General features: G+C 45.3%; 2 protein-coding genes across 6 annotated transcripts in view; both read right to left on the reverse strand.

The window, feature by feature from the left end:
• Positions 1–3317: 3317 nt before the first annotated feature.
• arhgap12b (Rho GTPase activating protein 12b) lies at positions 3318–59403 on the reverse strand. Of its 5 annotated transcripts, XM_041961117.1 has the most exons (19): positions 59275–59403; positions 54512–55276; positions 15278–15550; positions 13826–13966; positions 13555–13635; positions 12899–13021; positions 11476–11550; positions 11006–11067; positions 10812–10893; positions 10464–10586; positions 9083–9187; positions 8895–8993; positions 8424–8526; positions 8217–8336; positions 8029–8127; positions 6795–6872; positions 6465–6599; positions 6234–6339; positions 3318–4961 (listed from the first exon to the last, which is right to left on the reverse strand). In XM_041961117.1, exons 2-19 carry the CDS (start codon positions 55187–55189, stop codon positions 4787–4789), a joined length of 2658 nt encoding a protein of 885 aa, XP_041817051.1. In that variant the 5' UTR covers positions 55190–55276; positions 59275–59403; the 3' UTR covers positions 3318–4786. The 5 variants fall into 5 exon arrangements, with proteins under 5 accessions (XP_041817051.1, XP_041817053.1, XP_041817052.1 ...); XM_041961119.1 differs by lacking the exon at positions 10464–10586 and having other exon boundaries at positions 9083–9184; XM_041961118.1 differs by lacking the exon at positions 10464–10586.
• Positions 59404–61820: 2417 nt separating this feature from the next.
• LOC121623750 (kinesin-1 heavy chain-like) overlaps positions 61821–72089 on the reverse strand; it is a 15889-nt gene continuing 5620 nt past the window's right edge. Inside the window, exons 11-26 of the mRNA XM_041961183.1 lie at positions 71093–71241; positions 70274–70473; positions 68167–68235; positions 67657–67863; positions 67419–67562; positions 65677–65865; positions 65329–65446; positions 65137–65192; positions 64955–65064; positions 64774–64875; positions 64630–64690; positions 63779–63850; positions 63070–63174; positions 62712–62925; positions 62330–62441; positions 61821–62154 (exon numbers count right to left, since the gene is read on the reverse strand). Coding sequence (XP_041817117.1) covers positions 62148–62154; positions 62330–62441; positions 62712–62925; positions 63070–63174; positions 63779–63850; positions 64630–64690; positions 64774–64875; positions 64955–65064; positions 65137–65192; positions 65329–65446; positions 65677–65865; positions 67419–67562; positions 67657–67863; positions 68167–68235; positions 70274–70473; positions 71093–71241 — 1915 coding nt within the window. The 3' untranslated portion in view covers positions 61821–62147. The remainder of the gene's footprint in view (positions 62155–62329; positions 62442–62711; positions 62926–63069; positions 63175–63778; positions 63851–64629; positions 64691–64773; positions 64876–64954; positions 65065–65136; positions 65193–65328; positions 65447–65676; positions 65866–67418; positions 67563–67656; positions 67864–68166; positions 68236–70273; positions 70474–71092; positions 71242–72089) is intronic.

Below are 72089 nucleotides of genomic sequence, written 5' to 3' on the forward strand. Positions count from 1 at the left end.
CTCACAAGGAGCACCGACCCATGAAAAGCAAAGGGCTAGAGGAGCTTTTTAACGTCTGAGGAAGTAACCCCGATGATATCTGTGAGGTCATCTCAGAGTAGGCTTGGCAATTCAAGTTGAGGTGCATTATGGGAATTGTAGGATTCCCCCAACTTGAAGTGAAGTACTAAATAGCTGAAGTAAAAACTTCCAAAAGTGTCCTTATTTGACTGGAACATCATGATTTTTAGATGAACTGACCCCTCAAAGGCCTGAACTGCTCCGGCAGCTCACAACACTTTAAATCCAGTATGTGATGACTCGCAAACACAGTGAGTCCCACCGGCTCAGCTGAGCGGCGAGGGCCCTCTGTAAATATGGCTCCTGACATCTGTTGCCTAAAGGTTTACGGCACATCAGCCCCACAAAGCGTTTTGGGGGGGCCCGAGCGGCGTCCAGTTGCCGTCGGAGACCAGCAACAGAAGGTCAGTGCCGCGCTGCTGGCGCAACATCACTCTGGCTGCAGAGGGCCTGAGATTGGTGAGATTGGTGAGATGGACGCACAGGAGCCAGCAGAACATTCATCCTGCCAGACTGCTGGTTTGGATTGGAGGTGGGCAGAGGTCCGGTGTGCTGAAGCTGTGCATCAGGCTGTGTGTCTAATGAAATACAACATGAAGCCTCTCCCATAAATACTATGCTTTATTAGCAGCTCGGACAAATGCCACATACAACTGGGATTCTAGAAAAGCCGGGTCACTGTGTGATACATAAAAGAAATTTGTCAATCCTTTTGGGCATATACTCGATTGTAAAAGGTCCAAAAACAAAATATATTTAATGTTTGACCTCATCAGCTTCAGCAATTTTTGTAGATTTATGCTCATTCTGAATTTGATGCAGCAACATGTTTCAAACTAGTTGGGACAGGAGCGACAAAAGACTGAGAAAGCTGTGGAACGCTCCAAAAACACCTGTTGGAAGAACTACTTGAAGCTCACTGAGTGTTTCAGCACCTTTTGGTCAACTGTTCTGCTTTCAAACAATAATGATAATAATAAAGTGACTGTATAGGACGTGCTCAGCACCAAACAGCAGTCAGAAAACGTTAACACAGGATCTGAATCCTCATGTTTTAAGCCTTCTAAAATGCTTTTTCTGAAACGCAAGTGTTTCATAATCACAATCTAACAGCAGCATCCCCGGATAAGCAGCCCTTTGCTCACTGAGCTATGAGTAAGAAGCAGTGGGTAAAGTACAGGGGTCTTTACCACAGAGCGGCAAAAACTCCCAACCATTTTGTTCCTCATCCAGCCACTTTGCCGACAGCCCACCTGCAAATGAAGCGGGGGGGAGCGCTGAAGACCCATAAATCTTTTATGCTCCATAATGGCTCGTTCACATTACCTGCCCACACCTCAGCCTCCACGGAGCAGGCCGGGCCAGCGCTGAGCAGATCAGGCCTGAAAAGCACCGCAAGCATATGGAGCACTTCAAACACTCAGAGCCTCCCCGGGCCTGAGCTGTGGTCGCACCCATGAATTATAGAAATGATCTAATTGTTTTCTCATTTGGAAATACTGGGGGCCCTCCCCTCTGCGTCTCTGTTTTAACGGCCTGCGGTTTCCAACGGGGAACATGATTCAGTGCTACCTACCTCCAACACGTTTGTCCAATCCAAGGTGGTCCGTCCTGTCAAAACAGAGCCGGGGCTGAGGTGTAAGTCAAACCTGTTGCAGTAAATTAGCACGTAGGCAGGAGTGGGAAAGGGGTCTGATTTGACTTTGCAGAGGAATGGTTGTGATCAGAGGAGGGAGGAGGGAACATGTGGTGATAAAAACACATAAAACAAACCTGGGGATTAGACGATTCTGGGTCCTCGGAGAATCTATAGAAGCCCATTACTGTCAGGAAAAGGAAAAAATAGCTGGAAAGTTAGCACACTAGCAATACCTTGTACACACCCACAGATTTCATTCTATGTGTGTGTGTGTTCATGCAATCTTTGATCATGCAGAGGAGTGCAAGAAGTGTGCAGGGTTTCATGCATTCACTGAAATAACTTGAACCTAGTGGCCTTTACTCACTCACTGCACCAGATTTGATATTGTTGCAGCGAGTTTTAAAGGCTAGAATATTTCTTCAATGGAAAATACTTCCAGCGAATTAACAACATAAAGTGTCTTTAAGGTCATCCAGAGTAACAGGTACATTGTTTCTGGAAAGACATGTATCTATTGTATTGGGAAGATAGATATTTCAAAACCTGGACAAATATGAAAAGTTAGGAATAACAAAAGTAACATAATCATAGTAAAATTAAATTAACTGAATTTTGTGAGTTCAGTTATTTCACAGAAGTTCTTGCAGTTTTATTGGTCAGTTTCAGAATGAAAGTTTCTTAACAGCAGAGCTGAAGAAGCTCATACACTCCTCAGACCCTCATAAAGTCAAATCACTTTTCCTGAGAAATTCTGAGAAACAATGAGTTAAATCATGAGACTAATTTTAACTCAGTTTTGAATGTTGGCTGAATTGGTTTCCCTCAGAAGGTCAAACATTTGACTTATGATAATTCAAAATGATGATTTTGATTTAAACAGCCACATTTTGACACACTACCTAATAACAGGGAGTTGGTATTTCATAAATTTGGCCGAGTCAGATTTTTCACTTCACCTAATTTTGAACTAACGTGAGCACTTTTAGATTCATCATGCATAACTTTTAATCTGTCTCCCCTAATTTTTTGGCAGAAATTGGCTTCAACACATCTGACATCAGACATCCCAACACAGAAACACACACACACAACCTGCAGTCAAAGTAAAGGGAAAACTAAACGAGGCTTCTGCTCTCTGCTGCCCGCAGCAAGCAGCTTTGCTCAGCACTCGCTCCGCCTCGTGCTTCTTAATCAAAACTGGCACTGTGGCAATTACCTAATTAGACATCAATTAATCCACACCCTTCAGGTCTGCAGCCAAGTTTGACCTGAGGAGTAATGACAAAAATGCCTTCGAAGAACGGAGAAATCAGATTAATGGAAGCCGAGCGGCAGAGGTTGTGCTGCATTTGAGAAATCTCCAGAAATATACTGCAGTTCATTTCATAATTAACAGGTAGAAATATAATTGATTGAGACGAGAACGCTTAATCACTCAATTCAATAACCAGGATATCAGTTGAGTAGATTAATTCAATTCTGTAATTAAGGCCGAGGGAAAGGTGAAGCATTAGAGTTGATTGAAGGTTAAACAGCAGACTCACCTTTCTTTCTTCGTCGTGTCCGTCCGCCGTGACCATTAAACATCCTGACAAAGAATACGCACCTCCCGCTCTCAGCGTTTAGTTTGTCTTTTTTATTAGACATAGCAATTTCACAAACAGCAGTTAGCCTGAAAATTACATTCAAAATGTGCAGCTGACCATGCGCAAACACTCCAGGTACACCTTCAAACAAAAGTAACAGTCGATCATGTGTTTGTTTTTTTTACCACAATCTGTGTATTGTCACGGTTTTAATTCAAATTTACAAAATGAAAATCATCTTTCACTAGTTCACCATCAAAGCATACATACCTGTCACTATAACACATCGTAACAACTACTTCCTGTCACTGTACATATGCTCTGAAAGGTTTTTAAAGGCTCTTCTTTGCATTCTAGCACCCATATGCTCCCGTACGTCAGCCTTTGAAATACACTCGGTACCGTTTCCCTTCTCTGAATACTCTTTAATATTAGCTTAGGTGAAGAGAAGGGTCATCACGCCGACAGAGACAATTCATGTAAAAATCGGTAACATTGCAGATCTCAGAAATCCGCTTTGTTGTTTTCCAGTAACACCAGGACCTCGGTGACGTTTCCCGCCACCGAAGGAACCAACACTGAAGTTCACAGACGACGAGCCCCGGCAGCTTAACGGAAACTTTAGCAAAGCACGTAAGACTACACGACACACAGTTTGTACACAGTGGCAAGACGAGGACGCTGCTCAGGTTTTATTCCATTTAGGTTAATTCACTCACACACACCGAGGGGTCGTCCTCCATCTTTCAAGTCACAGGGCGCTCGTGTCACAGGGTTAATGCTTAACACTGGCTGAAAGGGGGAGTTGGGCTGAGGGAGGTGGGGTCATGGGGTCGCTAGGGGAGAGTGGGATTGTGGGAAGCTGGGGACACGATCTGTAACTCCAGTTCATCCAAGTGCCAAAAGACAGTCTGGTAACATAACGCTGATTATTTTCTCCACCTGATCCAAAACCACACACGGCTGATACATCACAGACAAAGCTCCACGACGCAGAAAACCTATCCAGTTCAGATCCAGCTCATCCCGTCAGCGAGGCGGTGAGGCCGCCGGTTTGGCCTTATAATGCCACGTGCCCCCGCCGCGATGCGCCAAGGTCCGGTCGGCCTGCGCCGGCTCTGCTCTGAAGTTCGAATTACTGGCCGCAGGGATCCAGTGTATGTGAAAACACCTGAATACTCAAATCCACCAAATCACACGGACGTCCACACGTCATCACGGCATCACTCCCAACCGCTGTCCGCCGTCCGGCCCGCTACTGGCAGCAGGAATGGCAACTGAAAAAGCGGGTGAAATCTGTACACCTTTATTTTAATTCATCTCCAAAACCTCTGTAAGTGCAACGCTTTCGTAAACTGTCCTGTCAATGAATGTAAAGACGATTTTTTTCTCCCAACCGCTTGGTCCACAGCAATGTTCAGCTCAGTCAAAGAAAAGGGGGGAAAAGGAGGAGAAGCCCGCGTCTGAAAGCCCTGCATCCTCTTCGGAGCGGGTGCCTCTACCTGCCAAAGATGCTTTCGTACTCGAGCAGTATGAGCTCCACTATCTGGTTCTGGTAGACCATGTGGACGGCGATGTTGCCCGTCTCGGTCTCGGGCCGCAGCAGCGTGGGCCCGAACACGATGGCCACGCTCTGGGTGGTCATGCGGTTGGCCTCTCCGTGTTCGATCACCCTGGGGGGAGAGAGAGGCGGAGCGTGAGAGTTGGAGATGGAGTGTGCCATAAATGGCTTTAGGTGAGCGTGGATTTGTTTGACAGCCTTTGGTTTTAGTGCAGCTTCAGGGTTGCATCTAGAAAAACAACATTATGGTCTTTCCACACATCTTCAGGGCTGGAGATGGAGCGCCGAGGCAAGCCTCGCGACACACACTCCCTAACACTACTGAACGCTCCAGGCTAGAGCATAATAGCCTTTTTAAATAGAATCTACATCCTTGCATGCAGATGCACAAAACAATAACATATTCATGGAAGGGAGAAAAAAAAAGAAAGAAGATTAAATCCGCCCGCTGATATACGTAGACCTCCATACACTGAATGTCACGCTATAAATTTCCTAAAGAAACACCGCTTCATAGGTACTGAATTACAGCAAACACAGCGCCATATAAATGCAAATTGGAAACCTCTGCAAATGTCATTGTGAACATATGATACTGCCACTGGCTCCAGTGGGCTAAGAATACACGTTAAAGTGGCTGTAGTTTGTGTTTACCCACAGGCTGATGGGTCTGAGGAAAAGGTAAACACGCAGAGTCAAACAGGAGTTCAGATAAATACTGAGAGATATCCTCAGCGTCTGAAACTCACTGTAGGGTACAAGAGTTAATCTGAACAGTCAGCTGACCCGGAGCTCAGGCAGCCACAGGCGAAACCAGATCAGAAGAAGAGTCAACATTGTCCAGTGAAGAATTATATAATTACATCATTTTTACTGTCAAACTGTGTCCAACAGTCTCCTTCAGGCTTGGACCACTCAGAGGTTTCAGTCATGTAACGTGAGTCATTTTGCTTCACATTATGAAAGCAGGACCAGACGTGATGATGACTTGGCACGGGTTGTAGACTCTTCATATACATGTATATACTTCAGGTTTCTGGCTTCTCCAACAAGAATATTACATTTGGTGGCTTTGTTGGGATTTTTTTAAATGTTCCATATTGGAGCCAAAAGTTGTTTGGGAAACAAACACCAGGATTTTTATTTTTTCAAAATATATCAAATTAAATCAGAGTTAAATAAAGATCTTTGCCTGCACAAAATCAAAAATCACAAATCACAAATAAAAAAAAAGTCAAATATAGAGTCAAAGAGCAGGTCAGAATCTGATTTAGCATACAATCATTTCATTGGTGAGCAGTACGTCTTTCTGCCACTAAAGTGGAAAAGACATCATTGTGTAAATGAAGTAGATCTGTAACAGCTGTTTCTGCTCTCTTCTTACCTGCGCAGGTGTTTAAAAAGGACTTGCATTGTGTCGTGGTTGGGTTTTGGCAACTTCTTGATTAAGTCTTTGATTGAGTTCACTCTCTGCTTGTAGTCGGAGCATTCTGCAGCACAGAGACAGACAGCCGGTCACACATGTGCAGAGCACCACCTTGTGGCTGAATTAGGAACAAAAACAGTGCGGCCTAAACGCCTCGTCACGGCGTGGTCCTCTGACACGGTTACTCACTGATGGCGTTGACAAAGTCGTTGAAGGATCCGTATGTGAAGAGAGGCTCAGGAAGCTCTCTGAAGAACATCTTGAGAGCTCCGGTGGTGACGTGGATGTCCTCCCACTTGCTGTCATTCAGATCCACCTTCTCATCTGATGGAGGGAGGGAAGCCAAGAGAAGCAGGGTGACGGAGAAAAGCGTCACTACAGCAGAACCTCATGCATCGACACATCTGTGTGATCTGTGTGCTGAGAGCTCAGTGTATCAGTGTATCAGCTCTCTCATCCCACATACAGCAGCTGCTGTTTTAGGCATGTTAGGGGTCGGCCAGGAGACCGGGGTCCTACCGTGATTTACAGCGAAGCGCAGCTTCTGGATCACCGCCAGGTTCCCGCTCACTCTGTATAAGCCGTCAATATTGAGACCTGCAGGAGAAGGACGAGAGGAGGGAAAGCTGACCTCAAACAAAAAGTCCCAAAAGAGGTTGTGCGATCAAACACTTCCTTGCATCACCTCATGGCTTCTGTTAAAAACAGGCAGCTGAGCACACTGCAGCTGGCGTCCGGCTCAAGATGTTCTGCATCAGTCCTCTCTGTCAGCGCTCTTTATACGCTTAAAATATGCACTGTGGATGTTTTGGGGTTTTTACTGCTGTGTGCTATATTTAATGTACATTAGGTGTAATATTCATTAAGTCAGTTTCTATATTTTACTCATGCTTACAACCTTGTATTTTGTTTCTTATGTTTCTCATGTTTATGCCTATGCTCTAAGTTATGTCTTTGAAATGTGCTGTATAAATAAAATTGCCATTGCCCCCTGTCAAATGGGGCAAAGGTGGAAGCTGAAAAATAAGCAGAACTTGTACTGGTTGAAATACGTGTTTCACCAGGCTGAACGGGCTCCACTGGGATCCGGTACAGGGCTGTCTACAGCGGGTGACTCTGGGCAGATATACAGCAGGACACAGATGCTGAACACCCACTGAGGAAAACTGTGGCTTAAAGCGCCAAGAAAAGCTGCTAAGTGGAGGCTGAGCTAGAGTTTTTGTCTAACCTCATCTGAGGTTTATCAGGCTGTGTTCTAACACACAGTTTGAAGCATTGATTTTGTACCTCTGATCTGAACTGATGTCAGATCGGACGGAGCTGAATGGATTCACCTGCTGCCTACGAAAGATACCACAGAGGTCCGAATGAATCACCGTCACTGAACGAATCAGCAGTTTTTAGCACTGAAGCTCCCCTCACTGACTACAATTGGCACCGTCAAGTCAGCTTTGTTACGCAGCATGTTACTTAGCGGCTCAAAGCTTGCTGAAAGAACATGAAGTCCGCAGAAAACAGCCATGATGAGGTGACTGTTGCATCTAGGTGGCTGCCTAGAACACTGCTTCTAGGTCTGGATGAGCACTGAAACCATCAGCTGCAGACTGAACTCACTCCTGAGCCGAAGGCAGCCAGAAGCACCGTCATGTCACAGAGGAATGAGCAGTGATGTTGGAATGATTCAGATCAATAAAGCGTCTGCTCCCTTCAGACGGGACAGGAGATGAGAACAAACGAGGGGTGCAGCTCGTACCTGTGTTCTCCACATGCTCGATGCACATTTTGACGAAGTTGGGCACCGACGTGTTCTCCCGCTGGCACAGGCTGGTCAGACTGCAGCCGAACACCTGATCTGAGTGAGCGAACACACACTGGTTACTAGCTGCCATGTGGAAGATCAACCACGACGGAGTCAGCCTGTGCTGTACTCTGTCTGAATACCTTTGATGTAGCCCTTGTCTCGGACGGCCTGATACGTGGGCCGGCGTATCAGGAACTTCTTGAGCTTCATCCTGGTTTTTTTCTGGTCTGATGAGTCCATACTCACGGAGGTCTTCATCGCTGAGGGAGACGAGCAGGGTATGAGTGCATTCCTTTAAGACACCGATCATGAACAGGTATACAGTACGTCGTCCCGGCCTGTCTCACCTCGGTTCTTCTTGGAGTCCCGGTGGTCTTTCTCCTTGTCCTGTTTCTCAGCTCCTGGAGACTCGGGCATGTCCTCCTCGATGGCCTCGTCTGACTCCCAGGCCTGGAGAGGAGGACACACACACTATCAGACACAGTCCCATGTAAGTCCACTCAGACTTATATTACTTCTAAGGCCCATTTGATCCAACCGAGCTTACAGCAGCCCTGCTCCTGCTCGAGCGTTCACCCTTCTTACTGACATTCTGATGTCAGCTCTGGTGACATCAAGTAGAGAAAGACAATCTGCACTGAATGGTGGGAAGATGCAAGTCTGGACTGTAGCTCAGTCATATTCAGCTATTTCGGCTGCCAGTTAAGTTTTCACTCCAGCCTGGACTAAGGAAATGGAAGTGACGGAGTGCTGATAAAAGACTGAAAGATAAAACCGCTGAGATCTCATGGTTCTGCTAATGAAAGATGTCTCCTCACGTGTGTGTTGATGGTCTCTGTGAGGGCCCGGTACCAGTCGTTGATCACACTGTCGATCTCTGACTGGATCAGCAGCTCTGTGCCTTGACGAGTCTTCAGCTGAGGGAGGACAAGCCGATGTTACTTCTGGCCAAAACCACCACATTAAAACATACGAAGTCTAACGGTCGATCCACGGCGCCCGATACCTCGATGACATGCTTCTTGCTCGACTTGTCCCTGGAGGCCCACTCCACCGACCCCCCCCTCAGATCCACAGTGAACTCCGGCTTCGACTGGTTGCTGCCAAACTTCTGGAATCAAGGGAACGGTATGAGAGTCTACGTCTGACACACAGCTGATATAATATGCTCATGTTAAAACAAGAAATCCAAAGAAGAGTTTCGTTTCAGAACATTACAGAACTACTTGGGATGTGAAGCACAGACACTAAACCTGCTACAGTGCTTGTTAGAGCAGCTGCCTTATCCTTAATTACTGGAACTTTTCATGTATACACACACACACACACACGTCTTCAGCATCGTGTAACAAGGAAAGCCAAAGCACTGTTAGTTGTTATCTACATTATGTGCAAATTAATGACTTGTCAGAGCTTTTGGTTAGATTGTTGGGCCTCAAACTGACTTTCAAGGTAACTCACTTTATCCAGACACACAGACCATTATGCACATGCACACTGATGAATCTATACGATGATAAATGATCATTGTCGTTACTATTCTGCTTGTGTTTCAGCCCCACAATTATTGTCTATTGCTGTTGAACATGCAACTGAATGTGACCTCAGATCAGTGTTGTTGCATGTCTTTCCCCATTTTACTCTTCTACTGGGTTTTAAAACAGCAGAGACTTCATATTTAACATGTTGTCTTGCTGAATCAAGACAATAAATCGAAACGTTCAAAGGCTTTTGAGGCTTATTTTCATCTTTCCGTCCAGCTTAAACCTGCATTAACTGATTTATTTGCCACTTGAGGGAAGTAAAACAAGCTGTAAAAGCATTACTGACATATATTATCACCTTATAAAGTTGTTATGACGAACTTGTTAGCCAACTGCCGATTCACACAGCAACATTAACGTTTATTCAGTCGCGTTTGTGTCTACTCACTCTACTTTCAGCTCTGTTTTAGTCTCTACCTGCTCCTTTAGCTGCTAAATGCTGCACTGTGCTCACCAGCTGTTTGCTAGCTTTTCTTAACAGCTGCCTGATGCTTCTGCAAGCGACACTGATGAGCGGTGAGAGTGAGTCAAAGCAGTAAAGTTTGGGGCTGAAACCTAAAACAAGAAGCTAAAACATGAAGAGCTGAATGGAAACTGCAAAGTCAGGAGATAATTCTCTGTGAGTTCATTATTACAACCACTCTCACAAAACACACAGGCACTTGATCCATCGTTACTGTAAAAATACTGATTAGTGCAGCTATTTGTTTGAAGTTAGCTAAATTTAGCTTCACACACACACACACACACACAGACATAAACACTGCTCTCCCAGACAGCTAAAGCAGGAGTGAAGGGAAGAAAGAGGAGGAGCAGCAACACATGCAGAGAGAGGGGACATACAGCGGCAGCCTGCACAGGCCTACAGTTCACATAGGAGACAGCAGGACGGGGCTTGACTGAGCGCTTCCAGCTGCTAAGGAGAGTGAGGAGCAGCTCAGGGATGGAGCCGCTGCGGTAGTAAGACTTCAGATGGAAGAGAGGAGAGGAGAGGAGAGGAGGAGAGGAGAGGAGAGGAGGAGAAAAGCAATAAACAGAGAATGACAAATTTCACAGCACAGGTGGCAATGAAGACAGATGACTATGCAGAAATCAGGAAGAGAGAAATAACACAGGGAGATGAATGGAGTGCTAAAAAAGCTCAGAAACTTGACAGGAACACGAGCCTCTCCGGGCTGATGGGATACGTACCCAGCTGGTGCTGCCCCCCTGACCCTTTGCGAAGAGGAGGGAGGAACCCTGCAGCACCGTCCACGAGGACGTCCAGTTCTTCCTGTACGTCCCGACAGGACAGAGACATTATGGGAGAGGGATTTCAGACAACTCTCTCAACAGCTCATCAGGATTTTTAAAAATGAAGGTCAGTGTAAACGTCAGATTCCTACCTGACTTTCTTTCCATTCTCTGTGATTTTGGTGACATTGAGGACTCCACACTTCTCTGAGGGCTGAGGAGGAAGACACAGACGCAGATAAGGACCTGCTACAACGCATGCCTGAAAATACACACACACCCATACGCACACACAGTGCTGAAGCTTGAGAAGCAAATGGGACAATGTGGTTGGCTGGAAGTGGCTGGGCTGCTTGATGTTATGTGCATAAACCGCCAGCAGGGGGAGCCCTAACACTGCTACAGAGGGTCAAAATTGCTGCATTTCTGGTTGGAAGATGTTTTGTCAAGACATTAGATGTGATGCTGTTAGGTGTGGGATGTGGCATGCAGCTGGTGAGAGAAACCAAATGCAACGCAGCGACGGAGAGTTCAGAAGATGAGAAGATGTTTGTATTTGGATGCGGGTGAAAGCAGGACGGTGGTCAGTGTGGTGCGATGCAGTGCAAGCTGGGATACTAACTGTCGAGGGGTGCTTAGGAGATGAGGGGCAGGAGTCAGAGTCTGGAGAGCTCTGCTTGGGCGCCGGAGCACACTCCTACCAACAAGAGGCACAACATGATGAGTCGCTAAGAACTACCGGCTAACTACAAGACACATGAAGACAGTCAGTCTGAGGTCAGTGAGGAGAAGAAAATGGATCAGCAACCTGCAGAGGAATCACAAGATTGTGTTGGATGTTAGTGAAGATCATAAAAAGGTAAAGATGAAGGGAGGTTAGGATTTAGGTTGCAAACAACATGCTTTTTGGGGGGGCTTCTGAGGAAAGTGTGTTAATTCAGCTAGAGATTAATTCCAAACTGCTGCTTCCTTCCTGTTCATCCAATCCACCATAAGAACAAATCAGACATCTTTGATTGACACGGCTTTGATTTTAATCACGGCTATTTAACAAGGCAGTCTACAGGACGCGCTGACAGCGAATCAGAACGGATCATCTGTTGATTGGACAGGGGACGGAGAGGAGAGGCTTTGTGTAGTACCAACTTTATCGCGGCACAGAGAGAGACGAATTCTCCTCCTGTGCGAGTCAGACGTGAACCGCCAGAGTTTGAAAGAAAACTGCAATGAAACCACCAGAGTTAGCCTCCAAAGCATTTCCCTCACACTGAAACCTGCGAACGTTTGACTGCTGGTGTCTGGTTTAAACAGCCAGTGTTCATTAACATTTACCTGCTTTTCAAATGCACCGTACATACCAATTTTACAGAGTTAAAGTGAAGACACTGATAATACTTCAAGTAACAAAGATACCCAACATCAAATATAACAGTAAGGTTTGTATGGTGAGATGATTTAAAGAATCATTTCTCCATGGGAGTGTCAGGTAATTGACTGCTAGCAGAGCATGATGTATGGTGTACAGTTATCTATGAAAACCACTAAATTTAGGAAAATAAAATAAGAAAAATAAGCCTGAAACTATAAATTCAACTTTAATTTGCTTTTATTTGTCTCTAGTCAGTCCTATAATTTTACAGGAGTGTAATACAAAAACATTAGAGCACTCTTTTCCAACATCATGTCTGCTGTAATGGATTACCCTGCTCCATGGAAGTGAACCCTGAATCTGTACAGAAACTAGCTGGAATGAATGCAAACCAGAGACTTCATGTGGATTTTCACTGTCTGATGACGACATCACAACATACTCATTTATAAACACAGGTAGTAAACCTGCTTGCCCAAATAAAAGAGACAGATTAAGCCACTATAAGCCTGTGTCTGTGTTGAGCTGAGAGCGTCATCAGTACTCTGGGATTAAACTCACTGCCAATAAGACGGGTAACGCAAAGACCACATGAAAACCTGCAGCAGCTGCAGGGCCCGCGTCCATGTTGGTCTGCAGTCTGCTCTCAGATTTTAAATCGTCGTCACCGTCTTACCTTGTCGTTGAGGTCTAAGACGTAGGTGCTGTGTCTCCACTTGGTGAGGACGATGGGGTCCTGCTGCTTCCTCTCTAGACTGCGACTCTTGGGGACCTCTCCGGACTGAGGGGAGATATTGTACTGCGGAGGCAGAGAGGACAGCTGACGTTAAGACACCACAGAGTTATTCGAGCTCACCTCTCGTTACCTCCCTCTGCTCTCCTCTGCCCTACCTCTCCTGTTACTCTCCACAGCACCATTGGACAGAGGGAGTTCTCTTACAGCCCAGACATTGTCTTCTACAGTCCCCAGTGATGTCCACTGAAACTATCCATGTCCGCACTACTGTCCATTCGCTCTGAGAACGGACTGCTCGTTTGTGATCTGCTCCCCGGATTAGCAGGTAAAGAGCCAGTAATAGTCTGGCTGTCACCCAGCGTTTAACGTAAACTCGCCTCCTGTGTGAGCTCCTCAGACACTCATCCACTTACACTGACAGGACAAGCCTTAAGAATACACACCAGGGGGAGGAGCAGCCACGCTAAAGTGTGTTACTGGGTGATGTAATATGAGAAGATTTTCCACTTTCAGGAAGAGGAGGTGACTTTAAATGAGGTGCGACTGGTGGAACAGGGAAGACGCATGGACGGCTGGTGTTTATAGGTGGATCTTACCTTGGGTAGTTCCCATTCTGACCTGGAGCCATCAGCGCTGTAGTAGTAGGGTCGGCCTTGCTCATCCACATGTTTTATCCACTGCGAACACAAACACCAGTTAGCATCAAAGGGGAAAACCACCATATTTGATGCAGATATCATTTGCAGGGCGTGAATGTACAATGACATGCAGAAGTTAACTTAAAGTACGGCCCAAACTGTCAAACACACGTCCCCGGACAGCTGGGATCAGTCTATGTAAGGTGCATGGTTGATCAATGGACTGCACCTTCTCCTGTGTGTATTCAGAGACATAGAGAGTGTGTCCATGTTCATCCAGCTCCTCGGACCAGCCTCTAGGGGGCGACCCGTACTGGCTGTCAGACTGGCTCGAGTGGGTGCTGTGACAGTTTTCCTCTGAGGACAGCGGCTAAAAAAGAGACACACGGCTTAATGAGACACGTTTATATGGTTCATTGTTCTCAACACAAATGTCCATTAAGACATTACAACCATTTTACTTTCATATGTCTATTTTATGCTCCTTTGAACTTTTCCATTAGCTACTATAGCCGGTTAGCCTAACTAGCTTAGCAGTAATGTCACAAAGACTGGAAACCGTTAGCCGTGCTCTGTCAAACTGCTCTTTTTACAACTCAAAATGCAGAATAATGTGTTAACAGAACTTAAGAGGTGCTGGCAGAAACCTTATTTTACCTCTGGACAAAGCCAGGCTCGCTGTTTTGGTCTATTTCCAGTGTGAGCTTAGCTAACCAGCTGCTGGCTGTAGCTTCATAGCTTGATATTAATCTTTTCATCTACCTCAGCAAGAGCGCAAATAAGTGTATTTCTGTAAATATCTGAATATATAACTATTGCCTTGAAAATAGTTCCACCTCAGCTAGCCACAACATTGAAATACTGCTTATACAGTGACACATGCAGTAATTATAGCTGCTGATCTTTATTGCCATTTGCCACACATCAATTAATCAGTTGGTCTCTAAAATGAAAAAAAAAACAAAGAAAACTCCCCCTGATTTTTTTTTTAAATGTAAAGCTATTTAGATTACAGTGATATAAAAAAAAACAGCAAATTCTTACATTTGAGAACCTGAAACCAGCTTTAATCATGAATGAAATAACAAAAATGTTACATGTAAAATATATGTACATTTTCTTTTAGTTTACTTATCAATTCAGCACTCATTAATAATAACACCACTATAATATAATTAGCCATCCTTCCTCTTCCCAACATAGTACTGCAATAAACCAAACCACCACATGGGGGCAGTGTTGGACAATAAGGCATGAAACTACAACCTGACAGGAAACCTTGACTCCCCCCTTTCAAAGGCACTCGTGTTTCCCTTCCTTCAGTAACCACAACAGCTTTTTAAAAGTCCTTTGAGGTCCACCACACCATCACCACAGGCTGTTTGTTTAAGGCTGACTGCCGGAGAGTCCGTTTACAAACTGTTTATGTCCTGTCCTACTGTGGCTTCAGCTTCTCACATACAAACTAAATACCTGGACCCTGTGTTTCAGCATGGGATCACACCTACTGTCTGTCTGAGGAGTGGAAAAGTTGATTTGTTGCAGTTTTGTGTACGTTCTGTTCATGTGGCCCAAATAGAAGCTTTTAAACAGAAGTCTCACAGTTAGATGGCTTTTTACAGTTTCTATGCTACATAAGACTACGTGAGGAAATGCTTCGATTGGTTTAAGCGACCTTCACCTCACTCTCCACTGTGCCCTGGCTGTCCCCTCGGATACTGCTGGTGCTACCACTCGTGTCTCTGGTGCGCGGCGGCTTCCAGGTGCGCTCTCCGGTGGCGCGGTTGTAGTAGAAATGCCTGCCACTCAGGTCTTTGTGGGTCTCCCAGTCGCCCAGGATGTGAAGAGGGGAGCTGGATGGGACGGGTGGCAGGCTGGACTGAGAGATCTTCAGCTCCTGCAGGTTGGTGTAGACCGGTGAGTCGGACCGGCCCTGACCTGTAGGGGACGTTGTCTGGTGGAAGAAAAAAGGAGAGGAGAGGGGACGTCAGATCATGTGCGACTCTGCACACCTCTTTAAGATTTCCTTTAAGATCTGGACATTGTACTTTTTCCTGCTTTCAGCTAATAATGTCTACAGTGACTCTGAGTGTCCTGGTTTTCCTCTGAAAATGTGATGATATTCCAGGAAATCCACAACCAGAAGGAGCCCTGAAATGACTCCAGTGTTGTGAGATCTAAGGATCTGTAGGAATGTTGGTCCTGTGCAGCACACAAACCAGCAGCTATCACATCCTGGAAATGGATTATGGAATGTAACGAGCTGAGCTGTTGACAGTTCAGATCACAAACATGCGCATTTAACTGCAAAAACACAACTCCTCTTTCTAAGAGCATGAAGGTGAGACGGTGAGTTACGAGTCTCTCTGACGTCTGCACGGCAGGATGCAGCTGCTCATCACGTCAGAGGCCACATGTGGCTTGCAGACACTTTAAAACCATATCAGTCCAATTCTAATCAGGTCCTCAAACCAGATGGACCCAGCACAGTTACATAATCTTTTATCTGTCTATTCAGAGACCAGAGAAAAATGCTATGAACATAAAGGGCTACTGGTGTTAGCACGCAAGTTTTACTTATGTAAGACCTTCAAAATAAAAATGTACAAAATCAAGAGAAAGCCAAAGAACACAGAAGGACTTTAAGATGCTTTTTAAAGACGTCACTGACTTGACTTTGCAAGAGTCTGTTTGTGACCACCTTTAGTTCTCCACCTCAACCTTTGAACAGAAAGAAATCCTTGTTTGTATGAAATTAGGCTCCTCTCAGAGGCCTAAATAACTATTTCAAGCACAGAATGGCTTAACCATGTATTCCTTTTAAGTTAAGGTTAAGCTTTAAAATCAATCCTGTATGTGACAAGGAACCAATGGATGGAAGCTAAAATTGGACTACTGTGCGATCTAGCTTTTGTTAACAGGCCTCGTGCAGAGTTCTGGGCCGGCTTGAGTTGGGCTGGAGAACATTTACAGAGGCAGGCGACCATGGTGTTAGCTGGGATATCAGACCGAGGCCAGGCCAGAGTTAACGCAGCGCTGAGCAGTGCCACAATCAAATACCAAGAGGAAAGGAAGTGCAGTGACAAGAGTGACAGATAATGTGCCAAATCAGATACCAAAACACGAGATTTTACAACTCAAGCTATCGCTGTGGCAACCATTTAATCTTTCATCACGATGGAGAGGCAAACGAGATAATCTAGCGGAGTTGTGAGTTTTGCATGTATTTGATAAACCAACGCAGCGCTTTGCTAGATGAAGCTGCATCGTGCTGCAGAAAAAGTTGAGCCAGCTTGATAAAAGCATGGACGTCTTCCTACAAATCTTCCTCTGAAGAACAGCTTCATTATTTGCAAAAGCAGGACTGAAGCTGAGGTTTCACGTGGAGTTCAGACTTTACATTGGAGCCAACCGCACTGCATCAACCCATCAATAACTAACCGATAAGAAGATAATTCTGGTAAATGTGTCCATTTCCATGAAATGCTGATACAGAGATCTGCAACAAGCAAGCAGACAAACAATTAGGTATTTCGACAGGATGAATGTTGCAGAAAGAGAACCGTGCTGCCATCAATAATGCTTCAAATTGCACAAAAAAGGGCGGTTAAAATCAAGATGGTTAGAGTGAAGAAAGAAGCCGAGGAGGAAGAGGAAGTAGACGGGGAGATGAGATGGAGCCTGTCTCTGAGCAAAGGGCTGGTGTTGATAAGGTATATAAGGATAAGTCAATGAGAGAGCTAAGAGCTAACAATTATCAAACAGCAAGCTTTGTGTTGAGACCATGGATCAAAATGTGCTCAAGTTACTCCACATTCTGCTCCACTGGCTTAACAACAAAGAACAGTCAACACAACAAACTGGAACACAATGTGGCCCTGCAGGGTCAGTGCACACACACTTCAAAGACAGCTCTAAAAGCCATCTTTGAAAACTTGGCAGTATCCGAAGGTCACTCCACAAAAGCCACAAAGCTATGTTTCCGTGGCTACGGCTCAGATAATTTAACGCCGTTGTGAATGCTTCTGAAAAGCATTTCGGGGGTTTGGAGCGGAGCTGAGTCTCTGAGACTGATGCCAGCCTCGTGTCTCTCTGGAGGAGGTCCAGCACCAAACAGTCTGTAAAACACAGAGCAGGTACACGTCTGACCAGGACAGGATGTGATATGGGGGCCTGTGCCAGCACCACACCTCTCCCCTCTGTTTGTTACAGGTGAGGAATGTGGGGGAAGCGCACTTCAGTCAGAGGATCTGAACCGGTTTCAGGACACAGATGGGACTTCCTGCCGGTCTTGGAATAACAGGAATATTTTTCACATAAATTATTATTTAATATCCTGCACACACGCGGGAGCAGCCGTGTCCTGCTGTTTTCAGTTAGGTTTACCCGCTGCTTTCCCGTTTCAGTCCAACACGCAGCCGGTGCTCCAGCATGGAGGCGAACCGCTGAGAGATGACGCTTTGGCTGAACTCGGGTTCAGACTCATCCGACACAACCAGAATGGAGCCAGTGAGCTGCAGCTTTAATTGGGTTTTTATGGAATAACGTGGTAATGATCAATTCTGATTGCAGATGATTGAGTGCGGCCAGAGGAGTGAGGCTGGGGTCAAGTCTATTTAGATTCCACTCAGGCCAGACAAACCAAACTGCATCCGCTGGAGAAGCAATTAACAAGCTTTAACGTCCATTTTGACAGAAGTTAAAACAAAACATTTTCCCGCAGCCTCCACTTTCATTCAGAGAGTAATTTAGCAATAATTTCGGACGGAGCAGAGTGTGCACATGGCCCGTTACAGTGCAGGGGAACACAGGCAGGCCTGTTGACATGCACACTGCACACGACACATAATTTTACCTCATATTATTTCTGCTGCCTTTCCAGGCAGTATGTCATTAACTGTGCTTAAAGAGCTAATGTAGCCATTCAGTATTGCAGCACCATAAAGTGAGGAGAGGGCAAGAGACAGGCCTAAAAAAAGACAAAACTGACGTCCTCAGTCATCCAGGTCACGGTTATCTAAAGATGCTTGAATCAGTTGCAGCTGGAGTGGTTGTTCCCATAATGCAACTCAGTATAGACTCATTATGTTCAGAGGTTATATCTTTGACAAAGTTTCCTCCAGAGCTGCAGGAGTCCTCATACTGCTGCTTCCACAGGTAGAGTCCTGTTTATTTCAGGTAAATGGATCTTAATAACACTCCCATCAGCCTCAGCTGTATTTAGTGTTCACTGCGAATGAGTAAACATTAGGCTGATAAATAAAAACCAGCCAAAAACACTGACCCAGTCAATACATCAGCCGGGCTCCAGCGCTTTACCTTTAACAATGTTCTTATAAAGAAAAGTGGATGACTAACTGATCCCTTGAAACCGAGCAGCAAACTCAAAATAGAACTGATGTCAAGAGACAGTGGGTGCCCTCTTTTGCAAAAATGGACTGTATGAGACAGAAAAGCCTTATGCAATGTGCACCATATGCCGAGAGAGAAGTCCAACACATGCTGGAATAGCAGAAGACAGCAAAGGCTCTTCACTACAGTAAACGTTTAACTGAACTCAACATCAAGTGTTTCACTGGCAGACTGCAGCCACGTAGTATCTGCAGGATTCAGACAGGCAAACTTTTGTTAGGACCTTATTAATACTACCTGGAATTCAATTTAACAGTTTGAACAGAACAAAGCTGGCAATGCCTGCCAGCATCTGATGAAAAGCTCTTCAACTATAAATGGACAGTTTGAGGAAAAGGACACCAGGCAATGAACTGTTACAGGACATGAAATCCACCTTTTGGCAAAAGATACACTGTGCAGACACCTGCCATGATACTAAAAATATACCTTTCAGAATACTTCTAGATAAAGACAGGCCACATATTTCCATGTCCATCATGTCTCAGTTTTGTTATTTCACCTTGTATCCGGGGCTGCACACAAACACCTCGTCATCATCCTCGCTGGCTCTCCTGTAACCTCTGAATATACTGAATGCACGACGCATGGCGACGCACGGCGGCCATCAACAGTGACAGGACACACGCCGACCCCTGTGGCTTCACCCCCCTCCAGCACACACACACACAAAGTCCCTACTTTATGTCAGCCCTTCTGCCGGTGTAACGGTCCAGTTGAATGTAGGAGGGAATTTGAGACTGACTGTGACAGAGGGAAAGGGGAACAGGATCTGTCCGCCCAACAAACACACAGCCCAGTGCACAAACTCATCTAACACAACAGGAAATTACAGCGAAAAAGGCAGAGCTTCCTCCATCAGAGTGTGATTCTGTGTGTTGGAGTCAAACTGGGCACTGACCGACGTGTTGACAGACACACTGGCAGTCCGGACTGTTTCACCAGAGGCCGGGCTCTATATTTAAACCAGGCCACTACGCTCCACATACCAGAGCAGAAAGGAAAGATAATACCCCTGATCACTCCCGCGCAAGGCCTTCGTCCTGCTCTCGTCTTTCACGTGAACACATGAGCGCTGAGGACATGATCGACTGAGCAGGAGTGCACGAGCAAAGCTGTTGTTGTTTGAGAGGCAGAAAAGAAAAAAAAAAAGATGCAGACAGAGGCTGCAGGAGACGGCAAGAGGAAGGAAGACAGAAGAGGATGTAGCAGAAAGTGAAAGAATACTGACACAGTGGAACAATCTTCACCTGCAGAAAGAGATAACCCACCTGCTACAGCTGCCATCAAGAGGTGTACTGAGGTGTACTTGGAAATAATACTATGAAAACAAGTATTCTATTGTCAGGGACTACTCAGTTAGTACTATTGTACTACTTCAACTGTCCTCCAAACATTATGCAATGCGTGTTGTTATGTCACTGAGGTCTTTCATGTCATTACTTCTTCAAAAATCACTAAAAACCACTGACAGGAAGTTTACAGGGCTTTTAACTTGAAAAACGCTAAAAATCCACAAGTGATGGACATCATGTAATCATAACCCGTACCTACTCTCATACTGGTTGGAGATGGTAAATGCTGATTGAGGCATTTCTGCATTTGTGCCTGATTGATGCTGAATTTTTGAGGATTTTCTGATGATGCTATATATATCAGCATATATTCATTTTTCCAACATAAACATCTTCCTATCCCAAAGAAAGTTGGGAAATGACTCAAAACTAAGATTTGAGAGTGGGTATTTTCTCTGATTTCTCTACTGTCTTTGATGCCTACCTGCGAGGCTTTACCTGTATCACCTGTGCAAGCCTTTAAACTCACACCATAAACGTGTCATTCATACCAGTCGATCTTACACAGTAGACTAAAAACTTAAAGATGCACTAATCAGTATTTTATGATTATGTGTTGTGAGAAGCACTGCTTATAATGACAAACCCTCAAGAGTTCTCACTGGACCTCGAACTTGGCCTCAGCTCTACAGAATTCGAAGCATCTTTCAGCTCGTGTTTGGCTCAGAGTCACATATTTCCCCCCTCAGGAGTTGGAGGAGACCAATACATAATGACAGAAGGGTGAATGCTGGACTTTCATTAGTCAGGAGGCCAGAAACACAGCTTCAAATTAAAGCTAATCTTGTTCCTTTCTGCTGCATTGGTAAATAAGACGTTCCCCAACTTTATGAGGTAATAATACATGTGTGTTGTGTTTACTGCTTGTTGTGCTTCCCCCAGGTGGACAAAAATGTGGGCGGCCTGTATTAACACAAAGACACAATGTAAAGTAGCGTGGCACTGATGCCGAAGTCTTATCATATTAACTTATTTATCATGTTCCTGTTCCTGCTGAACTTTCTTGGAACACTGACCAGCAGATAGAGGTACAGTTATCTGTGATAAGCTACAACAGCTGTTATCAGCTCAATTACTCTCTCATCTTTTACTCATATATATCTGTGGTCAGTGGTGATGAGTCCTTCCCACAATGCACTGGCAGCCCTCTCAATGACTGCCTGATTGTAAACCTGTCCTCCCTGTCCTCTCGTCGGCAGATTCCTGGCTAGTTTGAAGCAAACGAGACGAGACAGAGAGCTGGGAGGCTGGGGATCGAGACCCGGGGTCTCTGACAGGTAATTAAAAATAGAGAAGACCTGAGGGGGCGGGAGGGATCACTCATACGGCTCGGGGGAGAGAGGAGCGTATGAGGGATGGATGGAGTGAGAGATATAGGCAAGAGAGAGAGAGAGAGAGAGAGAGCGAGAGAGAGAGAGAGAGAGAGAGAGAGAGAGATAGAGAGAGAGGGGTGTTGAATGCAGAACAGTCTTCACAGCAGCAGCAGTCTGTCTGCACGGCCATGATAAATGAGTTTCAGGCTACAGGCCAGTACAGTATAGAATCCCCACCAACTGCATTTGAATGCATTACGCAGCCTGGAGAGTGTGTGGGCACACCTAGCATGGAAATGTGTGATTAATTCAACTCAGAGAGGTCTAATGGAGTATGTGAAGGCAGAGGGGAACAGACGCACACAGCCAAAGACCTGATGAGAACTGGCTTGCTAATGGAGCCCGATGAGATTATGCTCTGCAGCGTGGAACACAGCTTACTGTAGCCCTTGTATTTATCACCAGGTTGGGAATACTATTCTGTGTTCCCCTCTTCCTCCCCTACCCCCAGTCTATCCACCTGTCCCACTGCGCTTGTACAATCACTAGAAAATTCCTGTGCCTCCCACCATAAATTATTCTGCTAGTAAAGAAGCGCAGGTCAGGGTGAGGGCAGCAGGGATGTAAGGCTGTAGGTGCGCACCAGAGTCCACTAGGTGTCTCTCTCGGGTTGGTGGAAAGACAGGAAGCAGGGGCGCTGGTGAGTGGGTGGGAGTCTCCATCAAATGCATCTGGCCATGAGGAGAGTAGCGTGAGGGGGAGGGCTTTCTCTGGATGCACACATGGCAACCCACTCTGCAGCATCTCCATGCTGCGCTCTGAGACATTATTCGTATTCGTGCAGCAGCGTGCACGCTGCACAGTCACACTCCATACAGTCCACACAGAGGCAGCTCCAACGCTTCATTCTTTTGGCTCTCGTGGACAGAGCCGTAGCGTAATTCTGTAATGTTGCTGCAGCTGATTCAAAATCTGCTGCTTACTGACAGTGCTGCTGCTGCCAGGATCCTGACAGAGACAAAGAAAGTAGAACACATTACATCAGTCCTTCAGACCTAACACTGGCTTCTAGTGTGTCACAGCGTAGAAAATCTTAATGCGTGCACTGTGTATAAACCACTAAATGGAACAGCACCCGCATGAATCACTGACCTGCTGGTACAATATGAAACTGCAAAACCTCGTCCCGTTAAGTGTGCTTGAAATTAAACAAGTGGTACAACGTGTCATCTAGACTGTGACATTAGAGTAAGAGTAGACATGTCTATACATTCATTTGACAGCCTCTCTTATTGTTGCTTTTACCTCCTTTTTCGGCTTAAATGTTTGCACAGCACTTGTGAGCTGTGCTGAATAAACAGCTTGCCGAATCCATGTGGAAGAGTGAGTCATGCCCGAACACACACAGATCTAATCTAAAAGGTGACCGCGTATCATGTCGAAGGCTGCAGGCTAGAATAAATAAAAAAAGTGGAGGAAGTGTACGACTCCCGTGGCGACATTATCACAGCAGTAAGGCTATAATAATTAGCCTGTGTTTAGTTTCAAAGCTCTTTCCATCTTCTGTCACAGATGGCGACCGCATCAATGTCACACCTCAGAGCGTGTGTGCATTTCCCCTAACTGCGTTACATAATGTGATTGTGTAATTGAATTAGATGGAAGCAGGTTAAAGGAACTGTGGTGGGGTGGTGGGGAGAGGTGGCATGGTGACGGAGCTGCATCCGCAACCATGGCGACACCTGGCCAATCAGGCAGCCCCGCAGAGGAGTGTTTGAAGATGGACCGTGGGGTTGGGGGGCACGCCACCTCCGAGCCAATGCATCACTCCACGCCGCTGCCTCTGTTCTTTTGTCTTCGGTCCTCTCATCTTTCTCCGATGACCCCCCCCCCACACACAGCACAGCACAAACACTCCCTGCCCTTTTCCCCGCACAGCATCCTCCAATGATCTTGCATCAAGCCTCCAAACCTCCTCTCCCTTTCTCTCTGCCCTCTCCCAGGCTCAGCCAACGCCCACCCCCAACCCCCCCCACCCCCTCTCCCTCTGCTCCAGGAGGTATGGCGCTGATCATGATGGCTGTGTCCATATGAGCAGATTAACCTACATTTCCACCTCACTGGGTGTCAGACCACATTCGCCCGCTCCCCCATCATCACATCTGTGTCATTTCACAAGCCAAACCCCCCCCTTCACAAGCAGAGACTGACACACAAACGTACCAACATGAACACATGAGCAAGAGCAGATGCTTACGATCACACACGCCGCTCCTCACTTTCCTTAGCAACCAGCTCCAGCCCTGCACTGTAGTAGAAAGACCTAATATTCAGCTCGAATTAGAATATTGACTTTCCGTACAAATGCAACTGTCATCACACACACATACACACGGGTCAGCAGAACACGACCAGGGCTGGTGAGTGAAAATCCAGAGAAACCGTGAGATGAAAGTGAGTCAGCATCTTTTCACTCGTCAGGATGACGACAGCTACTTTCATTTCATGGATCAGAGGATTCAGCGCGGCCCACAACCTGACAGAGACGAGAGCAATTAACCTTTTGGTCCTGAGCTGATAGCGCTCAGCTAAAATGTCACTTTGTGTCTGTGGAAATACACCCTGCTTCTGATAAACCTCTAGTAGCTTGATGGACGCAGTGTCTGTAACTGGTCTAATAGACACTGCTGCTGCCTGGATACTGCAGACAAAGAAGCTTCAAGGCTGCAGAAAAGGCCACTTTACCAGATTAGGACACAAAATGGTATAATCGTGCAGAAAACAAGCTGCAATTGACAGCTCATCTACAGTTTTTGTGTCAAGCTGATCTGTTTTACATCATTTCTGATACTTTACAAACTGAAGAGTGTTCAAGCAGCATCTCTGCTGTTTTCATGTCTTCTGTGTGAGGAACAGAAGGGGTTTACTGTGCCGCACACTGCCTCTCCAATCACATTTTCCTCTTGAAATGTTAATGAGGTAGGGAGGGAGAATTTTGAGGACGGGGGAAGCCTGCAGCTCCCCTCCCTCTTGCGCACTCTCATGTGCATATGGGGAGACGCTGTCATTGGCCAAAAACCAGTCTGCCGTCCTGGGCCGCAGATTCTGCAGTAAGAGTGTGCCAGTAAGAGAGCTTAACTAGAGCGAGGGAATCAAACAATTCATATCTGGGACAACACGTCCATGGTTATTTTATAGGCACCCAATGGATCACAGGGTTTGGCTTCTATTTGGGGCTCCAACTCGAGTCGGAGCGTGAAAGCAAACGCAGACGAGCCAGAATCAGGCAGACATCTCCTTTTTAGTCCAGTTCCTCTCTTTAAAGCATATGGAGACATTCCTGGAGCGTTTAAGAATGTGTGTGTGTATCTCAAATATCACCAGGTCTCTGCAGCAGGAGCATACAGCTGCTGGTGAGTGAGTGTGTGTGTGTGTGTGTGTGTGTGTGTGTGTGTGTGTGTGTGTGTGTGTGTGTGTGAGAGAGAGAGAGAGTTGCAAGACACAGAATCAGACACTGTGTTTTTGCATTGCTCCTTACTGTCAGCGTGCATGATATGATTCGTGTAACAAGGCGCTTGCGGTGGCACCACCTGTGTCCCTGCAGCACCTGGACATGCTTTGTCTCAGCATCCTCTGGTGCGTGTTGCTTTCCTCTCTCACTACAGTCATCAGATCTGCTCAACCAGGGCACGCACAGCTTCTAACGGCCTGCTCACACCACAAAGTGGTACAGCGAAATTAATCTGAGCCTCTGTGAAATACTTGGTTCTTGAATATTGGTGACGACCTGACTAGACTCACGGTGTATGGGGCATTTTTCTTATTTTGATTCAGGAGCGTTTTAATTTGAGAGCATGACTCATTGATGTCACATTCAGATTCTGAGATGCTCCTTGCACTCACACTGCTTCTGTGTACTCACGAAACAGCTCACTTCACTCATATAGACACTCATATAGATACAATAAAGCCATGGAGATGTGAGTGGATGAACCCGGTTAAAAGTGACTGCCCATAAAGGACTCTGGAAAAAATAAAGTAAAGTGGCTGGGATCATTTCCTTGGTCAACACTACACCTGGCATCCGTGTTGCATGGGGAACTTTGACAGGGGCAGAGAATCTGTAGTTTCACGAGCAGCCTGGGTGCAGAAGGGCTGATGCTGGAGTGCAGGAAATCTGTGCAAGCAACAGTATATCTGAGTGCAAGCATAATGTTTGAGCAGAAGCAGAGCAAATCTAAACTCAAGCTGGGGCTGTTTGAGTGCAAGTGCAAAGTTTATAGGGAAAGCATTAGAAAATCTGAAAGTCCAAATCGAATCAATCTCAAATCTCTTGAATAAAGAACAAACCCCATAACAGGCCTAGTTGGTGAACTGCAAGCTAACTGCTAACATGCTAGCAGGCTGGGCTTGCACCAGTCAGACAAAATAGTTGTTCAGTTTGCATCCACATGGCATTCTGTGCTCCAATGTACATCATGTGAAGTGGGAAAATAAAGCCTGATCGAGGAACAGTTTTTACTCCAGCAGGGTAAAGTGGATGGTGAAACACAGCTAATAAGCAATAACTCTTCATCTCTTCAAAAGGTCATCGCTGTCAAGATGGCTTGTTATTGGTCAACCATGAAAATTTGTGGGTCAAACTTGACCAAAGTTGAACTTAGCGCCAAAAATGTGTGTGGATTTACTCCCGACACATGTGTGAACCCACTAACTGCAGCTATTCCAATGGAATGAACTAAATTTGATACGAAATTTCACCATTTTAAAAGTTGGTGTGACCAGGCCTTTCCTCTGAGAAACACTCAGAGAAAGTGACTGTGTGGGTGAAAACAGAGACAAAGAGACAGCATGTGCACATGTGCACGCTATGCAGTGACTCCTACAGTTCTCTCCTCTGGGGGGGTCAGAGGCCGCAAAGCCACAAAACAGAAGTGACTCCCAGACCCCCAGCAGTCTGCCCGGTGTGGGCGCTGCGCTCCCACCCCTCCTCCACTGACTCCTCATCTCCTGCCAAACCTGGACTCGGCGACACCGCTCCTCTAAAAGCTGCACAACAGTCGCGAGCCAGCGTCTGTGCTCGACGATCAAAGTGTGAGACGGACAGCCAGATTTGTGGGACAGGATGACAGAGCAGCACTGCAATCTGTTACCCGCACAACCATCCAATAAAAAGGAGGAACAGGGTGTGATGGATTCTGCATACACTCCTGAGAGAGAAGACTGAACGAGAAGGGGCCCGGTAAATGAATTCTGGCTACAGAAGTCAAATGACCTGCCAGTGCCCTGACAGCATCAATTTGTTGTGTTTAGTCGCGGACAGGTTTTGGGGGGGGAAACATATCGACGACGCGCCGAAGGAAAATTCAATTTCTTTAATGGAAGCGGCATTGCCAAATCGCTCTCTTATTACTCATTTCGAGTGGTCTCTGCCGTACAAAGACTCTGTGTTCCTACTCGCTGCAATCGGGTTTTCTGCCACTGCAGGGCCAAAACAAACAGAGGGTCTGTTCTGTGCTGACACCACTAAACATCACACATTAGGTTCACACACTTGTTACTGCTACACACTGGTTAATTAGTGCCAATGCAGACTTTTTTCAGGTCGGTTTTCTTCCTGACATACCTAGAGCAATATCATCTCCAGGACATGAAAAGAGCAACGCCCAGGCTACATATGTGACAGAAACTTTTATAGCTGGAGCCTGATCCATCCACCCGTGGCTCTGGCTATTAGCAGAGCAGCAGACAGCGCCATTGTATTTTCACATCTATTTTGATGATTACTTCTCTCCATGTCTCTCTTGGTGGCAGAGAGCACAGGACTAAGGCAGAGACTTAGTGGCATTCCTCTGTAGCTAACAGCTGACAGCTAAGCTCCCAGTTAATAACTAATCCTGCCCTCATGGCTGCAGCGCGATTGGCTCAAGCTAATTACACTGCCATCCTTCGCTGGGTGCTGAATGGCTGGTTGGACGGGGTGGGGTGCAGGTAAAAGCAGCGTGGGCCTGTGCAGCAGAGGTACAGCTTAAATGATAAAAGTTAATTAGCTAATATTCTGCTAATCGATTAGATTGAAGAAGAAAGGCCAAATATTTGATGGATTCAGCTTCTCAAATGTGAGGATTTGATGTTTTTCCTTCTTACATTATGGAAAAATTAATAATTTGGGGATTTGAGCAAATTGTGATGGGAAATTTTCACTACTTCCTGGCATTTTCTACACTGATTAATTAATCAAAGAAATTATCACTATTAATAGATTAACTGATGACAAAAGTAATCTCCCCGCTGCAGCCTAACTTCACAGGTTCACCCAGTTCCTCAAATCTGAGACGTGTCTTAGGTCCTGAGTTGGACTGGGTCCAAATTATATGCAGTCTTATTTGGTGTTGCAGCTCAACTGCTGCTGGCTCAGAGTCTGTGTGTCAATATGGCTAATGCCCAGCATCAGCTCTGATTTCCTGGCTCACCACAAAATATATTCCTTTATTTTGTCACATGACGCAGCTGCTTGTTTATTAGTAGAGTAAAGTGCTGTGGTCAGTGTTGGCGCTCTCTCTCATTTTGGGTGTACTTCCGTGGACTGCATTTTTGACTGGGTTTGATTATCCTCAGGTCTGGACTGGTTCTGGCTGTTCTTACTAAATGCACTTATGCATGTTAGATTACAGTAGGTTTTACACAGTTCTCTTTTATGCCTGTCAAAATCATGAGGGTGAGCTCGTTTTCTTCCTACAAATCTGAAGTGATCTGTTAGGTTGTCACTGGATGCACCGCAAATGAACAAAACATAGTTTACAATTAGGCTGTGTGAGTCAAATCAAATAACTGATGTGATAGTTTTCATTTGTTCAAAATAATTTGGGTTGCTTTTTTTTTTAGTTATTTTTTTTTACAATTTTGGGCATATCATGATCTTACTAGACAGTGACTATGAAGAGACACGAGGAGACGTCTGTGAAAGAGAAAGGGATGTAACACATGTGCCAAGCCGGACTGGAACCCCAAACTTCCTCTTACTGAAGTGTCCTCTTACTGTTAAGGTATGCAGGAAGGAGCAGCACCAAAGGTACCTTAAATAAAGTCATCAGAAGCAGATGTGTCCACTTGTTGTTCAGAACGGTGACTGACATCTCGGTCTTATATGGAGAGAAAAAACTCAGCTTTCACATCGAGCATATCAGAGTGTCACAGAAGCATGCATGGGTCGGCCCACATGCAGCACTTTGCTGGTTAGCAGTTCAGTGTGAAAGGCCTATTAGTTCCCCATATCAGTTCTCAAAAGCAACACTGGAGCAGCAGCACTGGAGACAGGTCTCCATACACACAGAAAACTAGTCTCAGTCCTGCCAGCTGACACTTTAAATACATGTTTGTTTTTAGCTTAGACATTTTTTAGTATAGCATTACTTCACACTGGACAATACATCTTTGTACCTCACTGAATACATAACCAGGCAGCACAAACTACATCATAAACGCATATAATCACTTTGCAACAGCTCATTACGCTGTGGAACAGGCTTCTATTAGACAAACCTAAGTAGCCCTCCCTCTCTGTCTTTAGCAGTAGTCTGGAAGGCAGCTGGTGGTTTATAGTAGGTTATTAATATTCCCTCAAATCTTCCTGCTAATCTGCTCTGTTTATGTGGAAACAGATAAAGATCCTCAGAGGGTTTCTGAGAGCTGGAGGAGGCCGGTAGAGAAAGGAATGGAATAATCATAAAAGCAAAAATTCAAAATAAGGAAATTTTCTTAAGAACATTAAAAATCTTTGGCTAGAGCAACGTTCCATCTTTGAAGTGAAATTATATGTGAGCAATAAAGAAAGGATTAGGCTTAGACACTATATGGCCAAAATTAAAAGGACACCTGAACATTACATGCATGGCGATGGTGAAAGTTGAGCAGGCAATTCCAAAAGCATCGACATTAATCTGCTGCTGCAACAGCCTGCACTCTTCTGGTTTCCAGCAGATTTTGGAGCCTGGCTGCTGGGATTTGCTCCCATTCAGACACAACAGCATCAGTGAAGTCCAACGCTGATGTTAGGCAACAAGGCCTGGCTCACAGTCCGTGTTCAGGTCATGCCAAAGATGTTGGACATGGTGCACTTTGTACAGCGGAGCATTGCCATGATTAAATCTGGAACTATCATTTTATTAATTGATCAGTCGATTGACAGGTTCTTCTGAGTCATTTTTTAAGAAGAAATTCTTTGGTTCCTGTTTTGTTGCTCTGAATATTTGCCAGTTTCTTTAGTCTTCTATGAATGAATATCTTTGGAGTTGGTCATGCAAAATACGATATTTGACGATGTGACTTTTGACTCTTGGAAACTGTAACGGATATTTCTCAATATTTCTTACAGAAAAAAAATAACAAAAAAAATTCATAGCCCTCGTCAATGCTGAAAGAGGAAACGGACGACTGGGGAAAATGTTGGAGGAAGAAAATATTTGAAAATGTCATTGCATGCAGGAGCATTAAGAGTTCCCTTCATAGTGTCCACATACGTTTGGCCACACAGGTATGTTTACCAATGCATTGTATAATAATATCAGTTAACAGGTGAATTGTACTCCACAAAATAGACATCTGGAGTCTACAGTGGTCCAACCAGTGTAGTATTCAATTATTCTAACGGATGGACATCATTTCTTTCCATATTCCACTTACTTGAGTTATTATCAGCATGTCTAACAGTCCATGTGTGCACGTGTATCACCAAGTGTGTTTTCATTTTTAGTGAACCTGACTGTCACATGAAAGACAAGTTATTTCTGCAGCACAACAAAGCTGGAACATCCACTTTCTTTTACATATTCTCCTTAAGTTGCCCAGGTAGCCAAGTCTGTGTTGTCTTGAAACATCAGTGAGACTTTGTGCCTTTGAAAGACTGAGGAGGAGAATTAATGCATATGCACACATCCCTTTTGATACATGTGCAACACGCGCGCACACACACAAATCGTCCACGCACCTTACAAAACCATGAAAAGCACATAATTCTCATCATGTAAAGGAAAAATATCACTCATACAGAGAACAAAGAGCTCTCAGTACTTCCTGTTTTTGTGGATTAGGTTTTAGAAGAAGTTTCTGTGTTGGACTGATGAATTAATGACTGCTGTAAACATGCTGCTGATATTATTCTACATCTCTTCCACTGCCAGCACGTGTGTGTGTGTGTGTGTGTGTGTGTGTGTGTGCGTGTGTGTGTGTGTGTGTGTGACTGCCACAACTTAGTCACATTTCTATGAATCCTGAGCAGCTGAGTCCTTACTGCAGGGGTCAATTTGCAGCATGCAACCCCCTATGCATCCCCCCTTTCCTGGCCTTGTCCAATAAAGGCATAAAAAGTCCTAAAAAATAATAATGGAGGAAAAGAAATTTGTTGAATGCATATGAGGGCATCTCAGGATCCAGACAAAAGAGCATCATCTCAGGATCCACAAACATTCCCGCCGCAGACACATCAGCACATCAAGCTGGGATGGTGACAAAAACAGATCGAGTTACTGCCTTCACAGCACAAACGCCAAATAAATCAAGAGTCATCTGCGCCAGAGCTGAGACATCAGCATGTTAGATAAGTGGGACGCCCCAGTAACATTTCTTCTCTGCTGATAACCATTTCACAGATTACTGTGCACCAGGAACACATGCAATCAGCGAGGTACCGGCAGATATCTGCTGATACCTCGCTGATTACACATGTTCCTTTTACAGAACAACACAGACTATGTCAATCATTTGGGAGACACTGAAGGATTAATGGACTCGTATTGAGCCACACCAGAAAAGTGCGTTGCTACCCTCTGCAGGAAGGTCAAAGTTCAGAGTCAGCTCAGGGGGGACTCTTACTCAAGGACACTTTAGCAGACTGGGTTATTGCTGGCACGAGAGATTCAATTTCAACCAAAGCAAGGTGCCTCTCACAGATGACACTTTGCCTTATGTTTGACATGTGCAATACTTCCCAACATGTCTGCATTTTTTATTTTGTTTTGTCATGTCACATATGACTCCCCTTAGTTGGATTATTATGAGGGTATTTCTTTAATATGAACAGCTTACAGTACCTTTGGTTACGCATGTCTAAATATAAGTGAGGTCTATAGCAGGGATAGAACAGTCAAAGATTCAGATTCAACGTGCGGCATCAGACGTTAACATCTATGTTGTGTGGCTCTAGGAAAGGATACACTGTACTTGGAAAGTCTTAAGCACTTGTTGTGAACAAGGATTTGCTAGAGTGACCCCCTATAGATAATCATGCGTGGGCCTGAAAGCTTATGCTTAAGACATCATGGTGAAAATCATCAAAAATAAAAATGTGTGCAGTGATGTGCATTCCTGACAGTTTTACATTTTGTTCTGTTTCACACTTTGATGGCACAATTGTTTCAGTCAAGACCTCCACTGAGACCTTCATGGCAAAGTGGGAAAACACAGAGGATGATCTGTGGGTCATGATTTCAGTCCAAGCATCCACAGTCAAACACAAATCTGAAAAAAGAAGTCATTCTGTACATGTTTACTGCGATTAGACAGACATGAGAGGAATAATGAAATCCCATTTCTGATCAGTAACTGCAGCTCGCTGAGGTCCCCCTGATTCAGGTGTTGACTATGGTCTCTGATGGTCAGTGCTCACAGGACATGAGACAAATGAGAACTGCTTTCTATTCACACAGATGACAAATGTTTACAATACAGCCGTGGTTTGTTGTAGTAGTGGGAATCACAGGGAACTCATGCTACAGCAACAGCACAACACACTGAGCACAGTAATTAAGTAATTGCCTTTCTCGTGGGACAAATTTTGACTTGTCTGTGGAAGGCTAACTCATTATATTAATAACTGCTACCTTATGTGTTGGTATAGGCCTTTTCACAGCAGACATTTTGACTTGTCAAAGCAGGAAAAAGCAGGTGTTACTAATAACAGCAACGGTGGCTCTGTGCTATAAAAGTGTCCCAGTGAGCCATGACAGCGTGACAGTGAGCCGCTGTGCAAAACAGAGCCTTTTCCCAGCAGACATTCTGGCATGTCACAGCAGGAAAAGTGTTCAACAACATTAATAATGTCTGCATTCTACATAGATGAGGTTCTTCTATTGTGCGTGCTGGCTCACTGGATTGGTTTACTGGGACACTTGGAATGGAACTGGAGTCAGCATTAACGTTATAAATTCAATCTGTGCTTTCTCTTTGACCGATTGTCTGCCATGAAAAATGGAATTCAGTCATAAATCAATTTATTATTCACACCTGGGCCTTTTCCTGTGATGTGCCCTCAAAAATGATCCACAATGGAACAAAATAAGTACTTTTTGCTGACAATCCCACAATGCACTGCATCACATTTTATAGATGCTAAAATGACCACTGTCCAGCTACACCTGTGCTTTCCCTCCTGTGACAAGTCAAAACATCTAATGTGAAAAGGTCTACTGCAAGAGAGCATCTATGATGCATGGTGACACTGTAACCGAGAGGAAAACATGCTTGGGGGGGATTAGAGTCATGTATTGATGTCGAGCTTAATAATGTTATGATGATAAATTATCACACGCAGAGTCTAGCAGAAAATTCTGTAAAACAAGGATATTATGCACCAGGATCACAGAAGACATGGCTGCCAGAGTAACAATTAGTCAGATAATCAGTCAATTAATTGATCGTTGGACTGACAGAAAACTAACCTGGAACTATTTCGATCATTTGCTCTGGTTCTGACCTCTTTGAGGTGAAGATTTTCTGTCTCATTTATGACAGCGAACATAATATTTGGGGTTCTGGACTGTTCTTTCAGATAAAACAAGGAGTGAAGATGAGACTTTGGCATCCGGAATTTAGAATGGGCCTTTGCCACTATTTCATGACATCTTATAGAAACAATCAACTAACTGACTGACTAAGAGAGTAACTGGCACATTAGTGAAGAGAATTGAAATTATTTTTAGTTGCGGGTGTCATGTCATATTGCAATATTGGTTGGAAGTGGTTGGTAGTCTCGACAACCCTGAAACAACAGCAGTTTTTATACAACAGAGCAACAGCGTGGCTCTCTTACATGCTTCCACTATACACTATTCTCAGGTGTATCCATACAAAACAGTTATCACACAGCAGTCCAGTTAAGGACATGTGTAATTGTATTTTGGGTGAAATGAGCCTTTAAACTAGGCCCTGATTTATTTGCATCCTGACTGGCCGACAGAAGGGGGGGGGGGGGGTGATGTGCGTGACGGAGCAGACCCAGGGGGCCTGGTGGCAGTAGGCCTGAGGTCTATTGATGCTGTGCCACATGAAGTGCAGAGACAGCTCGGGACACAAGGGCTCTTGGTACAGAGGAAAACAAAGGCTAGTCAGCCTTCAGTCACTACAGCTGAGCAGCTGACAATGACAGGAGAGGAGAGGTGGGGCTAAAGAAAGAAATGAAAGGGGGGGGTTAAAGAGAGGTGTAAAGAGTCACACGGGTTATTTGGCTCCTCCAGGAGGGAGGGAGGGAGGGAACGATGTGACACAGAAAGAAAGACAGAAAGGACTGACAACAAAGACTAAAGCAGCCACAGTAGGTAGACCTGACAGCTGTGGTTACCGTGGTGAGTTGGGGGTTGGAGGGGGTAAAGCTAACATGGCTTAACCACCTCTGTCTTTTCTTAGTCTTCACTCTCCTCTGAGGAGGGCAGGTGTGTCAGAGCGGAGGAGAAGAGGGCCTTTAACCTCTTTCTATGTTGGAAAACTTCAATCCTGAATACAATCACCTGCCCGCACGGACGCGTGCGCACACATGCAACCTCGAGGCGCTGTCACATCCCACAATATCAGCTCTGTTCACTGACAGACTCTGTTCTCATCAGCGGGCCATTCGAGTTGAACTGCATTTGCCCTGCAGTTAAGTGAAGGTCAGATCCTCATTATACTCTCTCTATGAATCAGTTACGGACTCCTTTTGATGCTGAAAGAGGACACTGAAAACAACCGTCAACCTCTTCCCGCTTATGTAACACAAAACTTAAACAACGGGCAGAAGTTTGCTGGTACGCCTGAGGGCAAGCTACTCCAACTCTTTCAAAACGACAGTATATTCATCTACCATCCATTAACAACACTAACTGAAAATCAACACAATTCCTCTTAGACCTTAAACAGGAGTTTTTACAATGGGTAACTAGTAGGAATTAGGATTGGCCATCATGTTAAAATAAAACTCAAAATGTCAAGAAAGGAGATATTATTATACATATTTTCTTTGTCATCCTTAGAAACGGAAAAAAGTTTCTCTCTTTAACCAAACTAAGACGAGTTTAATTACCTTGTTAACACACTTCATTTGAACTTGATATAAAAACAATAAAACTCACCAAAGATGAGAAAATATTCCAGCTCTACTCACTGTTTTATCCATGCTGCCCCAGCCATCAACACTAGTAAGAGTAACTGTAACTGCAGTGGAGTACAGAATACAATATTTGCCTCTGAAATATAGTGAAGGAAAAGTAGAAAGTAGCAATACTCTTAATACTTCCTTTATCTCTACATTGTACTTGACAACAGAACTTGAATAAATGCACTTTGCTCATTTCCCCCACTGACAATAGACAAGCAAAAATCCTCAAGAATTCACACGGTTAGATCATAAACACAGTTTGTCAGAGCAGCTCTGCAGTCAGACCCTGACAAGTACCAAGACCCACTATCACCTGCTCTACTTCTCTCAGCCAAGTAGCCTAAGCCTTAGCACTGCCGGTCACATTCACTCAGCCTGCGTTTGGACGGCGCAGAACGACGGCTACTCACAATGTAGTGTGGGGTCCTCAGGTATGAAAACATGGTCCAAAAAAGAGTGGCGAGTCCAGTCGGGGCAGGGGGTGCCCAGCAGGTATGTGGATGTGGCAGGTGGTGGCTACTGTAACAGCCTCGCTGCATCCACGCTGTCGTCACACAGAGCAGAGGAGGCCTCAGCGGCCGATTAAAGGATCTTAAGAGATCTATTTAGGGCCCTGGTGCTCGCCTTAAATAGGAGCGCTCATTAGCTGAATGACCTGAGCCTCTCAGAGACAGAGAGAGAGAGAAAGAGATGGAGCGAGTGACAGGAAATACAGAGCAGATGAAGGAGAGAAAGTGAGTGGATTGCTTGACGGGTGGCCATGCTCAAAGTTCAGCCATCGTGCCATTAAAAGGTCGCAGGTCGTGATCCTGGGGTCATAAAGTCTGTGGTTCACACGCTCCAGTTACACAGACAGACGCCGCGGGGAAACCTGCCCTTTCAACTGCTCCGCATGTAACCGAGAAATAAGCCAAAAACAACTGAGCGCCTAATCTCAGCAGCGTCTGAGCAACACAAACACAGCTCGACAAAAGCCGCCTGAAAGGCAGTTCAACAGCAAATAACATCCAGCAAGCTGCAATCACCAAACTGCCAAGACCGGCTCATTTCTCTCCTCTGTCGAATGTTGGAAGGAGATTATCGAGATTAGATTTTGGAGTTGTGGTAAGTCTGCCACCAGCTGTGTGTGAAAACAAAGTGATCACAGCTGATTCCGACGCCCCTTTCAATGCTTCCCCCCAGTCCGTCAATGGAAAGGTCAGCCAAAATAGATGAGGATGATGACAGATTAGTGCCATTATCTACCTCGTTAGTGGAGCGGCAGATTGGTGGGAGGAGCTATCTGTCATGGGAACGTCACCGTGTTATTGTGATGAGCCAGGTGAGAGGAAGACTCAATGAGAGTGAGAGTGCCTGCGCTGTTTAATGTGGCTAAAATCCTTGAGGTGTGAAACTGACACCCAGACAGCTACACAACTGCATGCACTTATACAACTTGTTCTGGTATACGCAAAAAAGGCTTCACACTTACTGATTATTTTCAGTATCAATTATCATGCAAATGTCTTTTTTTGGATTTACAATATAAAATGACAAGAAATTGTGAAAACGCATCATTAGAGTCCAGCATGACATCGACATCTTGCTTGTCCAAAGGTTTTCTATACTTACTGTTAAAACAACAACAAATCTTCCATTTTTAGAGGAAGGAGAAAATGTGTGACTTGATGAATGATTCAAATGATTCTCTGATCATCAAAATCGTTGACTAAGTCTCTGTCAGTGTCTTCTCCATTTGATCATTTCAGCACTAGAGTAGACTAATCTGGGGAAATAAACAGACAGTAACTGTAAATTCTATGGTGGCATCTCACTTATGAACTTGCTGTACTGTCTGTAATGTAGTTTACTTTTGAGCCACTTTTATTGCCATCTCTGGCTTTCTCCAGCCAAGTTATTTTCATAAGAAAGGGCTTATTTCTGTCACCGACTTGTTATTTATTTATATTAATAAATCTAATTATTATAAATGTGGGCGGAAAGGAAACGTATGGGAAGTAAAAATCAGGATGCATCAAGATTAGAGCTGAAAAAGTCTAATAATCAGAAAAAATAGGCGATCGACCTCATCCCAAACCATCCTCTGGTTCCACCTTCCTAATTGTAAAGATCTGTTGCCTTTCTACATTTCATATTCTTGCAAACTGACTATCGTCAAGCTTTGGACATGCATATGACTTGCATATTGGCAGAAGGGATACAAGACTGAAACAGGCTTACCCGAGCGTGCTGATGCATCAGTGCACCTCGGCCTCAAATCAATAATGAATCCCTGATTAGAGCTTCAGGCTGCTTACACGAGCTGGCAAATAATGACAATTATGGATGAGTCACCCTGTAAACTTCGAAGCCTCAAAGGTATAATTTCTACTGTTAAACTGTGCCTTGCCCACATGGGAACATACTGGTAATCATCATTTTGCCTGGACAGAGAAGGCCAGTCTATCAATCAGTACCAGAACACCAAACCTGACAGAAAAGCTCTACTTTGAGTTTAAAATCAAGGCCAAGTCTGTCTTCCCAGAATGCCCCATGGCGGAGGCAAAGCGCCTGTATGTGCTCACACAGATGATGACTCATTACTGGTGAGAACGGAGAGGGAACATCTTGGAGCCGCCGAGCACTCTGGTTGCGGCGCATCAGGGTATTAACCCCAGTGAATCAGGTTAATTGAAAATCAAACATGCAGAGAGGAGTGCTTTTATCTCGCAATGCCATTTCAGCTTTAGGTGCGAGCTGCAAAATAAAGGAAAGGATGGTAAGCTGTGGTGTGAGTCAGTGTAGCTTACACTTTGTGTCAGTGTGTGATTGTGTTTGAAGCGTGCATATGCATTAGTGTGTGTCTGCACTGTAGCTCATTTCTAATGCTCCAAATTTAATGATCCCCTCTGCAGAATGTGACCCAGATAAGCGCCACCCTGCCACCCTGGAGGTTCAAGTGGCATAATTCCACACATCTTTCCCTCTTTCCTCCACTGCTGCGACACTCCCACATAACCCTTTAACCCTTTGTGGAGTGCTATAGGGTGCATTTGCAAGGGATATAAGGATGTGTGTGTGTGGAGGCGTGCATGTGACCATAGGTTGAATTGTTCAAGCCATTCGTCAGTATCACACTCTCCTCAACGCTGATTGAACCTGTGGTGGAAATTAGTGCTGAGAGGCGGCCTGTACCACTTCAACAGGAGATAGCCACCCACAAGGGAAATGGAAACTTCCTCCTAGATAAACCCTCAAACCAGCAGGCTGTGGTACACACACACACGCACGCACGCACGCACACACGCACGCACGCACGCACGCACGCACGCACGCACACACACACGCACACACGCACGCACACACGCACACACGCACACACGCACACACACACACACACACACACACACACACACACACACAGCTGGTATACAAACACAGACAGACAAAGGAAGTGCTTCAGCTTGAGGTGCAAGACAGGCTTCTTGGAACATGGGCCGGAAGGTGTCGTACTTTTAACGAGCGAGCTACTCCACACAGGTTGAACTATATTCGAGCAAACATCAGCAGAATGAAAATGCCTAGTTGCTACGTGCTTTTTGTGGTTGCTAAGTAAGGCATCTTTCCTTTAAAAGACAGCACAGGACCTGCAGGCTACCCTGGTTTAACTGATAACAACACTCTGAGAGAAGAAACAACGGGCATCTGTGTTAACATTAGGCAGCATTATGACAGATAAAGAGCCACAGCAGTGGTGGCATTTACACAGCAGTGCAGATCAGAGCTAAAAGAGGAGGGATGCAAGGAAAGGAAGGAGGGAATGAGAGTGAACAGCAGAGAGAGGAAGGAGAGGGGTGATGGAGAGAGGATGGAGGTGGATTGTTTTGGGAGCCAGCCCGGTAACAGCCCATCTAGGCTGAGAGAGACTGACAGCGGGGACCTCCCACAGAGGGGACAGCACATCTGCATCCAGGAAATGGAATTACCTGAGCAGAGAAAGAAAAGCAAAAAGCACAGCGGGCGGTTTGGACAACTCATTCTATTCCTCCGCCTCAGGCGCAGCACAGGAGGAGACTTCAAGGAACAACAAAACTGAATATTTACAACAACACTGATTTCTATTCTGGTAGTCCTCATAAAAAAACAACACTCAAACATATGGAGTATTGACAAATTATTGCTGGCTGAGGCCTGGCAGAACAAATCCAGTGGATGGGATGCAGTCAGTGTTGCTACGGGGTATGTGATAATTAAATGACGGCAGGAAATACAGTGGAAACAGCCAACAGGGTGGGGGCTGTTTTTAGGATCAACGTGTCTGCCTACATTCTAACACTGTATATAAATCTGGTTGACTGCTTCAGCCGCAGCAAAAACAAATGAACAGCAAAACACATCAATACCTCTGTGGAGTGAAACTGCTGGTATTCTATGAACATTATTATGTGTGCACTAACCACAAAGTAATCCCCCGTCATGTTGTGTATAGAGGAAGTGTCTTCTGCAATTAACAAAATAAAAGCAGTCATGTCAAGAGGGTGAGTCACTGAATCACAAGGGGAAAATAAAGACAACGAAACTAAACCACACCAGAAACTATGCACCGAAAGCTTTTACTGTGAACTGATACTAAACAATTCAAGGTGCTCTGTTCAAATGTCATGGTACGTTGTGATGACAGAGGCATGAATCTTTTTTTGTCATTATCCATTAATGCTGGTTATGCACTCATAAGCTCAAGGTGATGTGATGAACATCCCTGTTGCAGTTAACGCGCTATTCCACTGCAGTAACACAGTAAACCAACCAGAATAACCAATTCAAATTCATACGTTTTTTGTCAGTCAACTTATTGGCTAATCAACAGTTTTCAATTCTATGCCAGCTGTAAAATTAATCTCCAGATGAACTGATGGTGTAAATGAGCTCTAAACACTTAATGTATTTAATGGGTGGCCTTGTGGTGACAGGGCCAAGGAACATGGGAAAGTGGGTTACCGGGTACAGAAAATTAAAAGGGCATATTCAAATCTCCAGCCCATCTACCCATTGGCCTACATACCATGACTCAGGGTGTTTGAGTGTGTGTGTGTGTGTGTGTGTGTGTGTGTGTGTGTGTGTGTGTGTGTGTGTGTGTGTGTGTGTGTGCGTGTTGGGGGTGGAGATGCAGTGACAGAAAGATCCATTGTGTCCTGTTGGGTATGGGTCATGGGTCACTCAGCCCACTACCCAGAGACTGCCAAACCAGCCAGCCCTCCCCTCTCTATACCCATGCAGAGAAAAGTTCCAGTAGCGGACCAGCCACTGTAAAGCCATTGTTGTGTACCGTCGCTGCCGGAGAGAGGGCTGCCTTGTCATCTATACTGCCCAGTCACATGCTTGGGGTCTTTAGAAAAATGAACTGCATCATCAGCTGGCCACTGGTCTGCATGTCACACTGAAAACATGACCACATACTGAACTCCGGACTGCCTGCCACCTTCTGATTTCCACGTCAACATATTCTTGGCGATCAGACACCCACCTGCTGCTGTGTGGTACCTGCTGCAAGAACCACTTCATCTCTAGAGATCCCAGTGTCCGACATGTGGCTAAAGAAAGTCTAACTTATTGGCTTAAGAAATATACTTTCCCAGGCTCTAGTGTCTCCAAGCGGACAGCCTTGTTCCCTTTCGTCCTCCAAATGACCCATAAAAAGGTCTTGGTTGGGTAATTGATGGTCACAGAGCTGCTTGTGTAGAAAGCAATTCAATTTCCACTGGGCACGTCTTGCCACATTAGCGAGAATGGTGCTATTGTTTTGTCGAGCCGGCAATGGCACGTAAAGGCAACTCTGTGCGCCAAATCGTCCGCGGTCCATTGACAGAATGTGCGCCGGGCAGGGCAGGAACTGGGGCACTCGGTAACCTTGAGCCAGGAGGTGGTCCTCTCCTGCTGAGCGGTGCTGACAGGGTTCTGGAGCATTGGTGTCACTGCTTTGGATAGAAGTAGCACACAGGGTCAGTGGGTTTGTGTCGGAGTAACAAAGGGACACTGGATCGGAGTCCAAATGGGCACAGGGATGGTTGAGGAGCTCGGATGAAATCTCTTCCTGCTTCCTGATTAGGACAGGGACCTGGAGCGCACCCAGTTTTTGAGCTTAGGATTTTAAAATGTAAGTTTGACAATGACTGAAACTAGAATATGCTGGGTAATAGAGTTATGAGAAGAGTTGCTTCAGGTATTCAGGGAACTGTCATGTTCATTTTGGTTTAAACCATGCTGGGTGACTGACAGGTGGCCTCTTCCAAGGCTTCAATGAGAACGAAACTCTCGGTTTAAGTCAACAAGACAAAAAATGGCCGAAATTACTCAAAAAGTCAAAGATAAAAAAGAGTGTGCATAAAACACAGAGGATGATGTATGTTGTGCAGATTGTGAAGCTCTTTAAAGCAAACTTGTGATTTTGGGTTATATGAATAAAAAGAACTATATAGAACTGAATGAATGTGCTTTTCAGAGTACCAACAAAATAATCTGGAGCTTCAATCAATTCACTTTCAGATTCTGGGTAAATTCTGGATGGACTTGTCAAATGCTGTATGCATGCTGCTCAGTATACATTGAAAGTGAATAAAACGTAAGTAAAATAAATGGAAAATTACAGCTTTTACCTACATCTGCTTTATCCCTTATTCATGAAGCAAGTGTCCCTTTTATTGTGTATTATATGTATAAATATTATAGATCTTCCATTTAGCACATATGCAAATTGTAGATCTTCCCTGAGTGTTACTACTTTGATTAGATATAATGGTTCCTCGTTTATTCCCTTATAATAATTCCTTAATTTAAGCATCTTTCTGTGTAGTAGCCTTTTCTCTTTGACATCCTCCTCAAACATCATCTCAAACAGAGCATGCTAAACAGATCCAAAGCGCCGCAACCCAGTAGGCACTGGAGTGGCTTCCGTCTCATTTGAATATGTCGCCATGGTTGCAAATACCCACTCATTTCAGATCAATAGGGGCTCAAGAGCCTAGGGATTGGCTGCCAGAACAACAACAACCCTCTCTACTGGCCACCCGGAGGGGGTCCCGGCCCAGGCCACAGAGCAGCCACATAACCCCCAACTCTAAGAGAGACAGATTACTCGCATTTCAATTACCATCACAACGGGCTTCGAGTGAGAGACACAAGTGAGGAGAATGAGTTTGTGAATTAGGCAACAACGAAGACATGGAACTAAGCAGCAAACACCCTCTCGATCTCCCAAACAGTCTAAAGCCCTTTCTAAACAGAGATGAAGAAGAACTGCCATCATGCCGGCTTTGCTTTTTTAAAACTCAAGCATGACACTAACCCAGTGCGTGATTTTAGATACCATGCCAGCGTTCTGGAAGCAAAAGAGACGTGAAGTGTAACACAACAGTGTCAGGGTTTTTTAACATGTGTTGCACAGCGGCGGCTGATCTTGCCCTCAGCTCGGAGGGTAAGGAGCTCCTGGATTTTCACTTGCTGTAGGTTAGCTGTTAACTTCTTCATCTTCTTTGAGTTGCCTGCTAGCTGCTTTTTAAATCCCCCAGTGGTGGGTCACACATATAACATGCTATCAAAACGTCACCCCTGTCCAGTGCAGCCTGCTCCACGATTTCACGCAGACATCGATTCGGCTCTGTCACGACTTCTGCTGTCGGCTTAACGGCGGAACAATGCCGCCCCTCAGTCCTTGTTTGTACGCTTTATACACAACGGAGAGGCAGGATGACGGCGCAAAATTCCCACCTTGAACAAGTTGTATAAAAGTGGCTTCAAGGGAATCAACAGTATGGCACATTTGGTGGTGGACAGGATGTTTTGTTTTTTACCCCCACCACAATCAGGGTCAAGACCAATAAGCACAGACCAAATAAGCACACTGTTCAACAACAAGATGAGATATGTTGGAACATGCTTGTGTGACATGAGCCAGAGTTTGGGGGGGCGGTTAACCCAGGAATGTACTGTACACAACCTCTTAATCCAGATATGTAAGAAGATTGCATTCTAGTATGTGCATGTGTGTATGTGTGCAGAGGTGGGGGCAGTCTGTCCGGGCTCGGGCTGACCTGTAAGCCCCTCTGTGCCACAGTTGCATGAAGCTTACCCTGTGTCGCCTACAACACTTTTTAGATGATTATGGCACCCTGGCCTGGTCTGTTTTTGTGGTTTAATCCCTACAAAACAATGTTCTAGATACAGTCATTGCCCCACAATAAACAGACACACACTTGTTAGTGCACCTTACAGACGCTCAGGCGTATTCGCTGATGCTCCAGGCAACAGGTTTTCACAGAGAAAGCAGGACAGAGGGAAGTCAAATCTACTCTAACAACTGTCTTTTGTCATCAATAAGGTTGCATCTGCAAATTATTTTCTTTCTAAATCATATTTTCATCAGTGCATTTATTTGTTTAGAGATAAGTCAGATTAAAATACAGTAGAGCCCACACTGCATGGTAATATTTCCCACCCAAGAGTCACATAATTAATTAATCTAAATGGTCAAAATGGAATGAGTTCAATGGCCATCAAGACGGTCAAACTACAAACTACACTGATAAAATTAATAACAAGTATGCACTTATGACAAGGAAAAGATGTAAACAAGCATTAATGAAGTATGTCTGTCTGAGCAGATGGTTAGCAGGACTGGGGTCAAATGAGCTCAGCTATCTGATGACCCTTCACTGTCGAAACAGCAGAATGGATTTAGTCTGTGTCGCCTCCATCAGTGGTAAACAATCACTGTCTGCTCCCGCGTGGAGACAAAACAGAAAGAAATGCTTTAGAAGTAAATATAATCTCTTCAAATGCCCCAAACTTTTTTCATATCCATGTACACTGAATTCCCATGTGTGTCCTTCTGTAAGCAGGTTATGTAAAAGTTGGAATATTCAGTATTAGCTGTGTTAATCTGAGGCCAACCACATGCTTAAATGATTTTCTCATTAATACAAACCTGTTGAATTGAGACAATTTACTTCATGTCAAAACATGAGTGTCACCATTGAACTCTACATGATTTCTGAATTCTTGGTTTGAAGAATTGGTGTTTCAATGCCCCACACAAAAAAGGAGAGGGGGGGGGGGGGCTAAATCAATATGTCAACAGAAAGAGGACAGCACCGGCACTCACACTCACAAACACACATTTGTTTTGCTTCGGTTCACTTAGATAATGCTAACCTGACCAAGGTCCATCACAAATGAAAACAAATGGAAAAAAAGATAACATGCCTTTAAAAGGCACGAGGGAGACGGGAACAAGAAACCAAGAGGGCTCCTGGATTCACAACACATAGTGGAAACAGCATTCCTGTTCCCTGTAGTAGATACAAGCTATTCTATATGTTTAGGACTAAAACTGTAATCCCTCTCTGACAGAATAATCAACAAGCTGTCAATCAACTATACAAAGAGGTGATCAAACCAGCCAATGGTGTTGCAGAGCCAACAGAGCATGAAGGGAACACTGAGACATCCGTTACCGCTGGCATATCCATTTCATTAATGGACACTGGGAGTGCCTCTCTGCCAATCAAATGCAAGGGCACTGAAAGGCTGCTGGCCTTGGAAGTCTCTTCCATGAGCACTGATCGGCCTCCTAGCGTCTCTGTCTTATCTATGAGCTATTTCTGACTAGCTCTGAGGAAATGTACAGAGACATGTACTGTATCCCCAAAAGGCAGAGCTAGGTTGGCAGACTTCCTACTGAGCTCCAAGCCCATCTGAGCGCAATTATAGGATGTGTGCTAATGCTGTTTTAAAATTGGATTTGCTGTTTGAGATGACTGTCTGGGTATAGAGCTTTAAAGCTGGCAGAGGGATCCAGACAGATCCACAGTAGTATAGTGTGCACTCTCTGTGTATCCCCTTTGTTTTTCACTGTGGTACCTCTGTTCACTGACAGCTGCTAGTGGAAAGTTCTGAGGACAAAAACACAGAGTTTCTAGAAAGTCAATTCAGCGGGAAAAATCGCTGTTACAGGAGCAGCACATCCCCAACTACTAGCGTGCGAGTGACCGACAAAAGCAGAACTGATGATAAAACAATAACGAATCCAACAGTAAAACAAACTCCGCTGATAGAGGATCAATAAAGCGAACAGCACAGCATCATCAACAGAATGCAGAGGCTAAGCACACATCACACCACAGCTCAGTAACTCCTCTACACTTTTCCACAACCCTGTACACACCAAGCAGACACCGACTGCTGCTGCATGAGGACAGACCAATTCTAATCTCCCTTTGCAGCAAATGACCTCTGGCAAGACAGACGCTGGCGGAAATATTTCAGCGCTGATCGATTCGCAGCTCATCCTTTGTCTCTTTGGCAGCCACGCCAAGTAATTAGTGATAGCAATGGCATATGACAGGGACAATACGTGCCCCTTGATGCTCAAAGATGCCTACACTCCGATGCTTCCACCGGCCAGCAGCAGCTGTACCTCTCCAGAGGAAAGCAGTGAGAGCAGAGAAATACAAATATAATCTTTGATGTGCAGTAATGGGCCGTATTGTTGCACTAAATTACTGAGAGATGCAAGCCATTATACAGAAAGTACAGCCAAAGCACAAGAATAAAGTGTGACAAGGAGGTGAAAGAATAGAAAAGATGCACTTTCATTACACAGAAGATCAAATCTGAACCCATCCTGAACTCAGTTACAGTTTAATTTCTTCCATAAGGAGACTCATTTTATAGAGAGCCAGCTGCACAGGATCCCTCTGACAGTACACACTACATTCTTAATCACATTACTTCTGCTCACTTTTGTATTTTGGACAGAAAAGATGTGAAATTAAGGACAACAGTTCTTGGACGGAAAACATGTGAAGCATTTCAACAGGAATTTTCATCTTTCAAAATATGATTTGCTACAACTTTCAAATTTCAGCCGGCCTCCACGCAGGCGAAACACCAGTGTGGGCGTAAACAAGGAGAGGGAAATAAACACAAAGCCAAGCACTGTGGGGAGTGACGGCGCTCTACTTTAGCGCTCTGCTGACTTCGATCCCCCGTGGTGGAGTCAGAGGTAATAGGAGAAATCGGAAAACAGGGCACACCACACAGAAAGCACTGCATAACGGGCCAAAAGCGCTTTTATAGCCAGAAAGAGATATCTAAATGGCTTCACAGTCATCGTGCTACTAGCCACATACTGTACATCTAACACGGAGAGCTTTGTAAGAGATACTATGGGAAACAGTTCCCCAGACCATGATCGCTGTCCTCAGAGGGTTGAACGTAAGCATAGCTTGACCTGTCCGCTCATCCAAAGCAGGAGGCCGCTGGGGGGGAAATGACTAGCAGCTGTTCAAAAGACTCCGGACACAGCCAGCATCAGTTATGTAACCAGGCACTGAGAGCCCGGTGCCCTGAGCATCATCACTTGTATGCAAACACAGACCTCTGTGGATAACACAGAGGAGGGCGGTCAAGTTACTTGCTAAATAAATCCCACACAAAAACACCCACGCGTGTCCAACACCATACCAAACACATAATAGTGCACACAACAGTTGGTGCCGTCAGTCTGAATGTTTCAAGTCGAAATGTCACAGGCAGAAGGGGCTCTAGTGGCGAGAAGGAAAGACTGGAATCCAAAAATCTCCCAAACGGCCAAACAGATCCAGAGAGGGTTGCTGGCTGAGACACAAAGAAGGAGAGGGAGGAAGCGCGAGGTAAATAAATCACGGCACTATCAAAAGCAGGCCAGCTCGCTTACCTTCTCTGGGTACATGCTGTCCCAGTCCACCGAGCTATAGTGGTGAGCCAGGCCCGGAGAGAGGGACAGTGAGCGACAGGGGAGGGACTGAATGAACCGCAGTGAGCAAAGGAGTGAGGAGGAGAAGAGGGAATGAGCGGGAGGGAGCAAATTAAATAGGTGGTGTATCCCCGTCATCCGCCCTGTGAATAAACGCCACGCTGCATCACAGGCCGACAGGAAGAGCGGCTTTATGGACGCTGGAGCGGAGAGAACTACGACCGACAGACAGAGAGAGAGAGAGGGAGAGACAGAGAGAGACAGAGAGACAGACAGGGAGAGAGAGGAAGCCTTGAAGCACGAACTCTCTGCACTCTCAGCTGTGTCTTTAGTTCCATGAACGCTCCTGAGGTTGGTCTATCGTAGATCAGGTGGTAAACAATGTATTCCCTCACTTTGGTTCAGTTTTCTAGACACTGGTTTATTTTAGGGCAGACAGAGAAACAGCTAAGTTCATTTCATTTTGTCTTCACAAAAAGGGTGGTGCTGGCTGCTAGGTGATGGAGTGATGGTCGTATCCTGCTTACCAAACTGAACTGCCCCTCAGTTTCATTTCTTCCTCTTCCCCCAATACCATTCACTTTAAACTTTCTGTTTGTTTTGGGGGTTATTTTGTCCGTCCCGCTTACACCATTCTCGGTTTAAACGGAAGCTGCAGTAGTGGAAGAGGTGAAAACAGGGAACAGCTTCACCACAGTTAAACATTATGACCTAACCAATCACATCCATGACTGCCTTGGCCATTTTTCTGTTCCTATTTTTCACAGATATAAGTATTGTTTGTGTTTGCACAGGGTAATTGATGCTCCCATTCCCACCTGCTAAGCTCTGATTTGTTGGGTGTTTTCCAATGGGGTTACATCCATACAAGAGTACAACAGACCTAAATAAATCATTTGGTATTTCTGTGATATATGAATGATATTCTTGACAATATCACAAAACACAGCACAAAAGTACAACTTGCCAAGGATTCAGGGCTGTTTGCTGAGCTGATGTTTGTCTGCTTGGCTCAGAGCTCACAACAGCTGTTGAGCTGGATTTCTGGCTCTCCTCATACTCAACCAGGTGCTTCTGCTTGAGGAGGTGAAATAAGTTTGTTGTATAGCCCCCTTTTGTTCTTTACAGTCGTCTTGTACTTCTGACAGCATAGTGTTGGTTGTGGGTGGTTTTGTTTGGGGCAAAATGGTCACAAAGAGAAAAGCTTTATTGGTATAGCTTGTTGTTATATAAATCCATCTATCTTATCACATAAAACTGGATGGTGCAGCAGTTAATACCATAGCTTTCTCTATTTTGGACTCTCTGGTTCCCTCACAGGTCAGCTCTGTGAAGATGGTTTGCAATTGGTCAAAGGAGCATTTGATTGTCAATATGTGGAAGCACCTCCTGCATTCAATTACAGGCTCCCTGTGGAGTTTTTGACCTCTAGTAGCACTATGGAGCACCTGTTTTCCGATGAGTAGGAACCGGTTTTGTTTTTTTTTATCTCATGCATACACGTGCGTGCATGTGGGTGACGTGACACACGGTCCCGTTAATGGAGTCACACTATTCCACTGATCAACAGGTGGTGGTAACATAAAAAGGTATGCTGAAATGTGCCAACAACGACAGGGAGAAGACTGTAAGATAGTAAATGTGGATGTAAACACTGGATTTAAAATACCTAAGTAGCACTGAATGTAAACAGAGCTGTAGTTTGCTTATGTGAAAACACAGCAGGGTCCCTTTAATCAAGCGGACCTACTCATCACAAGCCACTACATTGATTTTCTTTCAAAATTATCTGCATAAATGCTGGTGTAAACAAGCCCTTAAACAAACATATCCGACACATATTAGCCTGTTCTCTAAAGTTCAGACTACCATGTCATCCACAGCTAATGTCTTTTGTCTGCTAACTGAGCTAACTAGCAAACGGCAGCTAGCAGCTAGTTAGCGGTTACTCTGGTGATGTGCCGCCCACCATTTGTTTGGAGTGCCAATTCTTACACACCGTACCTCTAAAAAGCTGCTAACCCAACTTAAAATGGCATGAGAGTATCAAGTAATGATCTGTTTCCACCGTGTGCCAAGAAGAAAATACAGGTAAACACTGCTGCAACAATCACTGCTCTCAGTAGTCTATACCTTAAACTTAAACAAAGAGAAAAATGGAACGTGAGCAAACCATTATATCTGTCTCACCTTTAGCCCACACTTCGTGGAAAGAATTAAAAAAGGTTAAATCCTGCACCTCACACAACAGACATGATTCTCCTTAACCCCAAGCCTGATTTGTCAACGCCAGCTCTTGTGGTCGTCTTGAAGGCTCAGCCGCAGGGGGCTTGAGGGTTTAATCCTCTTGTTATATCACAGAGGCCTGGGTCAGGATGGATGTGGGGAATTAAAAAAAAAAAAAAGAAATGGTGGTCACAGGTTGGAGTGCAGACCAGGAGCTCCTCGCCGTCGTCCTGCCCTTCACTGAGACCACATCTGACAACATCATTCAGTGGCAGGACTGAAGGGAGAGACAGGTGCGCTAAGAGGAATACGAGGCAGGCAGCAGAAAAGGAAGCAACAGAGACAGGCTGAGCGAGAAAAGTAGAAGAGAAACTAAAAGGTCCAGACAGAGGAAAGAGAAGAGAAATAGAAAGAATGCAGGCAGGCGGATCAGCAGACAGAGCTGCAGACTCTCACATGAACACTGTGGATGCACTATTTGCTCAAGTTTAATATTAGATTAGTGAATGGTCCAGAGCTTTACTTTTGAGGGGAAAGCAAACCTTCATTGACTTAGCTTGCCCATTGCTTCACTGTATGTGAGTGTGTGTGTGTGTGTGTGTGTAGGCACTGAGACAGGAATGTCAAGTATGCGCTGGAAAACAAGCAGGGGCCTCCTTTTCAGCCGGTCCAGGAGTAAGACTCTCGGCAGAGGTCCAGATTACGGGGTGCAACAGACAGGAGATGGTTACTCTTTACAGCGCTGCTTGCGCTCATATTTGGTGCTGTTTACAAGATCATTATGCAATCAAAGCACACGCTTTCTTGTACTTACATCAAAAGATTTGAGCTTATTTGAAAATTGGCTGTAAAGAGGGCTCTGGAGCAAATTTTAGTCTCCTCAGGCAAAGAATCCATTTAGCACAACATGTAATTAGCAGGTTATTGTGGTGCTGGAATGTTAAGGAACAGGTCCTTTCTGTACAGTAAACTGAAGGGCTTCCCAGGACCCTCAAGTGTGAGAGAAAGTCTCTAAGCAGCCACCACGCTGTCCTTCACATGAACAATACACACATTCTGCTTCACGTGGGAGCAAACCCGCGTCACTGGAATATAATGATCCATTTCAGTGCACCAAAGCAGCAGCAGTAAATTGATCAAACCTTCCTAGGAGTGAAAACATTTTCAAAGTGCACTTAGGAGTCCCAACCACCCCCACATAGCGGTCTATTTCAACGCACCGCTCAGTCCCTGACACACATTCTCAGCCTTTGCTCTGTTGCACAAGTCAGCAAACATACGAGCGCATGTTGAAAGACACAACAGCACACAATGAACAATCCGTCTACATTGGCGTACAGCTCGACAGACATTCATGACATCCTGTTTTAATGCACTCCTCCATCTTTAATGGTGGCCTTGTGATGTTGCTCTTCCAAGTCGTTCATCTCACCGCGGCAGCTATTCAGAGGTTTACGGCTCACAGGCTACAACTAATCTCCAGATTCACCCAAACATGAAAACATATCTGTCTGGCCTCCAGTCCCCGGGTCTCTGCCATCCCACGGGGGCTCTGTCAGGGCCCAGGGCCCTCGCACTTTGTCCCTGTCTCGCTACGCCCACAACCCCCACCCTCCCCCCTCTTCCTCCTCCTCTTTCAGGCACCACCAGCTAGCGAGACCACACAGCAGGCTGAAGGCAGACAGACGCTGGCCCGACTCAGCTGTTTCCTTTTGTTTTAAACCCTTTGAGAATCCGTCCGGATACATTCACAAGCTTGTTATGTCATTGTGGCTAAATGCATCCTTAAAGCTGACGGTCGAGGAGATTCCTGTGAAACAAGACATGCTAGTGGCTGATCGAGCTTGTGATCTCAGGGAATTACTGGTTTTATTATTACATGACGCGCTCCACGTTACTGACTACGAGGACTTCTTAACGGCGGCATGTGCTGGAATGGTGAAAGAAAGAGCCCACCAGTGGTTGATATCTTATTTAGGGTGTGATTGTGTGAATCAGAATGAAGGCAGGGGTGTGGGGGGGCTCTCAAGGTCTTCCTAATCAGACAGCGAGTGAGCGCAGGGCAGCCTGCTGGCTCCACGGTGCAAAGCCACAGACACAAACACATCCAGGGCCACCACATCTTCCCCTCGGTGACACATCTCCGAGAAAGAAAACAACAATCTGGCCTCTCACACAATCCCGCAGAGCAGCCTTCATCCGCTCATTAAGTCACTGCGCTGTGGAAAGAGAGCGAGTTTAACATCAAAAGGACGAGTCCCGCTCTTAAGAAGATATGAGTAAAAGTGCTCCAAAATAATCCAACTCAAAATAACTACCCTGAGACTCTGCATGGTCATGCTTTTTCTGTTGAATTTTAAAATTAGCAGAACAGCAGTGTCTTAAAAGCTGAATAGCCGTAGCGAAACCCAATATGTTTACGTGAAAAACAGGCTTTTGAATCATATGGTCTGCCACATTCTTTTAAGAAAACAAACACTGTAGCCCACGTCCCGGTTCTTGAGTAGTGAGGAAAAGAGGTTTATTTTGCCAATCCCTTAAGAGCATAGGAGCTGTGCTTTTAGAGGAGAGGGGAGGACTTGGGAACTAAATAGGATTCAGGAGGATGGCCGTGTCGCCACAAAACCCCACCAGCCCCTCGTGGTGGGGGCGAGTAGGCGGAGAGCGGACTATCGCGCTCTGCTGCTGCCAGAGCCCCAGAGATAAGCAAATTACATATGGAAAGCATGGAGAGACACAGAGGCGTTAATCGTCACCCGGAGATCAAATCTAATCAATTAGGGGTGGCCAGCTGGCACTCGAGCGGAGGCATGTCAGCGACAAATCCCTCCAACAGATCCGTCCATGTAGCCATCCAGCAGCCCCTTGTCCCCGTCACAGAGTGGACGTGTAAGGGAGAGAGGGACCTATATTTGTGCAGGGGAGACTGAAGGTGAAGTGTTTTAGTGGATGGATAGCAGGGAAATAGCAAGAAGCATGACAGCAACATTAAACGGCATCTTCATCTATTCTACAGGCCCCAGTTTACACATCCAGTTCAGTTTACTCGTCACAAGGAGTAATAATAATAATAATAATAATATTCGTGATCATCATTGGTGATGTTGAAACTTTAGATTTGCGCACAGTCACAGCCACAAAAACAGAGCATCCTAATCACAGTTCAGTAATAGAAATCTCAGGACACTGGAGTGCCTCTCCGGCAGAGATCCCGTGCTGTGTTGGTCAAACTGGGCTCTATTAGAGGAAGCAAGGCCTGGTCTGGCTGAGAATGACTTCAGTCCACTTTGCATTCAACACTGTCGAGAGTTAGGAGCATTATAATGGCGAGCAGAAAGGGAGCAGCTGTGCTTCACGCAAGTCTGTGTTGTTCTGCTCTGCCGTCCTTTACCATCACTGTTTCTCCACATTTACAATTAGGTTTACACTTACATTATTTTTTTGTTTATTCAGTTATGTTAAAAGGACAAATATCAGCCAATAAATCAGCTTTATCGGTCAGGCTCTAGTGAGCACTAATAACTCTCCAAAATCTATTTGTTCAATACAGCATTGTGACAAAATGATCCTCTCTCTTATCTCTCTCTCTCTCTCTCTCTCTCTCTCTCTCTCTCAGGCCCAGTTTGTCTGCACCCGAGCAATGACAGGAAGCAGTGGAAGTAGGGGAGCTGAAAGAATTGGGTTTTTTGCAGGGTCATTCACTTGCCTGGCAACAGGCCAAACAGGACAAACTAACACAACACAACACTACAAAAGGCCCAGAGAGCGAGGGAGTGGGTTCCACCTGCCCCGGCGACCACAGGCAGCGCTGAGCTTCACAGGGAGTTTTTGGCTGAATCCTGTCTGCTGTCTGTTTCTTATCCGCCCCCCCAGCACGACTGTAGCCTGACAAAAAAACTCTAAAAAGATCTGCCCGTGCAAATGTAAATGGCTAAGAGTGAAATGTGTGTTTATTTTGGCCTGTGTGATTTGACAAGCGTGAAATGAATTCAAAAAGGTTGGTGCAGGCAGGCGGCAACACAGAAAACAAGCCTTTTCTTGCCTTGATGGGGGCTTTTGAGGTATGTCAATTCCAGCCCACAAACCATTTAGCTGTCCTGCATGTGGCGAGTTAAACTGTGTTAGTTTGCTTCCATTCTCACTTTCCTTTCCTTCACTTGGCGCATCACACATGGCACTCACACTCACGCGCGCTCTCGCTCGAACAGTGGCCCCCACGGCAGGGCGACTGGGGGCAACAGACTGATCCTCCGCAGATATGACCTACTTTCTATTCAAGCCCATCTCTCTTTGTTCACTCCATGGTGGAGGAGGCTTCTGCAGCCTGCGGAACAAAGAACACAGGCAGCACTTGGAGCCTTCAAACAAGCTGACCCTGCCTAGAAACAGCCACCCCAAAAATGGCTCGCGAGGAGCAGTGTCGCTTGGACTCCCACTGTCTGGAAATCTCCTTTTTCTACTTTGATCTACCTCCGCTGCAGACGAGGGAGGATAAGCCTCGGTTCCTGCAGCCTTCCACCCATTCTCCCATTCTCCTGGCTTAGAGGGATGAGGCAGATATCATGGAGGTGGGAGGGGGCCTTGTGACTGCAGAGATTGGTGGGGGGGGGCATCAGGAAGTTTGGATCCCCACATAGAGGCTTACTAATAATACCTTTACACACATTCCTGTAGTGCAAGGACATCAGCAAGTTTAAAAAACAAAAGAAACAGCAGCGCTACAAGACAACACAACCAAGCAGTTGTGTTTGACATTTTTCTGTATTAAATGTACCTGAAGACTCTCAATTACAAAACCCTCCATTTAACAGTGAAGCTGTTAACAGACCATTTAGCCTTTAATGACCCGACTGCAACAGCCGCCTCCCGAAAAAATGCACATCTGCACGAGCCAGACAAATTATGCTTCAAGGGCAACAGTAGAAGATTTTAATAAGCACCTGCAACTGTTGCCGCTTTCGTCAAATCTGGCAAATGGGGCACAAAATTGTTTGAGGTAGCGTTTTAGGGGCTGATGAATGAATGTAGCTCTGCAGGAGACAGCGAGTGGAGAACATGCAATCTCTGAACACCCAATATCACAGAATCTGTTGGGACAGGGGCGGCTATCTGCAGCAGCAGCCCCAGAGAACAAAGTGAGCACAGGGTGGGAAGGAAACCAGGGAGAGAGGAAGAAGAGGAAGGGAACGGAAGGCACAGTTGAGGTCACAAAGAAGGACAAAACCAATGGTACAACTGAGAGTCAGCACTCCAGATTTCCTGTTTGGGAGGCAGCAGAGACTGAACTAAAGGAGCTAACTTGTATTGTCTGCAGTGTCCCTACAAACTTCTCTTAAACAAGCAGAGAACACGCAACAACAAAAGCCCTGAATGGATCGAATGAAGCAGATCCTGGAAGGACACCATTTCTAAAAAGAGTGAAGTGGCCACTTACCTGCGTGTGTTCTGTTGAGCTGCTGCTCAGCTCGTCCCCAGACTCAGAGTCATTGTGGAGCTTGTTCAGCCCCTCTCCTGGCAGGTCGCCTGGTGGGGAGGTCTTGTCACTATCTGGACTCTTGTTGTGGTTGTTCCCCACTTTGAGAGGAGGCGAGTCTGCCCGTGTCCTTGGCAACGTTGAATTGTTGGCGTGGTGATGGTTGTTGTTGTTGTGAAGAAGCACCAGTTCAGCGACCACCTTGCAGTGATGGGGACTCCCCACATTCTGGTTTGCATCCTTGGGCAGAACTGGCGGCGTGACACGATCAGAGGATGGCGACGGGGTGGAGGAAGGAGACGGACGCCCAAAGCTGGACATTTCCGGCTGGGGTCTGTTGAGGTTTTCATTGGATGCCCGGCAGATATCCAAAACGGTGGGCTTGGCCCTCAAGGAGGGCTTCTGGGGGGGCATGAGTGCTCGACGCACCTCCCTGACATACTGCGCCGGCACATAAAAGGCCTTTGTGCCCTCCTCCTTCCTCACCTGCCACCAGTCCTCATTGGTCTTCTTTACCAGCATGTACCACTCTCCCTGGCGGATCGTCACCATCTTGTCTTTGGCCTTGTACTCATAGTCGTACTCCACCTCGATGTAGACCTGCCCCGGGGCGATGGGCAGCCCCTCTCTGTCAGCCATGACTGCCGCAACAAGCACTTGAACTCTGACCTCAGCTGCTCAGCAACCCAGGCCTGGAGGACTCCTCATGTCTGACTGGGGACACTGCTGGAGATAAGACAGACATGGGAAGGGTTTTTTTTTTTTCAGTTAAATCTCACAAGCTGTATTCTTAAGGCACAAGACCTTTAGCAATCTCAGACACAGGAACATTAACCCAGAAAACCACACAAACATGCTCCCATTTCATCGTGCATATGTCCAAGCCTGTCACACCCAGCCTCATTACTCACCTGATTACCACCAACCACAAAGTGCTACTGCGACTACGCTCACATTATGACATGATCTACTTCCAAACACACAGACTCATTGGTGAGTCGAGTAAAGAACACCACATGGCATCTCCTCCCTCTGATCTTCAAAAACCACAACAGACAGTCGACACTGATTGTTCTGGTAACCGATCCCACTGCTAAGGATATCCAGCCTAGTAACCAGATCACCCTCTGCCGCACTAAAGGTGATGACAACATGACCCCACGCGCTGATCCTGCATGCGATCCAGTGACTACAATGACTCCCTGGAGCTTACATTCCCTCAGAGACTGCATCCAAAAATAAAGAGTGTGCTGTCTGAAACAGTCCTGCTCTGCAGTTTGACATCATCACTCATTAATGCCGTTACAAGACACAGTCAGAAACCTTTAAAAAGATTCTCGATATATCACACACAGCTTGTGAGTCAGAGGACAGCTGGGCCCTCGCCACTCGTGACGGTTTGTTTTGGGATGAGTCCTGTCATTGATCCGTCTGTCAGAGAGTCTCCTTCCTCGGCTAACTTAAATAAATACCTGGGCGCTCCCGCTGCTACCGAGCCACGGCTCCCCTCATATCAAATTCTTCCTCCCTGAAATAGCGCCGCCGCGGACTGACATCCTGGAAGTGCAGGCGGCAAAAGCAGGTGCTTTCAGTGAGGCGTGAGAACATGCTGCTGAATCTATAAGGGGGCTACCCTTATGTAAAGGAATATGTACACACTCTGAGGCTCAGACTGACAGCCACACACCCAGAATAGATTTATGGTGGTGAGAGCCGTCTGGGCCATAGTGCAAGCCCATGAGAGATGAGCTGCATGTTCATAATGGGCTTAAATTGTTCCTGTTTTATCTGTTTCAACACCAGGAAGCGCAACACACACACACACACACACACAATGTTATGTCATGCCAGAGCTTTTAGTATGTGTGTGTGTGTGTGTGTGTGTGCCTGACAGCAGCTCAATCCAGGCCTGTCTCAATACAAACTTCAGCCATGATGTCACACACATGTCCAAGCCTGAATGACTGTTTCTCAATGAACAGTCACCGTGGTAAGTATTTACAACACAATTCCAAAAAAGTTGGGACACTGTGCAAAACATAAATAAATCAGAATGTGATTTTCTTTCTTTTTAAAATATACTCACATGAGTATATGACAACAAATTATAACATATAAATTTACAATATATTTAATGTTTGACTTCATCACCTACATTGATTTGTGTAAATTTATGCTTATTCTGAATTTGATGCAGCAACATGTTTCGGACAAGTCTGGTTATGAGAAAACCGGAGCAACTAAAGACTGGGAAAGTTGAGGAACGCTTCAAAAACACCTGTTTGGATCATTCTACAGGTAAACAGGTTGATTGGTAACAGGTGGTGGTGTCATGATTGGGTATGAAAGGAGCATCCTGGAAAGACTGCATTCTGTTTTACTCACATTTTACACAGCATCCCAACTTTTTTGGAACTGGGGTTGTTACAAATCCTCATGTAACTCCGCCTCTTAACACCATACAGACACAATCTCCAGTTCACGCCATCAGCTGAGGTGCTAGAGATGCAGTCAGGAGTCTGTCAGAGCGTCAAGTCACGCACACGATAACAGCGGTATCAATGATGCTGCGTGACAACCAGCCACCATCCTAACGTCCTCACAGTGAGCTCACAGCACGGCTGCACTGAAACAAACACAGGCCGTGTTTGTGGTGGGACTTTCAGCTGTGTGTACTCAGTGTTCTGAGATAAACCTGTAATAAGTGAGTATGTCATGCTGTTAGTTTGTCCCAACTTTATCTGCTGGATTACCAACAACTGTCCCCTTCAGACCATTAGCATCTGAAGTTGGAGACACTTATCCAAAAGATTACAGCTCCCAAATACACACCGGTGTAACCCAAAGTGTTCCCCTGACAGTGATTACGAAGCTTAAACTGTCTTTCTAGAGGCAAATCAAAACCCTGGGAAACCTCAAAAACCAGACAGAAGCTGGCAGGAGATCAAGCATGACATCGCTCACCTTTGCAGGAGCCCACGACTGAGTCACTACGACGAAAACTTACCGTAAAACTGACTCCTCAGACACAATACCGCAGAAATTTACAACTCTACCGTCACACCCGTTCTCCTTCAACCGCTGCGGTGTCTCAGAGCTCTGGCAGAGGACCCAAGAGAGTAAATTTCTCTGCAGCTGAATCCCCGCCGCTGCATGGTGTCGGAGTAAAGCGAAGTCTCAGAGGAGAGCGCCAGCCAACTTGTTGCTCTGCGGAGACCCAGGGGACGTCGCTCATATTTAGAAACAGGCTGGCACAGCTCGACACGGCAACAACTGCTGTCCACCAGCCTCTATGGACCAAAGCCCCACTGACTTTTGGTCTATTTGGGAATCAATCATTGGTTTTACAAAGTGGTGCTCAAGGTGTCAAAGTGTACATCTTCTGATAACTAGCTTTTTTACTGCATGCACTCACATCCCTTGTTCACGTTGTCATAGCCACACATTATTCCCCCCAACCTCACAACTAGACGGCCTCAAATTATTTAACCAACTTTTATAAACTTAGCCTAACCTTTCATGATGCGACACTATGCAGATTTTGTTGCCGTTGCCGTCTACAGATGTGACTGCAGGGTGAATCTGATTCTATTTCATCTGCAGACAGATGTGCAAGTCTTTAGAAACCCTCCACCAATAACACCAATCCACAGACAGATGTGGTTACCTGGGGAAAATTTCAATCAAGACTATTCCAGTAGAAATTGGTAATAAAATAATGTCTGAGCCCCTTGCCCACATGCCTCTGCACTGAAATGCTACAAATCATTTAGTTAAAAATACTCTTGTGTATGTAAATGGGATTGTGGCAAAGTGCTATAACAGAGCACTCAGTCGGGGTGGCAGAGGCTCAATGTGTGCATCAACACAGAGATCACGACCTGTGCTTTTGACTGCATACATCTGCAGACCAGCCACCGGAGCAGCAAAACACCCTGAGACTCGGACTGCCTTTGTCCCTGTGCTTCATTCAAAACAGATGTGGTCGAGCAGCATCCACTCCAACATGTGGTGGTGCTGCTGCTGCATTTCACTCCATCTATGCGGCTTTTCCCTGCATATTTGTATATGCGCGGCACGCAAACAGTGTTCTTTTGTAATTACGCACGGTAAAAGCCCTGCAAACAAGCAGCGTGGCTCTATAAATTGTGGGGGCTGAGCGGCCAAAGCACGCCTGGGGCGGGTGGCGGTGGTGGGGTGGGAGGGGGCATAGGTGGGGGGCAGGGTCCCTTCCAGCCCCGCACGGACTGCAGAAATGCAACACAAAGGAGTTTAATCCATGTGCATTCACAACAAAGGAACCTCACTCGACATCACCGAGGATTCCCAAGAGCGAGGAAAGGGCAGGGACGTGCCTGCCGGAGAAAGCCCCCCCCTGAGCGGGGACAAATAGCCGAACGCACCGCGAGAAAACAAGCTCAGTATCTCCGTAGGTGCGCCGCACACAGCCTGATGCTATCACGTGGACATTTTAATTACACAGCTAAAACACACACGAGACCAAAAACAATGTTCGGATATCGATTGTTTGAAGACGGGAGACATTTTTGGTGACAATTTCCAGAGGCTTCGCGCTCGGACAAAAGCACTGCAGGTTCACTCGGATACAAACCTCCCCGATCTGCAACAGCGTGCATAGCAACAAAGTAAGTCCGACAGAAGCCAATAGCCTGTCGCTGGCCGGGCGACGGAGAAGCCCCCCCGCAAAACTCAAACATACTGACCTTCAACACTCCGGCGGCGTCTCTCTGCTCTGCGTCGGCCGTGGAGGTAGTTAGGAGCAACTTTTCCCACCTATTTCAGTGTCGGCTGCTCCGACTGAGTCCGCAGCAGACCTCCAATCAGTCCGTCTGTTCGCAATCCCCCGCCTCTCCGCGCGCTGTCAAGTCGGCAGCGGCGGCACACGGCACATCCGGTCATGGCCTTCAAAGTAAAAGTTTTAGGCTAATTTGCCAACCTGGCTTTGTTAATTAGAGCTAAAAAATTAAAACAGAGCAGCTGAACATAATGGGTAAATGTTTTTTGCATTGGCTGCGTCGGGAATTAAAATAAGAATGTATTTCTTTTCAATCATCTTCTCTTTTGGGTGACACATGTGTCATCTTCTCCCTATATTTTGTTAAAGTCTGGTTATGGGAAAACCGGAAACTTTGGTTGATATGTGTGGTGGACACTGTTGCTACCAAACTAATTTTAAAAAGTCTAAAAACGCATATCCAAACAATTACAACCAAGCATAAGTTACATATATCCGACGTTTGTGTTATTTTATACCCTGAAATCTCCCCCAAACTGTCCATTCATGCATGCTGGGTAAGATTGTTGAAATTACTCAATTCAATAAAAATACATAGTCCCACATATATATAAACTCAAAACACACATGCATTGCCACTGGACATGTGTCTGCAGCTTTATTCATAAGGAATTTTAAAGCTACAGCAGTGGGAAATTGTTACAAGGCTATTCAGTGTAACTCTAAAGCCTGGTGTCATCCAGTATAAGTGGGGCTTATTAAACTTGTTAAACCTAAATGATGCCACAGTTAAGCCCATGGGTTATCTTATTTTGAGACTAGTTTGTTTTATTTTGAAGGGAGGGTTTACCAAAATCTGCTGTCAGTCAGTGTGTTTCCGTTGAGCTTGACGTGGTTGTGATCCCTAACCCAGCAGACGCTGGTCTGTCGCTCCCACCCCACACGTCTGTCACCGCAGATAGACGGCGCCCAGAGCCGCGCGGCAGGCCTGTCCCCTCCGGGTTCAGCACCTCACTGTCCGGTGCTCCCAACCTGGGGGCTTTTTTTACATTCCAGGTAACCCCTGTTACTGTGATTGAGTTTCATTCTCCCTTTTGGTTGCATCACAGAAATAATTGCAGTTGTGAAAATGAGCATGTATAGTAGTTTCATTTTCATACTCTTAAAGCCTTAAACATAATTAAAATTTATAAGATTAACGCGTAAAGATCCCCCGTCCCCCCACCCCCCTCAGCCTGGCTCTATGAGGCAATCACAGCAGGGAGTTTCACCAAGCAGGATCATGAATGATTTAGTGCGGGACGATCCAGGAACACTGCCAGCCTTCAGTGGAGACCCCTCACACTGCAGAAGGACTGAAATCAGCCTCAGGCACAAGACTCCAAGTTTACATTATTTCAGAATAATGCATGAACGTCTTCACCTCACTCTCTCTCACCGTGAATTAGCATGTTTGTGTGAAAGCACACCCTGTTGGTGTGAGGAGGGAAGTGACGGACACGAGCGCTGCTGCAGACTTATTGAGGGAAATCTGAGGTTTGATCGCGTGCGTGTTCTGGGATACGAAAATCATCTGAATGAAACACCACAGAGCTCATTAGTGACATGCTTTTTTCAGGATATCACAGGGAATTCATTCATTTTCATTCAAAATAGTAGTTTTTAATTCATTTTAATTAATTTAATTCTGATATTAAAAACCTGCAAAAAGTTTCTTATTTACAATGTTCTAAGAAAAATCCAGAGCCTAGTCAAATTTGCTGCTTCAGTGAATAAAGCAGCTGTCCAACTCCATTCAAATCCTGTCTTGGTGCGCAAATAAATGAACCACAACAAGGTTTCAAACAGAAATTTATTATCTGTAGAGTAAAAACTTGACTTGAGGCCCAGGTCTACAGAAAACTTTTGAACCCACAGACTGCTGCGTTTAATGTGCTGCTGTAACCTGGATGCTCTGCACAGGCACTTCATTTCAATGGCCTTTCAACATTCAGCCATCAATAATACTTCCAGCGGTCTGTTCATTTTATCAAAGTGAATTCAGCATAAGAAGCATTTGAAAAAGGTTCTTTTCTGCAAAATATTTCAAAGCTGAAGCGACAAACACAACAGATGCATTCAGAAGTTTTTGGTTTAGTCAATGTTCCTTAAGAAGCTTTAACTTTATGTTCTGCACAGTAACAGGATGTGTGCTAACAAGGCAAAGCTGACAGACTTACAGGGCAGGTATCAATCTTCCACGTTCTACTGTATATTCAAGCATTTCCACCTCAGCCCGGAAATATTTGCCACAAAACATAATGAATGTGTTACCAAAAACCAAAAGTAAACATAAGCGAACTGTAGCCTGCAGCTATCAGGCATAAATAACATTTGTAGCTACCTCCCACTGAGCCAGAGATAAGAGTGCAGTCCTGGTGTCAAACAACCTCTGGGAAGCTGAGGAGTTCATGTGTTTCTCTGACAGACACTCACCCAGCGAAAAAAACTGCTGCATCATTTTGAACCACTGCAATTTGGAAGGGTTAAGATGGCTTCTTACAATCATCTGCACGTAACAAGCAGAGTCACAGAGAGGTCTCTGTGATCTCCCTCTGCTCTCCACAGCGACAGACACAGTGGGGCAGGGCAAGTGCTGCACTTTGTGTCAGAGGTTCAGTGTTAATGCAAGGAGGTTATGTGTTTTGGTTTCTTTTAGAGCCAGAGGCTATATACATTATATACAGTCTTTGTTGTTTGAAGAATGCTGCACTGGCTCCAGGTAGAAATTCAGTACTTTGGTATGTAATCGTCTCCGGGTCTGCAGCTTAGGCTTCATGTTTGGGTGACCGTGCTCCATCCTCAGGAGCTGTAGGAGGAAACAGAAGAGTCCTTTAATTTACACGTCATCTGTTTGGATGTCTGACCTGGGTAAGGAATACATACGAATACAAAAAGGAAATCTCCAAATGTTTTCTTTAGCCAATCATAGGTGAGTAATCAAGCAGTCCCTGAACTCTGCAGAGCGTGCGTTCTCCTCTCACCTGCTGTTGCCTCCTCCCTTGATGCTCATAGGCTGGTTGTTCTGGATGAGGTTGGACCTGTGGGAGTTCATAGGAGAGGCTCCCGGCAGCTGGCCCGGTCTGATGGGCTTGGCTGGTTTAGACACAGAGGGATGACATGTTAAGTTTAAAGATACATCCGGGGGCAGTTATCCTATCTTAGCATAAGCTAAAGATTTGATTCTTATACATATTCTTTGGCTTTGATCTATTAAAAAACCTCAGAGATTAAATTATTTTGTACTTTTTTCAGAATACTGACTTTAATGCAAATGACTGCATTATTATTGTACACATGTTCTGGATTTTTAGTCCTACGCAAGATATAGCTGCATGCACGTTTGTGTGTGTGTGCGTTGTCCACCTATCTGTGCAGAGGCTCTCCTGCCCATGTTTTTGGGCTTAACAGCATCCTTAATGCGCTCCATCTCTTGCTCGTAGCGGTTACGGTCACGAGCTGCGTTCTCTTTGGCCTCCTTCAGAGCGGTCTCCAGGGCTTTGACCCGCTCAGCAGTGGCCCGCAGGCGCTTCTCCATTTTAGGAATCTCCCCGCGAAGGTCGGCGTTGTCCCGTAGCAGCTACAGAAGCCAAAGAGATAATGCAAAGAGTGAGAGGACATGCACAGCGTGTCGCTTTCAGACACAAAATCTGATGTAAGTCTCCTCTGTGATTCGTTTAGGGAGGAAGCACTGAGGCGACCGTGTGTTTGTGCATGTTTTTACCTGCTTGTGCACTTTGGAGAGCTCCGTGAGGTTGTTCTCCAGGAAGCAGATCTTCTGTTTCTGTGCGGTGCTGCCTTCATTGTCCTCTGAGTCCCCCTGACCCTTCTGCTCAAGCACAACGCACAGCTTTATCTGTACACTGACCTTACTCCAGGTCTGACCTTTGCATTCATTCATCAACCCACCTGTGTACTGATTTGTCGCAATGAGTTCTTTCAGCCTAGCATCTGTAACCGAAACCCCTGAATCCAAAGCATCCCATGTGTGGCTAAATGAGATGATAAGCAGCAGATTTAGATGGGTACAGCACCATGGCTCATTCTGTGTCTTCCAGGAAAGCCTGCGTGCCCTTTGTTTATCTCATCAAGCCTCAGCCTGAGGGCTGGAGATGAGCGCCACGCTGAGGGCCTGGGTCCCTAATTTACAGCTGCTACCTTTGAAGAATCACATGACCTACTTATCGCAGACGCTCTCTGTTGTGCTACCCGGATTCATTAAAATTTCATCATGGTGCAAATTAAATAGAGTGCAGCCGCCGCACGAGCGAAATATGGATCTGTGTGTCTCACTGCAGGTAAACGGCATGGTCGGGACACCAAGAGCTCATATGATATTTCACTTGATAGGAGATTAAATCACACACAAAACCGGATCACAGGCTACAGTGATAATGGACCATGAGCTACTTACACAGTGTCAGGAGCTTTACCTTTTTGAGTCTCGTGGCCAGGTCTTGGACAAAAAGCCTCCTGAGGTTGTGGAGGGTCTGCAGCTCTCGGGCCTGTGTGAATGCAAAGAATCCCAGCACAGACATTACAAGGCTGGTTCACCCAAGTTACACCCCAATGCTGTCCAGGGTTTGAGGCATCTCCCCCGATACAAGCACAGTCAGCTCACAGCTCCGTAGATAAAATGGAAAACAAGACTCTCAGAACAGCATTTAGCCATCAGGTGGATTGATGTTACCTCCTCTACTGCCTGTCACTTTAGAGAAGGCAATCAATCAGTTACCTGTCTGCTGCATGCTGGTATAGAAAAAGTGATCCAGTCACATATAAAGGTGTGACTGAAGCTGCTTTAACACCAGCCACAGTCCCTTTGAATTCTTCCAGCTGTGAGAAGCTCCTCCATTTCCTTTGAGCATTGCATTGTGGGAGAACCGTGTACATCAACAGCACAATAAAAAAAGTTTTCAGGATACTGTTATTATTATTATTATTAGTGATGATAGTTTACTTAATGGTTGTTTCAAATCAGCTACAGAATAAAGGCAAAAGGCCAAATAAATCCTTCAAAAATAAAGAATCTGAAGAATTAGTGTGTTGTATGGAATAGGCCGATAGTTCGTTAGTGTATTTCACTCATTTGCACTAAACAAACATCATTAAAAGAGCATCCCGATAGTTTTGGGTGCGCCAGTTATGTTTTCGTACTTGCTGGGGGTCACAGCATTGAAAATTTGAACGATCAAGAGTGATTGGAGCATTGTTTCTGGCTAGAGATGTTGCAGCTTCATGGATGAAACCTTTACAGATTTAAATGGACATGCCAGTAACTGACCACAGTCTCCTCCAGTCCCTTCAGGTCCTGTCTGGCCTGCTCCCGCCTGTCCTGCTGCACCCTGCACAAAGTAAGCCGGATGTTACTCACTGCACACGGTGTAATGGGACACAGGCTGCGGTGGACTATACGTAGAGGCATTACGTGAGCTCCTGCAGCTGGCGGCTTTTCTCCTGGTCGGCAGCCTTGAGCTTCTCGTGCTCCGCCCTCAGCCTCTCCTGCTCCAGCATGATCTTCTGGTTCAGACTACACAGATGTCACAGTATCAGCGCTGAGCTATCAGTCACATTTAGAGAGAGAGGTGTATGTCGGTGTTGCGTCTTACTCCTGCAGCTCTGTGATGAGTTTCTCCTTGGTGTCCAGCTCGTCTCTCAGGCTGCTGATCTGCTTCTGATGGATCCCTCTGTGAGACTGGATCTGCTTCTCCACAGCGTCCTGAAGACACACGAGCAAACAGCTGTAGCCACAACTTCTATCTGGACCGGGGACAGCTTAGTGGCACAGTACCTTGACTTCAGTGGCAGACTGGACCTCATTCTCCTTCTCCATGGTGTTGACTTTGCCTGGAAGGACACAAAAAATAGCTTTACAACTGACTACATACATTTGCTTAAAATCTGAGCCTCTATCAAACAGTTTTTCTCATTTTTCAACAAGCTCTGGAGTCAGACATGAAAGGGTGAAGTCGGCTGTGCTCACCTTGGGCATTGATCCTGACTATTTCCTCGTTGAGAGAGTCCACATTTTCCTCCAGCTGTCTTTTCTTCTGCTCCACATTCTGGAGGGAGTCTGTCAGGGACTTGATCTTAGCTTCATACTGGAAATGAAAAAGACATGAAAACGATTAGAAACTGTCACGAGCGATTAAAACTCACGACGGTTCTTTTTAAACCCCGAACAAACAGGACATGAAAAAAAACCCATCAACTTATTAATCTGCTGTTTGATGGATAAACACGTGATCTGCCGTTCGAATTAACTGCCACATTTGTCACTATGGTGACAGTCTCCATGACAGCAGAGGCAGCGGTGGTGAGCAGCAGTTACCTGGGAGATGCGGAGCTGGCAGGCAGTCAGCTCCACCTCCATCTCCTCCATCTTCTGGGAGCGCTCGGCCTGGGTGCTCTCCAGCTGTTTGCTGCGCTTCACCATCGTCTTCACCTCTGACTTCATCTTGCTGATGTAGAGACGGGCCACGGTGAACTCCTCATCAATGAGACCGCTGCTCTCTTGTTGCTGAGAGGAAAACGAAGTCATGAGGCCTCAGAGGATGTGCTTATAGCTATAAGTGACAGTGAGGAAGAGTTTTAACTGAACACCACTGACTAACCATCACATCTAAATAAACAGAAAGCCCCTTCTACAGAAACCAAGCTGCATCAACTTCAAGGGGAAACACATTAATTGATTGTTTGGTCTGTAAAGTGTAAGAAATAGTGGATACCTTCAAATTGTTTTGCCTGACCAACAGGCGAAACAGATTTCTAAATTACAGTAATTTAAAACAGAGCAAAGCAGCAAATCCTCACACTGGAGAACTGGAACCATTAAGCATTTCAAATCAGTTGGAATCAATTAGCAACACTGCTTTTAATTTCCTGTCAATGGATGAACTCATTAGTGGGCTAATTCGTCCTGTGACTTTGAGCGTTACTGGCAGCACAGTTTTCCCGACAGGTGACCTCGGACATGTGCAGTGCGCAAAATAGTAATGCAAAGGATAAGAGACAGTGGAGGACTTCCACTCTAACACCTCACCGCATGCTGGAGTTACACAAGGTTAAATTCCCACTTGGAACTTCAGCCATTTATAAAGTAGAGGTATTGTACAACGTTTCCACAAGAGATACTCGACCTATCCCTTCTGCTGAGGCACGCAGTTTAAAATAGGCTGGGCATGATTTGAACCCTCCAGCTGCGAATAGACTAGAAACTGAAACCTGTGCAAAATGAAACTGTTGTCAAACTGCTGTTGAACACAGCTCTGTCGACATGTGTCAGTGCACTCACTTGAACTTGAAGTGTGTCCAAAATAACACTCTACAGCAGTGGGTTTGCTGCTGGATAAGAGGATGCTCTCACTCCATACCTGCACGATCGCATTTCTCCATAAAACTAGAACATCAATCCATCAGTAGATCGACAGACAGCGATCGAGCATGAATGCTGAACATTTGCTGGATCCAGCTGGATTTGCAGCTTTTCTCTGTTTCTTAAATTTGTATGTTTTAGACTGTTGGTCGGACCAAACAAGCAAGCTGAAGATGTCACTTGGAGCTCTGGGGAAATGTGAAAACACGTTTTTCACATTTCACTGACATTTTATAGACTTAACAATCACAAAGCAAGCAAAATGATTAATCATGGAGCTGAACACAAGTCACTGATCAGTCGGTCAACAGAAAAACACAATGCAATGCAAAAAATAGCCTGGTTTAAGCTTCTTAATTCTGAGGATTTACTGCCTTTGTTGGTTAATTATGGTAATAAAATGAACGTGTTTTGGGGTTTTGAACTCTTGGCTGGACAAAACAAACAATACAATGAAGACGCCTTGGACGGAAAATTGTAAAGGGGCATTTTTCACTATTTCTGACACTTTGTAAACTAATGTACTAAATGAACTAAATGACAATAATACTTGTAAGTATCACTTGGATATTTGATCCATTGAAGGAAATCAGTGTGTCATTTTTGCTCCAACAGACCATTGTCGCTCAGACAAAAGGTCAGTTTGTTCTTTGTTTCTAGTAAGTTCACAACAGTACACCATCGCCACGACTGGTAACCTTAATGTCGTTGCTTCCCACGGCAATGCCTATCTCCGCCAGGTCTTTCAGCAATGATGACATCATCTCAGTGACCCTCTTCTTCTGGTGGTTGGTCATCTCCTTCAGCTTCTGGAGTTCAGAGTCAATGGATGCCAAGGAGCTCTGTTGGTGGATGAAAACATCAATAAATACACACCAGGCAAGGTGATCCTGTGTACTCAGTGTCATCATTTCCACTGCCTTTACATAAAAGTACCGATTTCTCATTCAGCTCCTCACTGAGAGCCTCAAACTCTTTTGCTTTGTCCTCAACCTCCTGACTCTTCTGGTCGTAGTTGACGGCCAGTTCCTCCAGGGCCTGCAGCACCTCCTTCACCTCCTCCTTAGATGCTTCGTTCTCCGCTAGCAGCCGGTTTAGTTCTGTTTGCAGGGTGTCGTGATCGCGGCGGGAGGAGGATAAGAGCTACGGGTGAGGACAGGGAGTGAAGGTAAGACAGCGATGCTCAGTCTAGGCAGGGGATGGGAAGAGAGTAAAGCCTGAAATTCATGCCATGAATCTAATAAATACATTTCCGTCCAGCTAAAACCCCTCATGTGTTCAATCTGCAAGGAGCCAGCACTGCCCACTGAGGGTGAGCTACAGTCCGACCTCTCCTGCAGGGCTACTAATGGTCTGCTATCAGCTGTCAGAATGGGTTTGTGCTAACAGGAATGGCTGGAGGGCTGAGACGCAATGGGGGGATTGGGGAAGGGGGAGTTGTGTCACCTCCTCCTGGTCCAACATCTGTTGTTTCAGCTCCTCCACCAACTGAGACTGCTGGTTGATCTCATCGTCCTGGAGGAAGGGAAGGACGGTGGAGAGAAGAGAGCAAAAGAAATAAAATAAGATTTCACTTCATTTCCACTTCAACCAGAGGCAATACTGAAGAGCAGCCAATCACGCCATCTGCTGACCAACACAAATACTGCATGGAACTGCGTGAACAGTATAGAGACAAATCGAGTTAATGCTTGCAATATTAGCTAGATCTAAATATCAAACAAGAAACATCATCTATAATATTCCATTTTAACATTATTATATTATTTATCTGAATTTAATAGTAATTATTTACAGGATTAATAATCCAGCACCGTAATGTCAGATGATAGGCTCCAGCCCCCCCGTGACCCTGCAAAGGATTCAGCGGTGTATAGATGGATGGATGTAATGTCAGATGATGTGGCTTTGGAGCAGTTTGATTGTGACATGATGCATGGACATCGCAATGGTGTAATATTCATGACGCTCATTGAAAATAGTTTCACTAAATACAGCTATAGTGTGAAACCTTTATGTGAGGCAGACGGTGAGAAGCATCCATTAGCTAATGAAGCAGGCAGGTTTAAAGGTCTCCCCACACTGGAATAGCTATGTTTGTTATATGACTCAGACGAGACTGAAGAGGAATCCCAGTTTATATTTTATTGCTCAATATATGATGAAAGGCTAGACTTTTCCTGTACTTGGATGGTTTTAGCTGTATTTAGTTGGTTAAGGTATATTCTTCTCTCACAAATGTTGTTTTATCATCATAATGGTATATTAAGACGTTGCTTTGCAAGCCACTAATAAATGTCAAGTCGAACCGAACTTGAATCGAATGAATGGCATTTAAAAGCCGTTTTGTCTTAACGTATATCCAAATGTGATCGTGTGAGGTATCGTCTGTTGTCTGCTGGGTTGCACTGCCCAACACACCTTTCCCTCAACTTAACATGATTGGCTGATGGATTCAAAGTACATCCATCATCAGGAAGGTGAAAAACTGAGCTGGTGCACACTTTACAGAACATAGTGTTAGAGCTGGGAAAGGATACAGAGTCATTCCAAGTGAAAAGGCTGAAGTTCAAGTGAAGCTGATGCATAGTACAGGATAATTAAAGAATACAAACACATCAAGTCTAAAGGGGTGTGGGGTTACGTGTATTCACAATCCTTTAAAACCATTATCATCCCATTGAGAATCACTTACTTGCAATACATTTTCATCTACATGTACTGGTACCTAACATATAGCATACAGCCATATGTCACTTGAGAAATCAGAACAGACACAGTGGATAAGTGTATGTCATGTGCAGCACATTAACACATTACTACCATAATATATTAATGTTAAAGGTGCCCTGTAGAGTGTTCTGGTAAAAAAAAAAACAAAAAAACAACAGAAGTTGTTTACATGAAGTTAAGTTACCCACCAAAAACAAGTTGCGTGCATCCTTGAGATCTATCAAACATGCTGAAAGCATATCCTTCCTCCTAAGCATGAGCATTTGCAAAGCAGATTCTGCTTCGTTTACATCCATGTTCACGAGCTTAAAGTCTTATTCTCTGCCTTTGCTGGCACACTGTTGCATATCCTGGCTTGTTACTGCCACCTGTAGATCAGTGGAAGACTGTGAAACCATTAACAGGAATGTGGAAAGTGGCGTAAAAAAAACGCTGCAAAGCACCACTAGAGGCCAAAAACTCCACAGGGAATCTTTAACATATTTTTATTTCATAAATGTGATATGTTGTAACTCATTTATTAATGAAAAGAGTCATATATTTTTGTCATATTTAATATCTTAGGGTTCTGTTATATATTAACGCATGATCGTGCTTAACGTTTTGATGTATTGTCCAATTCAGAATTTGCTGTCCCCTGAGATTAATGACATTTTTCTGACCTGACCTATTAAAGCATGCTACAGGCATGGACACTCCTGTGGGTCAATACACTGCAACAATCACGCTTGGTGTGTGCACACCATAAACAAGTCCACTCCTTTGAGGTCATGAGAGGTGTGAACAGTCAGTAAACGGCGTGCAGAGGACTTTCCCTTACCTTGTCGTCCAGCTCTTTGTAGAGCTTGGCCATCTCAGCCTCACACTTCTGTTTCTCTGCATCGGTGAGTTTGGCTCCGGGGAGGGTGCTGAGGGCAGGCTGGGGTTGTGTCTTATCATTGTTGAGCGCAGTGTCCAGGGCCTGGACCTCCGCTTTGGCCTTCTCCTTATCAAACTGTTCCTCAGCTGGCACACTCTCTCCTGCAGGGGGCAGCAGAGCGGGACATCAGTTCAGTCTGTGTGGGGGGTTTGGGACACATCCCCTCCCTCCTGCATCACTCCTTCAAGCAAAGCTTTGTTTTAAGAAGGAGACCTGTGACAAATCTAGATTTCTCAAGTCTATAGATTTGCGTAAGGCAGATCATGCACATTTTTTAAAGAGTCATTTTTATGGCATCACTGCTATAAAAACAAAGGATTCTTTCTTTAGGCATGTCCTTTTCAAGCCCAGAATAGCACCAGTGTGTTATTCAGCTCTGACAAACTGAGACAAGGATTCTTTGGAGTTTTTCATCTCATCCAAACCATTACAAACCAGTGGACTGATCATCTTTCATTTACACGCACATATGGAAGATTCCTACACTGTAATCCAATTAAAAATCTATACTTCAGAACATATTTTGCTGCTTGTCAGTTCTTTAAGCTGACAAATATAAAACAAGGCCAAATTCTGCTCAGTTATTCTTAAAACATCTCAAATCTTATGTAGCACATAACACAGATGCTCTTTTTCCACACATTTCCACAAAAGCACACGGTGCCTTCCAGGACTAATGTAGCATCAAAGCGAGGCGTTGCGGGGCAGCGTGGTCCTCACCGCTCCTCCAGCGGTTGAGCTCGGTCTCCAGCCAGGTGACGGTGTTCTTCAGCGTCTTGTTCTTCTCCTTCTCTTTCTCCCACTTGCTCTTCCACTGCTCGGCGGTCAGCTCCACATTCAGACACACCGTGTTCTTGACGGTCTTCGCCCTGGTGAGACAGCGAGGTGAGACAATGGCAGTGCACCGCCAGCCCAGCCACTGAAAGACTGGTTTCACTGCAGGGCCGGTTTCACAGTCTTTGTTTCTCCACATTTTATCATTAAGAGGGTATTCGGGCCATTGAGGGATGTCAGGGGTGAGACACCCAGCCCCCCGTGCTCTATCAAATTTGTAAAAAATGTCTTACCTAATTTTTACTGCAGACAACCATGTGATTTCTCAAGAGCAAGTTTTTCCATTTCGGCATTAAATGTACATAGTTCAACATTTTGGAAATCTTTGCTTAATTGCTTAGAGTTAGATGAGAATCGACAGCACTCTCATGTCTATAGACTATACATGAAGCTACAGTCAGCAGGTGGTTAACTAGCGTAGTAAAAAAAAACACTGGGAGTAGGGAGAGGAGTAGGACCCTCGTTGGCTTCCTGAACAGACCAGGCCAAGTATCGGGCGCACAGACAGGCCTTTGTCTGCGTGCCCGATGATTCAGGAGAGTGCTGCTGTTACCTTCAAAACTTCACAGAACTGCTACAATTTTCATCCCATCTCCTCGACTCCATCTGTAATTTCTACCACTGCAGTGGAAATGTGAAGTCTGACATGTACTACAGGCAGCATCTGTACTTTTTACAGCAGAAGCTTTACAATTTTTGCCAAAGGATGAGATATGCTGGACTAATGAAGTGGACTGTTTGTCACACATGATGACATGGATTTATTTATGAGTTTCTTTGTCAGTGTTTTTATGAAAGTCTGTGCTTCCACTATCAGACACATTTATTTATGGCGGCCCATTGATGTCACAGTGATCCCGAGCCTTGTGTTACCTTACATCAA

The sequence above is a fragment of the Chelmon rostratus genome, chromosome 20 (genome assembly GCF_017976325.1).
Source record: "Chelmon rostratus isolate fCheRos1 chromosome 20, fCheRos1.pri, whole genome shotgun sequence".
Classification (NCBI taxonomy): Eukaryota; Metazoa; Chordata; class Actinopteri; order Chaetodontiformes; family Chaetodontidae; genus Chelmon; species Chelmon rostratus.

Coding starts and splice junctions, on each gene's coding strand:
- arhgap12b (XM_041961117.1), bottom strand. CDS start 55,189: ATGGCTGACAGAGAGGGGCTGCCCATCGCCCCGGGGCAGGTCTACATC. Junction 9,188..10,463: donor GGCCTGTGCAGGCTGCCGCT/GTATGTCCCCTC, acceptor CCTTGATTCCAG/AAGTTTGGCAGCAACCAGTC. Junction 8,994..9,082: donor GCAAGAAGCATGTCATCGAG/GTATCGGGCGCC, acceptor GTCCTCCCTCAG/CTGAAGACTCGTCAAGGCAC.